At 39.0% G+C, this 72,089-nt stretch overlaps 1 protein-coding gene across 1 annotated transcript; it reads left to right on the top strand.

Moving 5' to 3' along the window:
• The first annotated feature begins 34,889 nt into the window (after nucleotides 1–34,889).
• On the top strand, nucleotides 34,890–71,438 carry SEL1L (SEL1L adaptor subunit of SYVN1 ubiquitin ligase). Its single transcript, XM_066188608.1, has 21 exons — nucleotides 34,890–35,036; nucleotides 42,106–42,143; nucleotides 42,488–42,710; nucleotides 46,251–46,418; nucleotides 47,008–47,113; nucleotides 48,831–48,993; nucleotides 50,496–50,549; nucleotides 50,630–50,689; nucleotides 51,304–51,385; nucleotides 51,697–51,851; nucleotides 52,587–52,643; nucleotides 53,646–53,714; nucleotides 56,150–56,227; nucleotides 57,385–57,447; nucleotides 58,228–58,315; nucleotides 58,562–58,710; nucleotides 59,256–59,421; nucleotides 60,901–60,975; nucleotides 62,555–62,727; nucleotides 66,081–66,209; nucleotides 67,453–71,438. Exons 1-21 carry the CDS (start codon nucleotides 34,943–34,945, stop codon nucleotides 67,654–67,656), a joined length of 2,394 nt encoding a protein of 797 aa, XP_066044705.1. The 5' UTR covers nucleotides 34,890–34,942; the 3' UTR covers nucleotides 67,657–71,438.
• The last annotated feature ends 651 nt before the right edge of the window (nucleotides 71,439–72,089 follow it).

The following is a 72,089-nucleotide window of genomic DNA, read 5'->3' as shown; positions in this document are numbered from 1 at the left end:
GTTGCTGAAGAAGTGGGATAATTTTCTTTATGATGAGTTTTTTAATCTTTGGCACAAGTTGCCAGCACATATTTGTTGAGCTTCTTGGCATTCTGCTCATGTCTCTGGCACTAACACCTGCTTAGAGCTTGTGGAAAGTGTTCTCCTATTCCTAAAATTTCATCCTCCTTCTTCTGTCCACCCTCAAATCTCAGCAGATCTCACAAAAACTGGCTGTGATACCCTTTCTCCTGCTGATACTCCTGCTGAGCTCTTCATCTCATTTTTCCTCAGCAACACATTTGCTAATTCTTCTTTGGCATTGCTTATAACCAGATATTAATAGATCCTGTGAGAACCCAAGAGCCAATGATTTAAAACAGGCAAAGAGGGAGGACATAGGAAAGGTGAATTTTACAGTTGCTTGCCAGCTATCAGTTTTGACCCAGTATCAACCTGTTTCCTTCTCCATTCCCTCTTGTGCCTGGAGCAAGGAGCAAGCTGCTGTTTTACAGGTAATTTTCTGCTTAAATAGCTTTAGGTGAGGAAATACAAAACCAAGGGGTCACCAAGAGACACCAGTGTCAGCTACAGAAAGATTACCCAACATAAATTTTAGGACACACTGCACATACACACGCTCAGTGCTCGTCCCCGCTTATGGTTGAAAAAGTGGAGCATCATTAATTAATATAGGAAATAGATCCTCAGTGAATCCTTCCTCCATTCTTTCCCACTCAGGTCCCTGCTGCCGGCATCTAGAATATACTCAAGGCCAGTACTCAATCTGGCCCAGCTCAGGAAAGCAACTTTCAAGATATTTTGGGGCTTCTAAATATTTCAAGGCCAAATATGTCAATATTAAAAATCATTCAACTTCTGCTGACTCAATTTTGACCATTCAAGCTGCTATTTTCATCTCTTCTCACTAAGAGTAAAGGTTTCCAGCAAAATGGTCAGATAAGATCAGCTTTTGCATACGTGATATAAAATCATCTGTGGTTGTATACCACTGTCCTGTGGTTGTATTAAGTCTACAGGAATAGCAAGGGAATCACTGAACTATTATTTCACTGTTTCACTACAAGAAAGATGATGTACTAGGATCTTAGGGAGCTGCTGTTGAGACCTGATTCTACTTATGTCAACATTTAAACTGGGGAAAATAAAAACATCAAAAACTCTGGAAAGTATCAGAGAAATATTTTGTTCTGATGATGTGCTACCAGAGTTTTCAACATTTGTAAGTGACAGTACAACACTGGACAGTAGGGTATAAACAATCACACTGCCTGTTGAATAAAACTGTGCAATTTAATGATGTGTTTTCAACAGGACACACAATTTAGGGTAGGAAGTTATCTATTACAGCTTTGATAGTTGGCAACATTATTTGGCATGCTTTATGTTCCCATGCAGGACTGTTTTATGTGGTTATTAACTAATAACTGCTCACAAATAGAGTAGAGCTTTGACATTACATCACTAATTGCAGGTTTGCATATATTTAAACTTGTCAGGGAAGTGGCAGTGAAAGATGTGTCGCCTTTTCCTTGTGGCTTTCAAGCACACAGGAGTTATTTCTGTTTTGGCAGACAGCATTCATTTGCTAGCATAAAGGTTTTTCTGGGCCTCCTTATTTAGGAGCAAAACTGTTTGCTAATCACCTTGTAAAGAAGTGAGAGCTCTTTCTAAAAGACACTGGGAAAGGTTTCAACTCCCACCAAGCTGGGAATATAGGACCCTCTAAACAACACAGCAGAAATCACAGACACGGAAGGGATTGGAAGGGACCTCTGGAGATCACCTAGTCCAACCTGCCAAGGTAGGGTCACCTAGAACAGGTTATACAGGAACTCTTCCAGGTGGATTTTAAATGTCTCCAGACAGGGAGACTCCACAACCTCCTTGATCAGCCTGAGCCAGTGCTCTGCCATCCTCAATATAAATAAGCTCTTGTTCATATTGATGTGTTTGCCCGTTATCCCACAAGGGAAGATTTCCCTTTCATTTGCCTTATTTTCACTACTCTGGAAAATTAGGCTTTGAAGTGAAAGCTAAAAATTGAAGGCCTATCTTTTAAAGGGAGAAAGAATACTCCATCACAAAGGCTAGTCAGCAGAGATTAAAAAAAGAGGTCCCTTCCATGAAACAGGTCTCTAGATGCAGCTAGACCATAGCCATCATGAAGGAATTCCAGCACTGTCCTTCAGCTCCTGTACTTCACTGTACAAGTGGCAAAAATTCAGCTGAAAGGAGGAGGGTAGAAAGAGAGAATTCAGAGCTAAAGACAAATTGCCAGTGAAAATGCACTACTCAGGTATATTTCTGCAGACTGGATTATTTCAAACTCTGAATAAGGCAAGACTGGGCTGCAGAAGCTATTGACACAATCCCCAGCCTACAGACTGGCCATTGTGCCCCCCAGCACACAGCCCACATAAGACTGCTGTGCATGTACACTGCTGTAGCTGTGTGTAAATTACATGCTATTTATGTCACCTCTGAATTTGGCTTGTTGCTTTTTCCTTTTAATATAAGTTCGCTTCTACATATGGCAATTAAAACTAACCTGGCAAGTGGGAAAACACCTGTACAAACCTCTCATTATTCTGGCATTCCACACTAATCGTAACACATTTTAAGAATTCAGTATTGCCTGAGGTGGACAATTTTTGTGACGTTTTACAGCCAATGAACTTCCACCAGAGGAGCTGACACTTTTCTTGATCCCACAGCTTAAACATTACCAAATCCTGATTAGCTTTGTGGATTAATCAGGTTTCAGGCCTAACAGCCAAGATGGATTTTACCTAAAGCTTTATTCACAGTTGACTGGGCAATACCTGTTATAATTTACAAGCGCTGGCAGATTTGCTTCAGATAGCTCCTTGGAAGTAATTATCTGTCTTGCTTCACGGATGCCACATGTAATATATTCTGAAACACTAAGTTACATAGAATTTACTGATGTCTTGAGTTCTTTTATTCAAACTCAAGACTGATCACATTCATCAAGAGGGCCACAGGCCTGGAACCAGTTTCCAAAGAACTGCAGTTTGTTTATCATGCAAAGGTAGTGATTTCACTCTGCTTTGCTGAGAGAACAAAGCAATTTTGATTTGGAACGTGTTTTGCTTGGGCAATCTGAGACTGCTTAATCCTGAAACTACAAAATTCACATCAACTCTTTGCCTGAGTTTTGAAGAGAAATGTAGCTTCACAAATCCTGCTATCAAGGCAAATTTCTTTTAATTAAAAAGAATCTGTTCTATGTACAGGACGCAGTTATAAGGACTGAGAAATACAAAGTTTTTCTACAACCCCTATTCTGTTCTCCTTGAGATTAGTAATATTTTGGGCAGGCAGAAGGCTGCATGCTGACAGGAACAAGATACCACAAAGAGGGCTTACCTGTGTTGGTGCCAAAAGGGTTACTATATGGAGATATTCAAGGCTAGGCTGGATGGGGCTCTGGGTTGCCTGGTCTAGAGGAAGGTCCTCTGCCTGTAGAAGCGGCTTCAAACCACATGATCTTTAAGGTCACTTCCAACCCAATCCATACTATGAAAACTTAGTGCTGCTTACTCTTTTGAGCCTTGAGAGCACTTTCTGCATGACCTTCCCAGACCAGTGATGATCTCCATATTGGAGAATAAGGATGGAAAGAAGTGATTCTGTGAATATCAAGAAGGGAAAAACATCTAGTTTCACTACTGTAATCCTAAGATACTCAGCTATTAATGAACTGAAGACATTCAAAATAGTCCCTGTTAGAGAACAAAGGGAAGAGCAAAGGAAGGAAAATTGCAAGGCATGCTGTTCCACTTTTCAGTTGCCAAAATGATGCAAGAACCACATGCCAGTGTATTATTAACCTCATTACAGTGAGAATAAAAATAGTAATAAAAAAGAAATGTATTCATTTTTGGTGGTTTGACAATTTCTTCTATTTGTTGAAATGAAACATCATGTGAAATTAGTAAAACTAGAAGTCCAAACATCATTCCCCAGAAGAAATTTCACTGTGCCAATGCCCCTAATAACCTTGGAATGTTCAAGTATGCAGCTGAGCAAGGCTCAGCTATTTTAGTAGCAGATCTTAGAGCCTAATATTTTCAATAGTATCAACTTCTGTCCTTTTGCTCTCCTATCTTACCTACTTTCCTTTATTATTTTTTCTGGCCAATTATGGACTCCTGTGGAAAGATGGACATTTCAAAAGTCAAATTTCTAAAGACAGGTTTCTTATCCAAGTAGTGCAGGAGACGACTTTGCAGCAGTTACATTAGATGTCTGGAACTAAGATGAGAAATCAAAACCTCAAATCTTTCATAATCTTTTTCCTCTCAGTATTCAATTCCTTTAAGAGAATCTGAATCCTCTTCTTAAATTCTCAAAGCAGCTAGTAATGGCTTTGGGTTTGATTTGGTCCAAAAATTTAAACCAAATTCAATCAAGTTTTATGAAATGGAGACAATTAAAAAACTTCTGCAACCTACTCTAATTTCACTGGCATCTTTTAATCCAAATTCTGTTGGGGGAATTTTTAATAATATAAGCTGTAAAGTCTGAATTCAGATCCATTTTTCCCCCTATTGCTCAGACCCAGATTTTCAGCAGAGCCTGCTACAGAAATAAGAGTATCCACAAAAAAGCTCTATATCCTGATGCTTTCTAGTCAGGTGTTTTTCAAAACCTATCTGTTTAAGAATACATAGCTCATACTTAGGAATCTTTGGAAGGCATTAGTGAGTGTCACCACACCTTCTCGCTTTGAACAGTTGAGTATTTGTCTTTGTACCATCCTGTCCCTATGGACCTTTTTCTTTTATTTCATCAGCTTCAATTGATCCTGTTTTGCAGGCAGGCCTAAGTGAGAGTGAAGGGCAGCAGGAAAGGCTAGGCAAAATGAAGGAAAAAGGCAGCATGATTACAATTCCAAACAAATCCTGGACTAAAATCCTGAGAAGGATACAATAGCATGGGGTGCTGACCCTAGCCAGCAACCAAACACCCATCCTTCCTTGGCTCATTCAGCTCTATTGTGAGACAATAATTTTAAAAGATCAAAGAAAGGAAAATAGCTTATAGATAGAGATACTGCCAATTCAAAAAGAAGACCAAAAGCTGTGTAAGCAAAGCAAAAAGAAGGTATTCACACCTTACTGTTGCCAAACGGGCAGATGTTGAGCCACTTTCTGGGAAACAGTGCATCCCCACATGCAACAGCTGCTTGGAAAGAAATATGCTACTTTTCCCTTAACTTTTACTGTTGAGCACATCATACGGTATGGAATATCCCTTTGGTTAATTCAGGTCACTGTCCCAGCTATGTCCCCACTCAGTCTCTTGCCCACTAGACTATCCCCAGGGGGAAACCTTGACACTGTGCAAGCAACATGCAGCAGTAGTCAAAACACCAGTGTCCCCAACACTGTTTTAGCCACAAAGCACAATCTCCTTGTGAGAATTCAAGTACATAACTTCATCCCAGCCAGGACCAGTACAAACATACATACCATGGCAGGGTATAAACACAGTCTAGGGTACTCCACCCTAAAAAGAGTTGGGTTTTCTTGTTTTTAAGGCATGCACCTCATGCATTTAAATCCACCTTTCCATGGCAGTAGGATAACTAACAAAAAATGCACGACAGAACTTTGGGTTTGGGCACTTTGCTGCTGCTGCTACAAAAAATGGTTAGTATGATTTCATTAAATGAGAAGAAAGAAGTAAAACCAGGACAACCTCTCATTTTTGCAGATTACTCTTAGGCTTTAACACTTCCACTTCTTAGGAATCCTCACTTTAATATCACTTCTCACTCAACCCACCTCCTCACAATCCCAAGAGCTCAAGCAAGTAAAGGTTGGTTTACTCATGCTCAGCACCATCTTTTTTCCTTTAATTTTCAGCCTTAGATGGAAATGCTCTCCATAAGTGGTTCTGCTGCCAGTCTTATGCCTGATTGCTTTAATTAAAATGCTAGAAGGGATGATTTAAGAGTCTCATCATCAGACTTGGCATAATTAGACTCCCAGACCCAGTGTCAAATGCTCCCAGCGCTGCCCCAACCTTTCATCCTTCTAAGGCAGCTGTAGGCAGTACTATACAATATGCTTTGCAGCAAGAACCATTTCTGGGGAAAGAAAAAAAAAAAAAAAAAAAAAAAAAAAAAAAAAAAAAAAAGCTTTAGAAGAAAGGTTTTGCCTTCTTTCCTGAAACATAAAAAAATCCCCCTGGAACTTTTTCACAGAGTCCAGATTTTTGTTTATAACCACAGCCAAAGCAGCCCTAACATCTACGCCAGAAGTAGCTTTTTTTTAGTAACGCCAAGCGTATGAAGTTGAAAATTGCCTGGTGATCCTCTGGAGCAGAACACGGTATGTAAATAGCCTCACTATTTATATCCTATACAGGGCCAGTTTCAAACTAAAAGGAGAAAATTAAATGGGAAAAAGAGGTCAGTGCACTAAGATATTCTCCAGCACTTGTCAGCATCAATTAAGCACAAAAGATCAAAGCATCAGAAACAGAACAAGACTGTTTTCAAGGTGTCTCAGATCCTACTGCACTGAGTTGACAGCTGGATATGTACCACAAAGGCTTGCCAGACAGAGCCAGAAGTGAACCACTGTGGTCATTGATACGGGTCTAGTCTCTTAATTACTACATTTTCTCTTTCTTCTTGGAGATTAGGTTCTAGCTTTTCCTGAACTATGAGTGCTGTTTTACATGCACTGCTTTCACAAATTAGAGAACATTTCATCTTTATTGTTAAAAATTCTTGCCTGCTGTATAAAGGTAATATTACAACAAATGAGCAACTAAAATGTTTGTTTCTGGAAAACCAAGAATACACATTATTGGACATACACATTACTAAAATCTCACAGCTGGGGCTTTGTAGGGAGAACTTGCACAGATGTAGTCAGTTTAAACAAGGCACATGGTAGTTTAAGTAAGCAGTTACCATAAATGATGCATTTTCACCACTGCTGAGATCCAAGGCCCAAAGCTTTTCTGCACTCCCTATTTCTATAAGTGTTGTTGTACTGCCATCTGGCGGGAAAAACTCATAGGAAGAAGGAAGAAGGATAGTCATGCAGGTGCATGAACAGAGGCACTCCAGTGAGTGAGAGTAAGAGAATGCTGAATTCCCAGTTCCAGTGGTTGTATTTTAGGATCCAATTCCAAAGTAACATGCAGATACACGGAAAACTCCCATATAGTTTTTACATAATAAAAAACAAGACCAGGAGACTTGGGCTGAGTTTCAGTAAGACAGATGCCACAGGCACCAAAGACAGTGACCAGACCACAAATCTAGCCACATGAATAGATACTGACATTGTAATATGAATTACCTGATGACCCACATGAACAGAAGCATTTTCTAGGGGAAGGAGAAATTTACATTCAGCAAATAATTCACTAATTGGGAACTATTATTAAAATTACTCAGAAGCGCACAGTGCTCAAAGGGCACATGTAACTTTATGGATGTATCCTTCTTTGGATTGGTCTAGTTTTACAGTCAAATGCACTTAACTAAAGGGCAAACTATGGCCTGTTTTATTCAACTAAAGAAATTAGTGCCTCACCTTGTGCCACTGGCTTGAATCAACTTGGAAATGCAGTGCCCATTCTAAGTTAAAACCTGTAAAAGGTTTTAATTACCCCATATTTACTTGGTAGGGTTGATCCAGTAGGGTCCAGAAAAGACCATCTTTCCCTCTTTAGAAGAGTCAAAGGTCAGCTGGAAGTGCTGCTGAGTTCTTTTTTCTGTAATGTCCAACCCTAATACAGATGGTGCAAACTGTTCTCTGTGTCTGGTTCTGAAGAGGAAGCAGGAGGGATATTCCTGGGTAGACAAAGATGTCCTCTCATTTCAGTGAGAGCAAACTTTCAGAGATTACAAGAAAGTCTTTTGAGATTTTGAGGAGGTTTTAAAACAAAATGGATTCCATCAGTTGCCTTTAGCCAATGCATTTCAGGCAGGGACTTGAGATAATGGCATGGAAATATAACTGATCTACCCATTAATACAGTATGTCACCACCAAATGGTATTATTTATGTTTTATGAGTCTAAATGTGTTTTGTATGTTGCTGAGTGTGCTTCCATTAACTCTCAGGCACAAAGGAACATGTTTGCATTTGTAGCAGATTGTACCGAGTGTGTGAAAGCAGACACTGGGAGAAGGGCAGCTGAGGGCTGCCATTCTCAGCAACAGGCATTAATTTGATAGCAAATCCCTGCCTGCGTCCTAGGATGGCACAGTAGAACTTAAGAGATCAATACTTTCATAAATACAAATTTGCTATTGCAAAAGGGTGTTGATTCAGTTTACACATAGTTGCCAGCAGTAATCAAAGCATTCTTCCTCTCTGTGTCATGTCAAAATTGAGATCTAGGCATCTCAGATCTACTGCCATGGTAATAACCAGACAAACATGGTTATCTGGGTAGGTTATGGGCAGTGCTTGACGACCGATTTCAAAGAGCAAGGGACTGATTCACTCTTCATCACCCTGTTTTGAGTACAACACACTAAGTTACTGTGAGGTCTTACCCTGAATCATTTTTTACGATTCTAGGAAACTAACAAGTGACAGACCAGAGGGTGTGCATCTCCTTTGCTATTTGGAGGATAAAGACATGACCTTCTCAAGCTCAGTACTTAAGATAATACAAAGAAAACTATACAGAAAACCAAGGATATGCCACAGATTTTGAATAACATTCTTGCTTTGACAGAGTACCAAGCACTTCAAATAGTAGGTTCCAACCTAACTTGGCTAATTTCTATTAAATTAGTCAGTGAACTGATATGCATAGTCAGTATTTGTCCCTAGTATTATTTGTTCCATAGATTGTATCAGTTTACAGTCCAGGTTAATTCACTGTGAGTTTGGTTCTAGGCACCTCAGAGATAAAATCTTTTTTTTTCTTTTTTTTTTTTCCCCCCGAAAATGTGATTATGCAGCTGCTGAAATCCACAGACTCTCCCAGAAGGCCATCTTTTCATTTAACAGGAGAGATGGCTGACAAGCAAAACTTCACACTATAGTAGCTAAGGGAAATGGGGAATTTTCAGAAAATGCCAATTAACTCCTCAGGAACATCACACAGTGTATCTGCTTGACCAGGTAACAATGGAAAAGCTGAGAAAAAGGCCAGTAAGAACTGCCTGAGTAAGAGGGAGGTGTAGAAACAGACCAGTGATGACAAGATAACAGTGCTGTTATTGTTAGTATCTTTTGCTGCTTGCCTGTGTCTTTAATTAGAAGCATCTAAAATGGCTACATCTAGAACAGTGAAAAAGGTAACTGAGTAAATGTCACATCAACAGACACTTCAGGAAGAATCATTAAAGCAATGGAAGGAAAAATGGAAGCAAATGCACTACTGGAACAGAAAAGACCAAAATACAATGAAATTGTACTTCAGAAACTAGAGGTAGACTGACAAAAGAGTAAGTTTACTGAAGTCAAACATGTATCTCCTCCTGTGGGAGATTACTGGTCCCAAAAGAGGGAAAAAAATCAGTAAATTTACTCTTCTTGGTTATCGTATTTGCTCCATTATAGCTTATATAAAAAAAAAGTCCCCCAAAGAAAGGAGGGTAGGTGGATGAATCAACAGATAACTTTACCACTTCCACTGGGGGTATGATGGATGTTTAAGCATTTCCAGTCATAGTGCCAGAAAAACGCAAGGAAGAGTCTTGCCTCTTAACTGCAAATGCTTGGCAAGTTTGGAAAGGTCAGACACCATTACTTAATGGGAATGAAATCACGACAATGGAACAAACCCCAAAGCAGCAGTGATAGTCCATTGCTTGGGAACTTTATAGGTTTGGAAACAGAAACTGGCCAGATTAAAAATGCCAGGTGTTAGCCAAGATCCAGACCTTGTGTTACTATTCAGACTTGTACCAAATCAGCCCACTTCTGAATTTCTCAGCGAGGTTCTATGTTTAATGACTTAAATCCAATAAACTTAAAATCTGAGTTTAGAGAGCAGACAATCCAAATCTGGATCTAAAACACGGAGAAATAAGCTTGAAATATCACCTCTTCTTCCAAGAATTTCCTACTGAGTGGAATTCACAGAACCACAGAATCACAGAATGGGTAAGGTTGGAAGACACCACAGTTGAGTCATCTGGTCCAACCTCCCTGCTCAAGCAGCGTCATCCTAGAGCACCTTGCACAGGATTGCATTCAGACCGTTCTTGAATATCTCAGTGTGGGAGACTCCACAGCCAGTGGAGTTCCAGTGCTCGGTCACCGGCATAGTGAAGTTCTTCCTTGTGTTCAGGTGGAACTTTCTGTGCATCAGTTTCTGCCTGTTGCCTCTTGTCCTATTTCTGGGCACCACTGAGCAGAGCCTGGATCCTTCTTCTTGGCACCCTCCTGTCAGATACTGACACACACTGATAAGGTCCCCTCTCAGCCGTTTCTTCTCAAAGCTGAACAGGCCCAGCTCCCTCAGCCTTTCCCCGTGAGAGAGATGCTCCAGACCCTTAATCATCTTTGTTGCCCTCCACTGGACCCGCTCCAGGAGATCCAAGTCTCTCTTGGACTGAGGAGCCCAGAACTGGGCACAGCACTCCAGCTGTGGCCTCACCAGGGCTGAGTAGAGGGGCAGGATCATCTCCCTTGACCTGCTGGCAGTGCTCTTCCTAGTGCACCCCAGGATACCATTGGCCTTCCTGGCCCCCAGGGCACACTGCTGGCTCATGGACAACTTGTCCACCAGGACCCCTGATCCTTCTCTGCAGTGCTTCTTTCCAGCAGATCAGCCCCCAACCTGTACCAGTAAATGAAAGCTGTTTCTGTCTCTGCAGCAAAATTAATGAACTTATACATGGATGAACCTTCAGGTTCTCTGGATTTAAGTGCCCCTGTCCCTAAGATAGTTGCAGTCTCTGGTGTCGGTGATCCCTTGAGCAGGGGATCCCTCTTACACCTCTGGATAGACTTCTTACTCTAAGATCCTTCAGTCAGGGACCAAAGGAGATAGCAAGGTAAAGCCTTCTGTTCCTCACTTTTAATAAAGGAATATATGCTAGTGATAAAAAGCACTGGAAAACCATCCATAATTCCATTGTGAAATTAACTGGGCACTTACAACCAAGTCGAAACAATTTCCAGCTATTTTATGCTACTCATTTAACTTCAAATATTTCAACTTTAAGATTTGTTATAAAGAGAAGGCACTAAAGGCAAAGAGTCACTAAGTTTCCTCCAGTTTTTCCACCCACCAGATGGTTATTATCCTTAATAATGCATACAGAGAAGAAAGCACGTCTCTTCCCACCACTTGGTACAGGATGCATCTTTTGGATATTATAAGCTGTCCCCTATCCCAAACCTGTCATGTTTGTACATACTAGCTTCCTCCCCCACCCTCCTGAGCATCAGTAGTGCTTTCAAAATGGAACCAAATTAATTTTCAGGGAGCTTTCTGTAGTTGTATTTTATTCTTATGTTGTCATGTCACAAATTCAGAGCTATATTAGCAGTCTATTAAACACTTCTCTAGAGAAATTAAGTTACTTCAAATGAAAGGAAGGTATAACCAACAGGTACTGGAAGGTATAACCAACAGGTACTGTATTTCATTCTTACTCCTTGTTACACAGACTTAATTTGGGAATCATAGCCTTGTTGCACAAGGCAAACAAGATGAATAAATAAGGATTCAAAGCAGTGTAACATTACAAGCAAACCTCAAAATATAAAAAGCCTCATCAGTTAGTGTCAAACTACATCGTTATTGGCTAATGCTTGCACAGCTTCATTCTCCTACCATGAGACCGTTGCAAAAGAGCATCTGATAGTGTGGTTGTATCATGTCACAAGAACCTGCTTGGTGACTGTGCCACAAGTCTACAGCTGATGTCACACAACACTGTGATATCTTAAAGGGACACTCCTGAATCATTGTTGCTTGATAACAGCACATGTCTGTCATAAAGGCAAATCATGTCTGGGCTGCAGCACATGGGATCATTAACATCTGATACCTATCCAGATACTGCAGCGCATGGGGAAAAATGCCAAAAGCAAAGAGGTTTCTTATCATCTGATTTTGGGTGCCTAAATTAGAAAGCTAATCACCTCATATCATCCAGGGACAGAAATACAAACATTCAAAATACAATTCACAGCTACAGCTTAAGCAACATTGTCCTTAGCTGCCTCCTGAAAGAACCCATTGCTACCACTAGGGAACCTGGGGAAACTAGTCCAAGATAAATATTCACATTTAGACATCCAGTGTTTGACACAGACTGGCTTGATTTAAATATTGTTTGTAAGCTTATAATTCATAGGGCACAGGAGGACCCACCAAACTCAAACAGAAGTAGTGAGCAAACCCTTGTGTCTATAAGTTAACATAAATCCACTTATATCAGTGGCTCCAAACTGTAAAAAAAAACACTACAAAACTAATTTGCTTCTGTATTCACTTCCTGTTACAAACAGGCGGGCAGTATCACAACCAGATATACTCAATCAGTAACTAAAAAATTTAACACATAAATGCTCCAAAAAAAAAAAAAAAAAAAACCAAAAAAAAACCACCCAAAAAACAAAAAACAAAAACAAAAAACAAAAACAAAAAAAAAAAAAAACAAAAAAAACCAAAAAAAAAAAAAAAACAAAAACAAAAACAAAAAAAAAACAGAGATAAGTGAGTTCTGCATTTGTTGGTATAATGTTTCCTTCATTTTTTTTCACAATGCATTTTTAACAGTGTAGATGTGCACTTCATTGACCTCACTGAATGTCCAACTACATTATCACCATTTTAGTCCTGCTGTTAAAAGGAACTGCATCATTTATACATGTCTAAAGAAGCTTATCAAACCAAGTTTTCAAATGAAATAGAATAATTTCTTTGCAGTATTCTTGAAATACACTGTGGTCCTCCTTCCTTGGAGCTGCAATTCAGAATTATCAAGATCTCACATAAGGCTACATGAAAAAGATCAACAGCAGGCAAACCAAGCCAAGTGCCTCCCCAGTTCTGCCAAGAATTAAACACAGCACTCCATCAGCAGGAGGGCTTTCTTTGGTAACAAAATCTGTCTCAGCCTGTATGTAGAAGGTTTCCTAAGGCTGCAAATTAAAGCTTAAAGACCACAAGAAAAGCCTCAAGACAAGGAGAGCTGCCATAGAAAAAATACTGTATAGAATTTCCAAAAATAAACAAGTAATAATTACCTCTAGTAACAACATTAATAGCAACAATAGTCCCTCTTTTTAATGATTCTCCTTCCCTAGAGGTCTCAGCATGTTTTATAATTTATATAAGCAACAGTGTGCGGTTCACTTAATATTGAAATCCAGACATCTCTGAGCACAACTGAAAAAGACAGCATTAAATTACATTTCATTATGTAAGGAAAAGAAAAAAAGCTATATTAATTTGAAATCACAAAGGAAGTTTCACAAGACATTTGGAGAAAATACCAGGGCTACAAACCACTCCCTGGAAAAGTGCCATTGAATATTTAACAAACTGAAATGGTCAAGACTTCTCACAAGTCAAAAGGAAAAATCAGACTGCACTTCATCCCCTCACCACTGCCAGCACTGCTCTGAAACAAGCTGCGGAAGCATTTCATCAGTGATTGAAACGGAGAAGCCCAAACACCGTATGGGAGTGCTCTTAAGAGCAGCTCTTAAAAAAGGTTTGAAAAATGCACAGGCACTACTTGCCCTGGAAATGGATTTATTGGGAGCATGAAGCAGCCTGCTAGTTCTGTTCCACGTTGCATGTAGCAAGCAGAGGCTGACATGGACAATACATCAGACTGATAATGTCATATTAGTCTGATCTGTCTTAGCACACAGTATTAAAGGCAAAGGTGCAGTATGATGAATGAAACTGTAGCAATAAAACAGATTTCTGAAGGAAAATGTCTGATTTGACATGTGTGCAGTCCAAAGATAAGTATCTTTTCTATAGCAATTCTGCTTATTAATTGGCAGCAGTGAAGGAGACTGAGCATTTTACTTCCTTATAATATGCACAGTAAGTCAAAGCTTCCATCATACAAAGCAAGATGGAATACTGTTAGTCATATAGCAAGTAACACATGGACCTCCTATGATGTAGCATATACAAACACTTCTGACTCCTTCTGCTCAGCTTTTCCATCACCCGTCATTCACTCTCATCACTGAAAGCCACCAAGCGGGTGGTATTTCTCAAGTACAGATCAAGTGTTGCACTCAGAAAGTATCATAAAGCAAATAAAAATATATAACTGGAGGTAAACAGGATTAAAACAGAAATTTAATCCTGTTTTTCTTTTAAAATTATCCTTATGCTCTCACCAGACCAGAAACACTAGATTGGAAATCCTATATACGCTGTCTCTTTGAAACTACTGTCATCTTGAACATAGCTAGATTATATGGCTAAAGAACCCCTCCACAAACAGATGAAAAAAAAAAAAAAAAAAAAGGCAAATAAACACATCAGAAACATACCTGGGCTCATTTCATATTGCGGTATTGTGGCCAAAAAAAACGGGCATCAGTCCCAGAGCTGATAATCTAGTAATACCCCACCATGATTAAAACATGCTTCATTTACTTTAATATAAAATAGCTAAAGCCAGCAAGACAGAATTGTCTTTTCCTTTTAACCTGCTGTGATGGCTCAACTGGCCTGTGATTACATGAGTCTTACAAGTCATCTGAACACATTAGTATGCAACTGTTTAATAACACTACAGTTATTAAGTGTCTAAAGTGATCTTAACCAGTTCAGTAAATATCTAATACAAAGTGAGCTAAATTTACAGTGGAAGTGCAAGAGCTCTAAATATGGCAAGAGTATTATAGCCATTTCTTCTAGTCATAATCTCCTGCCAAATTGATATCCATAGATATTACAGAATTGTTTAACAATGAAAAGTGGCCATACTGTCGCATTCTCAGAAGTCCAGTCAGCACAAGGAATGGATCGCAGAGACTTAAACTGCCCATTAATGCTCAGAAATAGTCATCTTAAAAGGTGAAGCCCTGACACTGCACTGGAAGGAAATTTTGGTGCAGAAAAGACACCAATTAGCACATCTTATTAACTTTGGAAACTTGGCAAGGAACAAAAGCCACAGCTTTTTGTAGCTTGAGAAGATCATGCTGAACATGAAGAGAAGTGTCTTTACCAGGAGGGTAATGTAGCATTGGAAGACATAATCCAGAAAGATGGTGGAATCTCCAGGCTGCTTCCAGACAAAACCACAGCTGACCTGGTCTAGCAGTAAGAATAGATATCTTATCAGTAAGAATAATCCAGAGATCTCTTCCAAACAACTTTTCCAAGATTCTGTGATGTTGTGGGCAGACACAAACCAAGCCAAAAACTAACTGCAGCAGGAAAGCAAGAGCAAGAGCCCCTAGTACATCAGTAAGGCCATACACCTGGACAACTCTCAGGTAAAGGCTCACAGAATATCTTGTGCAGATGCCCTTGTCAGCAACTGCATTTTGTTTCAAGGTGCTGATTTTGGCACTGCCTTCCACCTATCAAAAAATATTTTAGCTGAATGACTGAAGCACACCAGCCACTTCCTTGTCTTTTCCCTGAGAAACACTGTTTTGCCTATCAGACGTGCCTTTGCTGAAACACGAAGATGTTCCACATGTTCAAGTTAGAGGGGAAGTCGGGCACACCAGGTTCCATTCACAACAGCTGGTGCTGGCATGTAGCTTGTTACAAATGCATGAAGAACCTGCATAGCAATTGGAGTTCAGTAGAGGAAAAATGTTCTCTTCTTTTTCTGTTATTACAGTCTTCATGGTTTAACTTTGAAAAAAATTCTCTGCTTCAAAAGCCTTTCATGCATATGAATGTGATTTTCAGCTTGTCTCTCAACTTCACTGTTACAAAGACTTGTTAGGAAAAAATAGTAACTGGAAGGACTCAAGGGTAAATGAAATATACAAACTGACAAATCTTTCTTGTGTCTGGTTGCACCCTTCACCCACACTGGTACAAAACATCCTTTTTCACATCACTTAAAAATTTTGCTCAATGGACACTTCCGTATATGCCAGTAAACATACTTGCATCTCAAGCTTACTTGTAGTCACTAGTATGATTTGCTCTGCAGGGTAAACATAGTTTTAATTCGCTGGTGCAGTTCTCAAGACAATTTTTTTTTCCTTTTATTTAAGTTTTGGGCCCAAGACCTTACAAAGAATCGGGGGGGGGGGGGGGGGGACAAAAAAAGCTGTGGGTGGCATCCAGAGGGTTGCTTTCGACTGCAAAATTTTTGCTCAATTTTTAACACCTGATATCCTTCTCATTTCAGTAGTAGAAGAGGGAATTGATAACAAATACAGCTCTTTCTGTGACTAAAAGAGCAGAAAATCTTTGAATCAAGCTAGCTGTCAGATACTGTAAAAAGAGCACCCAGAAATTCATAAATCTCAAAAATATTTATTCTGTAGTCCAGAAATGGAGTAGGCTAAAATTCACAGTCCTGACTTCTTATGATTTTCTGCAAAATTGAAAAGAACTCCCTTTAACCCACGTGAACCAAATTAAAAGGGAAGTTATTGAAATGACCAATAGATCATATGTGGCAATCATAGTGAGGTCTTGCTCCCAAATGAAACATTTTAGTCTTCCCCATAATGAAAAGTACTAGGTGAAATTATTAAGTAAGGTATAACTAACGGGAATGAAAGATGTACCTGCTAAGATTGGGGCATCTGTTTGGAGTGGTTCATTCTCTAACATCTCTTTTCTTCTTAGCCTATTCTCCAGTTTGAGGGTTTAGTGTTTTCCTCCTACCTAACGCTCCTCTCCTTGTTACTTCAGTTTCATCTTCCTCCCCCCATCATTTTACCTCACACTCTTCCTTAGAGATAGGATATTCATTAGACAAAGTCTTGACAAACTCAGTCAAACCAACACGCCCCAGCAATCACAGATCTTCACAGATTTCAAGGCCTGCAAACTTAATCTAGCATGATTTCTTTCAATTTTAATACAGATTTCTGGGAATTATATTTAAGTATGCTTTTTAAAAAGAAAATCTTAAAATGTTAAAACGCCAGAAGTGATGGCAAGTCCACCACATTCCCAAGTGAACTGCTTGAAACAACTTTCACTTAAATACTGCATCTTTTTTAGAGTAAACTCATCTATTTAATTGTGTTACTGTGCAATGAAGACTGAAAATTTTCCCTCCTAGGGCATCATGTTCTCATCTGGAGTTATTAGTATATATAAAGTCAACTTTGAGACTCTAAAGAAAGAAGATAATTATATCTATGTATTTAAATCCATCTCCAGCTAAGGATCATTTTAAGCCCTTCTCTGAAGTTCCACCAATGTTGTTATGTTGGTTTAGCATAGAAAGTTCTAAACTGGACATAAGAATGCAGCACTCTTACCAGTATTTTATGCAGAGGTAAAACTACATCTGTCTGTTTACCTGCTATTCTGATTTTCAGTAGAGACCCAGTGTTCATAGCAGAAATGTTTTGACCATCATTTCAGTAAAAACCCGTATCATGATAGGTACTCACTTTCATAATTACTGCTCTAAGTTACAACCTTTCAGGAGTTTCTTCAAATAGGCATGGCCAGTATTCTCTACTCCTACGCATACTATGTTTTATTTATTTGTAAAGAATGTGATAACTTTAATAATTTAGATTACACTGCAATAATGCAGTATTATAATTACAGTATCATTTGCTATTAAATAATTTAAACAACATTTCAGAACACTGCTAAAATGCTGAATAATATAAAGCAAACAGGACTCCAGAGGTACCTTGTCAGAAAACAGACGTCCTGTTTTCTTCCCAATAGCAACTTTTTAGGTCTGCCATGAAGCCAGATTTTAATCCATCTAATATATAACTTCTTAGAGCCAAGTTTCATTGGTTTCCCCCATCAAGATGTTAGAATGATAAGACAAATGCCTTTGAGAAATTCAAGTACACTATATTCATTCTGCTCTCTTTATCAGCCAGATCTATGATCTTGTCAAGTGATGACAGTTTTGTTTGACAGAACACGCTTCCATAAAACCATCTTGACTGACAATAATATGCTCGTCGTCTCTAACCTTTTGTAGATGGCATCCAAACTGTTCTGTTCTCTTGCCAAGACTTCTGTGAAAGTTGTTATTCTGTTGAGTGGTGGATAGTTCCTTATAATTCTCCTAAGTATTTGTATTACGATGGCACTCCTGCATTGCTACAGAGCTTCTCCACTCTCTGACGCTCTTTAAGATTTAATTAATGGCTCAGAACACAAATGCTAGATTTATTTATCTAATAGGATTTCAGAACTGCTGGTCATAACATGCTTACTTTTACCCTATGCTTCCCATACTGCATTTCGACTATGATGAATAAATGTATACTATCTATCATAGGAAGGTTGAAAAATATAGCAGAAACAGCTGCTGAGTATTTTTAGTTGTTCTGCATCACTATTTATAATTTTACTTTCATTTTAGCAACAGGTAACTCGATCCAGTTTACATCTATCAACTGGAAGCTGATTCATAATATATCTTATTCATAATATACTTTCATAATATACCTTAAAAAATGCCATCTTACTACTATTAGATTTTGGCATTCACTTTACCCCCCATGGCTTGCTTTAACACAGGCACAAAGTACACATCAAGTTAGACAAAAATGTCCTTATATCAGTTTTACACTGAAAGAACTGGGGGAAAAAACAGTACAATAAGATTGTCTAAGTAACATTGTACATGGAAGAAAACATACTCCATTAAAAAAATCAAATGAAACTGCAAGTAAAATTTAGGTAACTGCTACTTCAATGCTTTTCACTTGACTTTGAATGTTGGCAATTACTTTTTGTTATTTTTACAAGATGCAGGGAAATACATAAACCTAGAAGACTCGTAATTGTTATACAATGTAAAAATAGAACTGTGTGAAAAACACAGCTGAAAGAAATCACTTATAAGAGAACCAGAAAATAATTCACCTTGGATACCAACATCCTTGACACACACTCTCCATCTCATGGTTTTGAAGCCGTGTACAGTGAGTTGAGAAACAGAAAACTCTGCAGTCCTAATCTTTCCCAACACAAACAGAAAACAGAGGTAGATTCTGAGCTGTAGTTAAAAAGTGACTGTTAGAGCTGGACAGACACAGAAGTGTTCTGACTCCTTCTCTTGATTAGATCTTTGCCTAAGGGTTGGTGAATTTCTAATAGTTTTTTATGCAGCAAAAGTTTATTCCATTCTGTTTCTCTGAGGAGTAGGAGAAGATGGCAGAGAGGCATCCATACCTCTCCCAATATGTTCGGTGCTGTTGTGCTTAGTTGCGCATATGCCAGGGACACAAAGCATATGGCCCAGGGGCTGGCACTGTCCCGTTTAGCAGATGTCTGCAACACATTCTGCCATAAAAATCTTTTGGGGGACTGGTTGACTGCTTTTTACCAGACAATTCTCTGTCTCTAGTTCATAGAGAGTTATTCACCTTAACTGAAACCCTACTAAGCCCCTTTAGAGAAGTTGTGTAGCTTTTCATATCCAGCAACTAGAAAATAAGATTTTACTACTCACTCAAATTAAGTTTGCACCTAGCAGATAGATTGACTGCAAACTGACGACCAGGTGCCAGAGAAAGACATATATCTTCCTAAGTAGTTATGCTGCATTGGTTTTTTGGACCAAGGAATCAGAGACAGGAATCAATCTTTAAAGGCAAGCACTCTTCTCCTTGTGGCATTACTCCAAAGCAGCCAAGGATGAATACACCTGTAATTTGTGCAGGCTAGCCATGCCAGCAGGAAAAGAGGAAGACTCACACAGCTTACAAAAAAAAACCAAGAGAATAAGTAGCTATTTGGAAATCCACTGTCAATTAACCTTGCATGTTGGCATTGTAAGGATTTACCAAATTATTCAAATGGCGAACAATATTTAATCCTGTGGGCTGTTTACAAACTCCACCTGAATTGTTTTATGGACAGTTAATTCCCAATTTGGGTTTATGCATTTGACAATTCCTTCCCCATGGGGCTTCCAGTGTTTGGCACATCCATCAACAAGATGGACAGAATAATCCTGATAGAAATTATTCCTTTTTCCCTTTGTAGAAGACACACCAGACAGTGGAGTAATGGCTGGATGGGAGAAGAAAATGCTATTGCACAATATCAGTGCCCTATACCAAATCACATGACAAAACGAGAAAGTCAAAGTGTCAAAGGCAATTAGCTCCTAGTCAGTGAGCTCAAAGGCAGAAGAATACCCAAAACTAACTTAATTTCTATTTTTTTACTTCAGTTCTTGTTATAAAGACTGGACACTTTCACCAAGTGTCATGATCTGTCTTAGTTGAACTCAACACCTGTATCACCCTAAAACTTCTACATCCTCACTTACAAATTAGAAGGGAAAGAGTAGCACACTTTTTGATCACTCATGACAATACTTTACAGAATAAGACCCAAGAGAACCCAGAATTGTCTTTCAAGTGTCTCAGACTTGGAAACTGATGTTCCACATTGAGCATTCTCTTCCCCCAACCAGTGGTAGAGAATTCCTGTTCACTAGCCACGCTTCCATCAGGTAATTTTTCTGATAACACACGAACAACTCACATAAGAGACCTCTATATGGATTCCCTTATCAATGCGGTCAAACACTCTGACTAAAAAAAAATTAGATTGCCTCAATAAAGTCTACTCCTCAGTGAGCAAGGGTTTTCCTTAAAAAGAAGAATGGGAAGGCTTTTATAAATTACTCAACAAAATAAATGTATATTTTCAATTAAATTAAAGAAAATCTGCATTATTTCTCCTCCACCCCCTTCTGTGATCCCCTAGGGCCAGATTCTTTGTGTCTAAATCACAGATTAATCCATCCTTTAAGAACAATAATAAGCTCAGCTCCCCAGTGTTTTCACTACTCAGTTGAAAAAACCCCAATGGAAAAACAACTCCCCTCTTTGGGAGGCTATTCCCTAGCCTAATACACTTCACGATCCACTTGGGATTCAGTACTCCACAGATCACAAATTCTGAATAGATTAAGGAAAAAATGTCTAATTCTCCTGACAAATTACAGTCTGTGTAACCTTAACGAATATTCCTGTATCCTTCTCTGAGAAGTTAACCACCTAATTTCTGAGACTTTCACTAGTGTGTTACCATTTTGAGAGACAGCGTAAGAAGCATATATGAAGAGCTATTTTTGTCAATTGCTGCCTAATCCTTAGAAACATTATTCATTGGCCCCTACCTTGCAAAGCACTTACAAGCACATTCTTCCCCAATTATATGCCCCAAGGTCCCAATGAAATAAAGCATGCTTCACATTTTCCATTCAAGCCAATACAAAGACAAGAGTATTACACACAACTGAACTATTTCAATCTAGTATGAGTATGAGCCCAACCTATCTGCCCAAACCACTCAAACATCTACTGATGACTTGACTAAGCAGATTACATGAAGAATTATTACAAGTTTTACATGATTATCATCACCTGTTCAAACTGAGGAGTGTAAGTGTCCATGTAGCCATTGGTATCTACATAAACCCTTACTCCCCTGTAGCCCATGAGCACTATCAGGCTATTGGATCCCTGGTATGATCACTGCTTGGATATTACATCCATGATATGATTACAATCTATGAACAGTCTTGTCTTCTGACTATTCAGCTTTTTCATCTCTGCAAGACTGTAATAACTCCATGATTCGACAATGGTAGTGCAGAGTGATTGCTTCAGGTGACCTCAGCAACGTCACTTACATTTTCAGAAATTAGAAGCTACTTTAAACATTTCTACCCAAAGTCTCATCATTAGCCTGTTAAATTGTCTATTCAGATAAAAAGCAAAAACAAAATAAACTACTGCCTTAACCAGGATTATTAAAGAAAAAAAAAAAAAAAAAGGTAGAAAATCTGATTTTCTTGATGCAACTCTTCCAGAAAGGCAAATTACGTTTTAAATTCTACTAAAAAGAAAAAATTATGATCTCTGTAGTGCATGGGTAGCTTGACACAAACAAAGAGAAGCAAAAGGAAAGCAAAAGAATGTCAAGCACTGTCCATTTGTATATTTTCTGTGGAGAGAAAGATGCATGCTGCTGGTAAACATGTGAATGGAAGTGAGGCAGTGGCACAGCACCAGACTGGTTTGTTTTATTTGAGAAAGTCATGAACACTGATGTATGAGATCATTTACTAGAGGAGCTGGGAGAGCAATAAATATTACAATAAATAATTTAGTCTCCAAATGTACCTCTTTTAGTATTCAAACTGTGCACAAAGACCAAGCTATTTCATACATGTTTGCTGTTTGTACTTATCCAGGCAAGTATTTCCTTCCAGTCTATACCAATTCAAGTCCTGGTTTAAGGATTCAGCACTCACAATGACAGCACTGTGACTGCTCAAGCATGTCAGCTGGAATTTCTATTGCTCCAGCTAAGCTGCATATGCTAAATTTCTTTATACAGAACTACAGCTTCTGAAAGTTCCATCTCAACATCTACATGTCTGGGGTTATTTCTCCCAAAACTTAGTATCAGAAACCCTGCTCTGTACACTGGCTGTACACTTCACAATGGATGTGAAGAACATGTCCCCATAGGATTTTATTGCAAGGTTAGTCTTTTTTTTTTACTTACTTCTGCAGCTCTGCTTTAAAGTACACAGACAAAAAGAGAATTTAGTAGACAGTCTGAGAGACAAGACAGGTAGAATTAGTCCTTTTTGTTATATCTGCTCTGTCCCTTTCCTCTATCCTTAGAAATTCAATTTCTTGTTTGCTGATATAGCACCTCATAAAAGCTTAACCAGAATACACATAAAACATTTCTTCGGTAAATCTGAGATTTATCTTTTCAGAAGGTAGGTGTAAGTGCAAGAGAATAATACAGCTACTTTTCTAAATGTAACTTGATTATAGACCTCATAGAGCTCCCAGAATTATGGCATGGTGATATCACATATCAGGCAGGTAATTTTATATACATTCACTGTAGTTCACATGCATACTCTGTTTATTCATAACAAGCTGCAGCTGTTGAAGTACTTATGTTTCAAAAAATAAAACCATTTAGGGCTATGCTCTGGGATTTTAGGAAACTGATGGAAAAGAAATGGGTTTTTCCCCACAATGAGTCTCAATGGAAATACATCCATTTTCCATGAAGACTGTGATCCTTTGGGATAGTACAATTCTACAAATATTAAAAGTCAGTGTTACGCACAATGTCCCCTAATAAAATTGGACATACTGCTTCAGAATATCATACTTATCTGCTTTCTGTAAGACATACAAAACTAAAGGTACGAAATACAAAACAAGGTTTAAACACTGTTCAAATCCTAGATGCTGAAACAGAAAAACAATATTTGCTGTAATTTTGCACTGGAGAATAGATGAGATAAAGGGTACATCAAGTAGCAGAAGATTAAAAGAAGACATCTGGAAGAGTTCAAGAAGGATTGTGCTATCTCAGAATTCAAAGGTTATCAGTCATTAGACACCATGTATCCCCTGACCTAGAGGGGAAAAAAATCAGAGAGCACTGTACTCTCTACTTGCTTCTGGTCTAATACATTTTTCCTCATAATCAGTTTCTTTTCATAAAATCTGACCCAGTAAAGCATTCACCACACTTCGGTTTTAGGTACAAGTGATACCGTGCATTTCTAGGACACTATTCATATCACATAAGAATTCACAGAGTTCAAAGTTTGCTTCAGAATATCAAAATAATTAAGTTCTTGTAGGATTAAACCCACTACTAAACCTCTAAGGCACATGATTTGCACTGGCACAGTGCTAATCATCACAGAAGCTTTCTAACATAATGCTTTCTGTCCTGGAAAACCTGTTTCACTAATTTCATCTTAAACTAAGGTTTTTAGCAGTCCTAATAAAAAGTATACAATTACTTGTAATCCACAGAGTCAAAATAAACTCTCAAATTACTCAAATAAACAGAGTCAAAATGACTGTTATTTTTTTTCTTTCTTATTCAAAAGTACAAATAAACACATTAGAAAGAAGTAAGAAAAATGTTTGACTGCAATACCTACTTTCTAAAGCTATAAAGAGATTTTTAATGCATGAGCAGTTTTAGATTAATTATATTTCCAAGAGATTACTCAAGAATTACAAGTCTCTTTCAAATATACTAATCTTAACCTAACTAATATTTCTAATTTTACAGATGGGGTAATTGACATAACTGACATTTTCAAATTAGGTGTCCTATATTCAAATTGCTATATTAACATTGAGAACTGAAGGAATGCAAGATCTTTGAATGTCAAGACATTTTTTTAGGAACCTATGCATTGACCAAGGTAAGAATTACAGGAGTTGATTTTTGGGAATTGCGGTCAGTATGATGAGACCATGGATATCATTAGGAGGAAATGGATATCTGGTCAGTAGTTTGACTAGTGTCTGATCATAAAGCTAATAGCTTTGTGGTCTGCAGGTCCAACTGAAAGGAAGGCTAGAGGCTTCTGATCTAAATAAGTTCCACATTAGCTCATAATACTGAGCCCTGGAACATAGTTGTGCATATGGGTAGTTAGTCACACCACGGAAGAAAAGCCACTCTCCGTCCAAACATTAAGTCAAGGCTCAGTTCATTAACAAATCCTGGAGCCTAATTGTTTCTCCATGAACTTTGGGGAAATTTGAGTTTAAAGCAAAGAATCAGCAGGCTACACTGCTTTTCAGTCACAAACTTTCAGCATGGTAGAGAAAACAAACTCAAATGGCTCTGGTACATTACATTCAGAAAGGTATAGGACATGTTTGCAAAGCAGCAGTTGCAGACACTTAACCATACAGCCTTAAATATCTAGGGCTGTCTCCAATCCCATTTAGTTTTATTTGAAATATATGATTGTATTACTCATGCACAAAGAAACTCTGACCTTTGAACTACTCCCCCTGACTAAGACGACACTGGTATCTCTACCTTATTGTTCCACACAATAAAATATCCTAGAAAATACATATAAAGTAACAGTGCTATCTTGATATAAATTATATTTATTCTCTTTAAAGTTTCAGTGTCTTTTGCCAATCCTCTCCACTAGCAAGTTTTCATCAGCAAGTACAGTATACATTAAATGCTGATCTATTTCTGCCCTCACAATATGCTCCACTTCAGCAGTCAATAAGCAAAAGAAACAAAGACATAAAATTTGGGATAAAAACAAACACTAATCATTACAAAATTCAAACTGTATGCACTTGTTATATCCATCTTCAGCTGTATCTCCAGCAATACTGAAAGACCAGTCAGACCAGTTTTAAATCAGACAGCAAAACTTAGCAACAGTTATCTGGAACGTAATATAAAAATTACATCGTTCATCTTTCAATCTCAAATCAGAAAGGTGTGCTCTTTCAGAATGAAATTGTTTTGAGTTATAAATTGCCTAAAATTCAAAAGTGAAAACAAAGTTACCTAGTCAGTCCTATTTAGATAAAACAAAGAAAGAAAAAACCTAAAAACTTAAAAAAATATAAAAACCTCACAAGCTAAAAAAACACCAAAGTAAAAGTAGAAAAAGGATAGAAACATAAACTGTTCCTCATGCTTTTGGATATATATACTTCAAACCTGTTTAGAGATTAAAATGTCTTAGTTTCTCAACACTTGTTTTCATGATAAAGAAATCAGCTATTATTCTACAACTTGGTAAGGCAGATTATGCACAATGATGCCACATGCTATTTACTGCATTGAAGTCAATTTTGCCTTGCATTTGCTTTCTTTGTGATGTTTACCCAGATTTAAATAGCTTTATTATAAAAATACCAGAATATCACTCCACAAGCAAGTTCTTGTTCAGTAGAGAAGGGATGCATTGCTAATGCCATTTCACAGTTGAGCTATGTAAGTCTGGAGAGATTAAGGCAAGACCTCTCAAAAAGTGGACTCTGAACCAGAAATGCTTTGCCCGTTATTTTTACAGAATGACAGAATGGGGTTGAAAGGGATCTTTGGAGACCATGTCGTCCAACCCCCTTGCTAAAGCAGGTTCACCCAAAGCAGGCTGCCAGGATCGCATCCAGGCGGGTTTTTTTCGTTGTTTTTTTTTTGTTGTTGTTGGTTTTGTTTGTTTGTTTTTGTTTGGTTGGTTTTTTTTGTTTTGTTTTTGGTTTGGTTTTGTTTTGTTTTTTGGGTTTTTCTGTTTTTTGTTTGGTTGGTTTTTTGGGGTTTTTTTTGTTTTTAACAGGAGATTCTCCGGTCTCCCTGGCTAGCCAGTTCCAGTGCTCAGTCCCCCTCCCACCCAAGGACCTTTTCCCCATGGTGCTTCTGTGTTTGAGGCGGCGCTTGTTGCCCTCGCCCTGTCGCGGGGCAGCCCCATCACTTTAGGACAGGCAGCAGCAGAGGTCCCGCCGCAGCGCACAGCGCTCCGCCCCCTGGTACCGCAGCAGTGTTCAAGGTGTTTTCAGACACGGGAAAGGAGACCCACTCGCTAAATGTAAGCGGCAGGGGAAACCTCTCCGATTACCTGCAGAGCCTTCTCTGCTCTCTGCCCGGCACGCCCCGATCCCGCGCACCCCGCACCGCGGCCCGGGCAGCCTCACCCGCCCCAGCCTGGCGCCGCAGCGACACCTGCCGGCCCCCGCAGGCACCGCAGGCGGCGGGCGGGGAAGCCGCGCTACAGGCCAAGGTCACAAACGTACTCAAACACTCCCCAACAAACGTACAGAAGCAAACACACCCAAACAAACACAACAAACACACCCAAACAAACGTACATTGCAGGCACGTGTATCGATGGAACATACAGATATGCATACATCTAATATACCTATATGGTATAACAACCTTAAAATACTGTTTGCAGCATCCAGCTGTCACAGCTTTTAGAAGCTTTGAGGTATCTGGATTAGTACCCAGCAGGAAACTACAGAAGAGTTTCCCCAAACAATTCAGGACAAATCTAATCTACATCGCAAGTGCATTTTTTTAGATTGTTATTTTACTTCAGTGTTTAGAAAAAGCACTGCTGAGGAACAACGCCCAATTGCTGAACCAAATGTGACATGTATGGCAGCAGCAGTAGTACAGACAGCTTTCTGCTCAAGTCAAAATTATTCTTAAGCCTGAACTCCTCCTGCACAACAAATGGATAGTTGGATCTCTAATCTAGTCAGTTTATAGCCGAGGATACTGAAGTTTGCAACATGAACACTGAGCTCCATCAAAACTGTTTGTGTGCTGTGGCTTACAGAGCAGCTAAGCAGACAAAACCCAAGATCGTAACAGAAGTGAGCTGGTCATCAGTGTCTTGAGGGAATGTTAAGGAGTAAAAAAAGACTGATATGCCAAACATTTAAAACTCACAATCACACCCAAGAAAAAAAAATCTGAAGGGGAGCTTGTACTCCTTCAAAATGTGAGAATCATCTATCCTTCAATGGCGTGAACCAGCAGATGCTTGCCCTGAGCAATCCATTGGAAAGCTCAGACTCCTGGTGCAGTAGATGAATAATCTGCCTTAAATCACATCTGACTGGCAATACCTTAACCTGAGCACCATAACTCTGAAGCTATCTGTGACACCTGTGTGTACTTTAAGAACGTACAAAATTTATGACACATATAGCAATAAGAAAAATTAATTCCAATCTATTTCCCAGCCGTTCTTACAGAGTTTACGTACATTCCTACAGACATTCTTACAGCCATCTCACTTTGTAGCTTACACTTTTAATTACAGGTAAACCATAAACAGAGGCAGCTAAAGCATTAGAGGAAAGAGCTTTCTCACCAAAGCAAATATTTCCAAAAAAAATAGGTTTGATACTTTTCCATTATTCTCTCTCTAGACATCTGATCACTAGACCATTATTAGTGCATTGGGGCAGGACATGAGAAACACAATGAAACTGATAGCAGTGGAAACCTTGTGTGAATCAGTGTGACAATATCATTTGGTGGCAACGTGCTGTTCCATTCCTGAGGAGCAGAGCCCAGCTGTTACACTTCAGAGTTGGCTTTCTATAGGTCCCATTTTCTATACCCCAAGTTAGTTCTCTGATGATGTGCTTCAAAGAATCTTGCTGCCATCTATTCTGAATATTCTAGTATCAAGTATTAGGTGATTTTACACGTAAATTATTTCTACATACATGTTTCTAAATATATACAACTATTATATTATATATTATATTATTCTTACATACAATTATTAATTCTCTGTTCCCAAATAACCTAAAAACCCCTCCAAGCATGTTCATTATTTGCAAGTGTTTGTTGAACCATTTTTCTGAATAAATTACACTCCACATGAATGACAAGATTATTTATTTGTGATTGATAGTTTAAACCTTGTGATTGTTTTCAGTTTTTTCCAGCTGAATGGCTCAATATTTCTAAGCAAACCATTACAAATACTAACTACACATATTTAAGAGCTAACTCTGAAAAAGCTCAAGAAATAACAGTGTTGGCATACCGTAAACACAAAAGATGCGTGAGAGTTCACAGAAAGCTAGGGGATCATTAATATAGCAAAATATTATGTTTTCAGAGATGCACTTTTGTTCATCCGGCATTGTGTACCTCCCAGAATTACAGCTCTGGAGATGTTTCTCAGTTAATACCCAGCCCTATTACTGTAATAAATACCCTGCTCCTTGCCTCATCACAGGGCAGAGTTCTGGCTTTGGTCTTGAGCCTGCAGTCTGCATAAAAACTTTTAAGAAAAGAGCTCACAAGCTGGGAAGAAAAACATCAAAACCAGGTCCCACTTACCCTTGAACCATTTCCATGCTGTACTTGTTATCTCGTCCTATTTTCCCTTGAAAGCTTTCAGTCCCGTTGAGGTTCTTACTTTTAAGTAATTCAGGCTACTCTAGAAATTTCCACTAAAATAACTGACACTGCTAAATCCATAACTGCAACTAAAATGCAACATATATAAAAATTTTAGTTTGCAGGCAGCATAAGGTTTCATTTCATCTGCACTGCAACTCATAAGACACTTCTCTGGAAATCACATGAAAAACACACTAATATACAAAAATTCACATGTATGTGCATGTTTCAACTTGTTTATCGATAGCCTGGAAAAAGGGATAGAATGTACCCTCAGCAAGTTTGCTGATGATTCAAAACTGGGAGGAGTAACTGATCCACCTGAAGGCTGTGCTGCCATTCAGCAGGACCTTGAAAGGCTGGGGAGAGGAGGTCTCGTCTCATCAATGCATACTAGTATCTCAAACATGGGTGTCAAGAGGATGGTGCCAGACTGTTTTCAGTGCTGCCCCCTGACAGGACAAGGAGCAGTGGCCATAATCTAAAACACAAGAAGTTCACCTCAGCATGAGGAAGAACTTTACAATGAGTGTGGCAGAGCACTGGCACAGGCTGACCAGGGAGGTTGTCAAGTCTCCCTCTCTGGAGATACCCAAAACCCACCTGGACAAGTTCCTGTGTCACCTGTTCTAGGTGACAGGTCACCTTGGCAGGTGGATTGGGCTAGTTGATCTCCAGAGGTCCCTGACAACCTAACAATTCTGTGATTCTGTTCAGTAGTACAGAAAGGGAACAGACCACAAGCAGAATGCGAGTTCCAATTATAGACACTGAACAGTTGGACTGTTTCTTCTTTTCCTCATTTTGTCGAGTTTCTGAAAATTAGGGGTTGGAATACAAATCTATGGATTTTACACAGCCTTAAAACAATAATCTATGTTTTTTAAATTATAAATACTGTGTTTTCACCAGACTTGTACACAGGTCAGCCTGATGTCACTATACTTTATCTCCAGAACAGGCTAGCATTTGTTTTGCTGAAACACCTGCAGACTCATTTGTGCTTGCTACTCATTGTCATCTAAAGACAGGACCTTGAGCACACAGACAACTGGATAACATTATTTTTAGTGCGAGCACATCACCTGTTCTTGCTGGAGGGTTTCCACACTAGGCACCGATCTGAAGCTCTCAGCACAATTTGTACACAGAAGAAATCTATATAAGTAACTCAGTCATGCCTCTGGGACTCTAACATTACAATCACAGTGAACATGTAATATTCAGGTTTCATTAAATCCAATAGGAAATCTCATTGAAGATAACTGGAGCTCCTCCCTTGAGAAAATGAACAAAAAAAAAGAGCAAGTGATAGCAGTAATTCAATAACAGAGGTAAAATCAGAACCAATACAAAAAGCAACATGATTTCAGGACCTTAAATAAACAAGAGTATTTTTCCCCTATGCCACTGTAAGAGTACATAGACTGTAAGAGTGTCTGGTTCATTAAGCTCTTTAGTTAAGGACCATTCAGTGTAATAGAAGTAACGAGTAACAAGGAAAACAATAAAGCAATAAAGGAAATGAATACACAAACATTAATGAGCAGGTAATAAGGCAGACAAAGACCACAACTTTTCAGTCACTGATTAAAGGGCTGTTAAAACTACTTAGACATAGGCAGGGGCAAGGGAGATTGGGGAGCAGAGGAGGGAACAGAGAGAAAGAACACTGAAAAAATACCTAAGATTCCGTTCAAAGCTTCAGAGAAGAAAATGCAAAATGGATTAGGAAAATTGATGGGAATTTTATGGCTGCTGCACACATAAATGGAAAGGCAGCAATCAATTTAGCACACCCTTAGAGTACAGAATATACTAAATCAGAACTAACTCAGTCTGCAATATTATCTAATTTTTTTATTGTCTGTTTGGAAGGTTATTAATTCAGAAAAAAAAAAAAAAAAAAAAAAAAAAAAAAAGAAATCTGTTTCCCCCACTGCATTTTCCCCTTGTTCTTCCAGTTCACTTGACCCCACACACAGCGCTATGGATGTAGAATAAATTTCGTTTGAAGTGACCTTCAGAGGTCATCTGCTTGCAGGAAGGCTGACTGGGTCAAGCTGAGGAGAGATTTGTTCAATGAAGTCTTGAACAACTCATGGACAGGGAGTCCCTGAGGGCACTGGGCAGCTGTGATGGGTTGACCCTGGCTTATCACCAGGTGACCACCAAAGCCGGGAAAGAGGAGAGAAAATAAAAGGAAAGGGCTGTGGGTCAAGATGAGGACATAGAAAGATCACTCACCAATTACTGTCAGACTGTCAGAGCAAAACAGGCTTGGCTTGGGAAAATTAATTATGAATCTAATCAGAGTAGGGTAACATGAAGCAAAACCAAATCTTGAAGACATATTTTCCCCCACCCCATCCTCCTTCCCAGGCTTTATGCACAAATTCTCTACCTCTCCTTCCTAGTGGTGCAGCAGGAAAGGGGATTATAGTGAGTTCATCATTTCCTGCTGTTCCTCGCAGGAAGGACTCTTCACACTACCGCTGCTATAGCATGGACTCTATCACATGGGAGACAGTCCTCCACAAACTTCCTCAACATGACTCCTTCCCATAAGCTGAAGTTCTTCACGAACTGCCCCAATGTGGGCACCTTCCACAGAATACAGGCAAGTCCTTCAGGCACAGCCTGCTCCAGTGTGGGTTCTCCACAGGGCCACAAGTCCCACCAGCAAACCTGCTCCAATGTGGGCTCCGCTCTCCACAGGGCAGCAGGCCCTTCCAGAAACCTGCTCCAGCATGGACTTCCCATGGGGTCACAGATTCCTGCAGGCATCACCTGCTTCGGTGGGATCTGTGGTCCTCCATCGACCTCAACAGGCTGCAGGGACATACCTGCCTCACCATGGTCTTCACCACCCTCCATGGACTGCAGGAGAATCTCACCTCCCACACTTGGAGTACATCCTCCCCTCCTTCTCCCCTGACCTTGGTGTTTGCTGAGCTCTTTCTCTCACATAATCTGTCCCACAGCCATTGCCACTGAGCAGTAATTTTTGCCCCTTCCCTAGAGGTGCCACCACTGTCAGTGATGGGATCAGCCTCAGCCAGTGAGAGGTCCATTGTGGGAACCCTAAAAACCCCCTCAGGGAAACTTCCAGGCTTTGCCCTGGGAAGATTTACCATGGAGTTCCTTGGAGCCAGCTGGCACTGGCTCTGTCAGATTTGGGGGAAGCTCCTGGCAGCTTCTCACAGCCCTGTAGCCCCCCACCATGGCTACCTGTCACGGTTTGAAATTGGCCAAATGCCCGGCACTTACAAAAGTCGTTCGTTCACCCTCTTCTGCTATAGTTGGGCAGAGGAGAGGGGAAAAAAATAATGAAGGGCTCATGAGTTAAGGACAGAGAGAAAAATACTCTAAGGGCAAAACAGGTTCAAATTTAAAGGTATAAGGTAAATTTATTATTAACAGAGTCAGAGGAGGATAATGAGAAGTAAAATAAGCCTTTAAAATATCTTTTTTTTCCCCCCCTCAGTCCCTTCCTCTTATCAATAGCACAGGGAGACAGGGCATGGGGGTTTTGATCAGTTCATCACTCAAGGGTTTCTTCTGTTCCCTCAGGGAGATTCTGTTCCTTAAGGAATCCTTTTTCTGTTAGGCTGTGGGGTCCCTCCCATGGGCAGTTGTCCCAAAACTCTTGTGGCGTCGGTCACTCATTCACAGGGTACAGTCCTCTAAGGATAGGCTACTATAATTTGGAAGCAAGGGCCCTCTCTCTTTATGCCTGGAAGCAGAGGGCCTCTCTCCCTATTTTGGCCTCCCACTGGATTAGAGCTTTCTCTGGCATCCACCCGCTCCAGACTTGATCTGACTTTGCCCATGGGCTACGAGTGGATGTCTGCACCCCCCATGGATTTTGTGAACTACAGGGGAACAGTTTGTTTCACCATAGTCCTCTCCATGGCTTGCAGAGGAAACTCTGCTCTGATGCTTGAAGCACCTCCTCCCCCTCCTTTTTTCCCAGCAACCTTGGTGTTGCCATGTTGTTTTCCTTCACATGTCCTCACTTCTTCCTCTTCTCTGACTAGAAGAAAAAACTACTCTTTGTAGGTACCATCATCAACAATTAAAGATTCCTGCAGAATCGCGCAGCACCGAGAGGCTGATCTCATGTAGGCTCTGCAATGGAGACTTGCTCGCCATGTTTTTGCTGCCAGCCAGTGGCCCCACCGCCACCGAGCGGGCAGTGGCAGCCGCTGCGCACTGGCCCTGTTTAATGCCTCTCCTCATATGGGGCGCTGGGAAAGGGAAGCCACCACTACTGCCCCTGCCCTTCTGCCTGCACCACGGCTGGCTAGGGGCAGCCACGCAGGCAAGGTTTGCTGTGAGCCACACCAAGACGACAGCGGCCACAGCAGTGCATTGTACCTCACTACCCCTGGGAAAAAACTGTGCGTGTGCTGTTTTGATTTTTTTCTTAAATATGTCATCACCGAGGCATTACCAACCTCTCTAACTGGGCCAGCAGCATGTCCATCTTCAGAGCCATCAGAGATTGGCTCTGTCAGACACGGTGGAAGCTTCCAGCAGCTTCTCACAGAAGACACCTCTGTGGCCCTCCCCCACTACCAAAAAAATCAGGCCAAATCAACACACTACCCAAAGCTGCACCACCCACCCCTGCCCTCTGGGCAGGACAGAGCCATCTCCTGCAGTACTGCCCAGGCTTCAGGTCACTTCATGGCCTCTCGTGCTGCCTCCCAGGGCTGGTCCTTCCAGCTCCCCTGAGAGCTGTCACTGCCACTCCCCAGACGGGGTGGGCTCCCCTCCTTTGCTCCAGGGGGTGATATTCACAGGCAGGTGGATTTTTGGTTTTACATTTACCAAAATATAGGTTAAACTTAGGGCTAATCCGAGCACAGAGAAGCGCCCTGGTGAAACCCCTTCAGACCCATTCCAAAAGGGCACTCCTACCTGTGCACCTTTATTCTGTCAGCGTTTAGCCATGTGTGCTGTTTAGCTGTACTAGCTAGAAAAAGTTGACTGGTACTTCAGTATTCTCCTACTCAGAATCAGAAGCACTCGTTCGTTCTATCCAAGGTGCTCTCATGCTCTTTAGACACCTCCTGCCTGGAGCAGTGCACGCATTCCGTTGCCTACAGACCCTGCCCTAGCAGACAGAAAATCCCTCAGCCAGCCCTGAGTGGGACTGCATTTGCCAAAGCTTTTGCTACTGTGCCCATGGGAGAAACAGCCGCTGGTGGCCACTCTCGCCCTGCAGAGATCCCAAGTGTAGCGCTGTAAGGCTGAGGTGGCTCGACACGACTGAGACAGTGTGGGAAAAACCCCCTTTATAATTCGGCACAACACTACGCAACAATACAGTCCTGTGACGCGGTGACATTTACCACCCAGCAATGTTTCAGTTCATTAAAGGCTCGGTTGCTAGTTCCCTTCTTCAATTCCTTTTTAACTGACCCACAGAAAGATGCAATTCCTATGAGAACCAAAGAGTTGCGTCCCACAGAGCTACACCCATTCTAGAACTCATGCCCTTCTGAAGATAAAGTTGCACTAAACTCTTTATGTTTCACATATATGATCTGTGCAGGCTTAGGCATACACTTAATTCACTGCTCCATACTTCTAGTCAACGAAGTGCATGCCAATTCCCGGAATTCTGCGGTCTGGAATGGGCGGGGCTGCGGGCGGCCCTGAACCGTTTGGCGCGGGGAGTTGTGGGTGACGTAGTCCCTGCCCCACCACGGGGCCCTGGGGAGCATACGCTCCCAGGCGGCGCCGCGGCCCTCGCAAGGAACTGTGGGTGCTGTAGGAAGAGCGCAGGAGCCAATGGAAGGGGACGTTTCGGAAGGAACTACTCGCGCAGCGGCCCTCGCTAAGACACGTGCGGCGCTATTTGCTAACGGGAGGGCGTGACGGACGAGCCGGGCCTCCGCGGAGCCAATGGGAGCGGGCCATGTAGAGACAGCCGTTCCCCGGGGTTGCGTGTGCTGCTGCCAGCGGCCCGTAGTCGGTCGTCAGCGCGGCAGCCGATTGGTGGCGGCGGCGCGGTGGGCGGGGCCAGAGAGCCGGAGTCGGGGGCTCTCGGCGCGGCCCCTCAGAGCCCAGCGGGATGGGGCGGCGGGCGCGCTGGGTGGCTCTGGTGCTGTGCCTGGCTGCGCTCTCGGCCGGAGCGCTGCCCGCGGTCGGAGCGCTGCCCGCGGCCGGTGAGTACCGCGGCTCCGCCTCCCTACGTCCCCCTGGGCCCGAGCGCTGCAGCGGCATTGCCCCCCGCGGCCTGCGGGGGGGGAGGGGGGCGCAGAGGTGTCTGTGCGGGTCCTGACGCCTGCACCGGGGCGCGGAGGCGGCGACAGCGGGGGAGGCGACCCGGTGCTCTCGCCGGGGCATTGGGGGGGGGTAGGGGCAGCGCCGAGCTCGCCGGGACGCTGAGGCGGCGGAGCGGAGGGGAGCGGCGGGGAGCCGGGCTCCTGTCAGCTCCGTGGCCGCGGGTGGCGGGACCGGGCTGGCTTGAGCTTTGCCACACCGGCGCTGCTCCGTAGGCCTGGTAGGGATGGACGCATTGCTCAGTGCGGTGCCTGCCTTTAAACAGCTCGTTAGGAGCCCACTTTATAGTGCTTGCACTGCTTAAAACCGAAGTGAGGCGTTTTTTCTCCCTAGAACGCATTTTCTCCCCGAGGCGCTGATAATGCTGATTTCAGCCTTATCAGAACGGGTTTGTCACCTCGATATGTACAGAACATTTATGCGTCCAGTTTTATGTCCCCATAATACCTTTTTTTTCCCTCCCTATTTTGTTGTTCTGCAGCTCGGGTTTTGTCTGATTCTTATGTGTTGTCATCTACTTCCTTTCCTGAGGTTTCTACCTCCCACACTCTGCTTTCCACCATGGGCTGGTGGGGGGGATGTGCAGTGCATTTATTTATAAAGCCAGAAGCAACTACCTTAAAGACAGCCATATGTGCTGCTACTGGGCATTTGCTTTTCCACTATTTCAGGAAAATAACTTAACGTTTTCTCTAGAGGTGAGTTCAGTAGTTTGGGGTTCATTTTCCTGTATGCAGTAGGAAGTTGAAATTTAAAGTAATATTACTGTACTTGGGATTATGTGAGATTTGTAGGTCACTTTATAAGCCAGCAGGGCACTTTTGAAGTTATGGGAAGGATCCATACAAGTTCTGTGAAGCCAGAGAGATGTAGCCAAACTTTTGAACTATGTGCTCTCATTTATAGTGTTCATGAAGAAAAAAGCTGAGGTGAGATGAGGCAGTGAATGTCAGCTGAACCATCTGTTGTGTATGTGGCAGTCAGGTGGTAAGGGCTGGTCAGGTGTGCATCAGTGACTGTACTGCCATGCAGCTCTGCTGTCTTGACTTGTTGGCCACTGCCACAAAGTTGTTTGTGAGCATGAAGTTCTTCTAGTGTAATTCAGCCTGTATAAACAAAATGTTTAGATTCCATCTGATACAATTATTAAACTAAGGAAAGCACAATACATGAATGTAGGCTTAGGAGCTGTTTACAAACTTAAATTGCTACTGTGATATTAAACTGTTGTTTGATATCCACAGTTAATTAGGAGAGGGTGTTCAGAGTCCATCTTCTTGGAGAAAGCCATGAGAGGAATACATTTCTTCCTCCAGTTTTTGACAAGAATAATTCTGAAAGTTTTCCTCACTTTATGCTTTGATTTCCCACAGTAGCAGTATGACGTTCTGTGGTAGAGGCTGGTATAAACCTTGGGACTGTGTATTAAATGCTTCCTTGAATACTTAATTGTTTCTAATGCCTGGTCTGGAAAGAGTCATCTGGGGTGTGAGTATAGTGGGAGGGGTTTTAAGAAGAATTAATAAAAATAGTCCAGGTATTACATTTCCTAACTTTAGGAGGAGTTTTTAATGAGGACTTTTTTTTAGTAGTGAGTATTTTAAATATAACTCATCATAAACTTTGTTTAAATCAGTTTATTGAAAACTCGAGTTGAATGCTTGAAAATTCAGGCCTAAGGAAGAGGGTACCATATTCTTTTAAACATATGATATTGTTGCAGACTATGAAGGCATGAGGAAAGATATTAAGAAGCATTGGCAAAGGCAGCTAAAAAATGCTAAGTGTGTGCACATTCTGCAGATGAAACCAGCTGTCTTCTGGTCATTGCAGCAGGGATGGCCTTCACCTGCTGATCACTCATTAAGAATATTGAAAAAAATCCTTTTTTTTTTTTTTTTTTTTTTTTGGTGATTGCTGGTATTATTTGATTCCTGGGATTGTTTCCTCTTGTTCACAGACTAAAAGGTAAAAATGTTCTCATTCTGCCTGAAGAGAGGAAGCGGTGCTTCCTCTGACTCTCCTACATGTTCCATGGCTGATTTCAGCAATTGGCAGGGACAGATTGGTGGGACAGATGAGTGCACTCATATACCTGTAGGGAACTTCAGTACCTGTTCTTCCATAAGACAGTGGTTTTTCCTGATAGAAAAATATTTCTGTTTTTACTTACCTGATAGAAAAATATTCCCTAAAGTATTTGCCTTATTGCCTGGTTGGGAATCTCAGTTCCTACTGAGGAACTGCTGGAAAGTAAGTTCTGTAACTCATCCAGCAATTGCAAGGACACTGGAAAAAAGATTTTTATTCAGGGTGAGGATTGACCTATATCTCAATCTTTTGGTTGAACTAAAATGAATATCTTGCACAGATTGTAGCTGGGAACAATTTACTTGCTGCCAAGGATACTTTGGAACTATTCTTGCTGAATAGGTGCCACTTAAGGATTTTACTTAACTCACTGCGTGTTTTAAAGTTTCATTTAATGGAAATAGCATCTATGCTGTTGGGTCTGTTTCTTCTGTGCTGAATATATCAGTCGAAAAATTGATGAGAAGCAGTCTGAGGTAACTATTTTTTTAAGATTTCCTTTCTTCCTGCAAGAACTGGATAAACAGATGCGCTCTCTTTCAGTGTCTATCTAGTCAGTTGCACAAAAACAGCATTGAAAGAAATTGCCAAAAACACTACAGAAAATCTCTCAGGGATGCTGTAAAGCAGTCACTGCCAAACCATTTCTGTCCATGCACCCCTCTCCATAGAAAGATTTGTGAGCATGCGTTTTACATGTATTTTTTGTAAGTTAAAAGATTGATGTACTCTTATCCTTACATATTATGTACCTCATAAAACATGCACAAAAACACCAATGAAAAAAATAATGAAATAAAGGTGGAATGACCACTGTGTTAAGAAAAGTTTTATGTATTAACAAGTCTGAAAGGTAAGTTATTCCTGCAGCCCCCATGGGTTGGCTGACATACTCCTGAGGTGTGCACGCTCTGCTGTCAGCAGAATCCCTCTGGTTGCTTTGTTGTCTGAGTGTTTGAGGCTTGAAGAGCTTGGCAAAAACTAGAAGGAAACTGACAACAGTGATCAGTTAGGGAGGGATTCATCAGAACTGTGGGAGACTGCTTCACTTACTGAATTTTTGGCTACTTCCTGAATGTGAGTGACCATTTTAACACTGAAACTAGAGGTATTTCTTGTCTGGTAGTAGCAGCCCTTTAGCTTTGTGGGTTGTCAGTTGATCTGTTCTTCTAATACAGCAAAACTTTGGAACTGTTGAACTCCCTCAAGCTAGTGACGTTATTGCTGAATCACACTGCATAGCTCTTCTGGTTTCTACCCTTTTCTCCGTAGTGCTCTCTTGAAAACAGTAATTCTCACAAAATGGTAGGATCTTTATCCAGCATATGGTAGGAGCTTTTTCTCTAGCATAGGCTGCCAGAGGACTTCTGCTATATTTACTAGCATGGTTGAACACTGGCCTTTCTAACTGAGGAAAAATGAATACTTTTTAAAGCTGACTTTAATTATATGTGAACTGATGTATGGTTGAAAAAAGATTTTGGTTCCGTGAAGTGCTTGAAAGTTCTAGCTGGGCGTGAGAGCACCCAGCAATGTCTACAGCTCAGCACTGGTTGTAAGCAAAGCCTTCTGTACAACATTGTCAGCTGGCCACTTGAGCCACAGGTATTTTTGCCTACGTTTTGCTTTTAAGAGGTCATTGCACTCCCTAACTTGTTTAACAAATTGTGATATTAATTTCCACTTGGCCTTCTTAGAGGAGGTTCATAGAATTAGACAGCCTTGATAACAGATCTGAGTAATAATAAATAAAACTTTGTTACTTTTTTTAATCTAAGTGTGGAAAAACAAGCTAAACTATCAATTTTAATCTCTGAAGCAGGTGCATAAACTCAGCATCTGTGACTTAGTTCAGTAGCTCAGCCTTGACTGATAACGTGTTCTTAGGTCCAACTGTGACCTTTCATGGACCTTTCATTAACACTTGCAGAATAGTTTTCTTAACTGTTTCGTAGGAGTAAACACACTTCTATAAGTAGTGGGTGCATATTAGTCAGCAGTTCCATGGAACAAGAGTGTAAGTGATCTCTCCTTTAGTCATACTATTCACTTATCTCTGCAATCTCATCTGCCTACCTTAGAAAGAAGTCTCAAAGCTAAGAAAATTAAATTAATATTTGTGTTTTGCTTTAGTACCTTTTGGAACCACTGTTTGAACACAATCGTTCAAGTACAACTTCTCAGTAACAAAGCTGGTTTCTTCAGAGAAAATTTAAATGATGCAATAGGAAGGAAACAGGCTTATTTACTTTCAAGGAAGAAGCGCAAACACTTAGTGAGCTCTACTTTGTGTTGCCCAGGTGTCTCTTGCCTTTCAGTTTAGTAAACCTTTTGCTTTGCATATGAAGTTACAATAAAATTGTCCTTTCATTTGCGTGCATAGACAGTATAACCTATTTATATTTGTTCTTGTGTGGTCTTTCAACATAAAGTGAACCTTCCATCACAGATTGAAATCAGTTAGTGGAGCCTTTTCCAAAGTGTTAGAAAGCTCTAGTGCTGTCAGGAATTATAGGCTGGTTTTGTACAGACAATCACCCTCGCTGGTGTAGCTGTTATAAAAAAAAACAAACATGATCTTTTCTGCTGCAACAACAGATACTTGATAAGTGCCTTGTGTGTGTTAGAAGGAGCATACAAGCTACTGGGTAGGTCACCCTGTCTTAGTTTTCCCACTCTCCAGAAGCACGTCTGCATTTCTTGACAAGCTCTGAAGTTTGAAGGTGGTGTTTGGTCTTAGGTCAAAACTATTTAGGATAATGGAATGTAATATGTGGGAAACATGGTAAATGACATCTTTCATGATTTCAAAATAGAAACACCAGCAAGTATCCTAAATGTGCATGTACTTTTACTGAATTTAAAGACCAATTGTCATATCATGGTCTGGAGTGCCAAAGTTCAGTGGTAGAACTTCTTATGACTTATCACAATCACAGTCTAACCTTACCTGTTAGATTCCTCAAGCTGCTAAGTAACCCCTGAGGTCTCTGCCAAAAATGCAGCTAGCCCTGTTTATCCCTTTTACCTTATAATGTTTTTTTTTCCAAGTTGGTGTTCTTATGCTGTCTTGGTTGCTCCTTGCAGGGTCTGTTTCATCTGGAGTGCTCTTTGCTGTCTCCACGAGTTTTTCTGAAGTGCTGTACATCTTTACATTTTCAGACCTATAGAGGACAGCTGCTTACCTGTATCAACTGTTCTACATCCTTTTTAATTCCATATCTGCTGGCAGTCAAACTCTTTGAGCTTTACATCCTCCTCACCATGCTCAACAGGCTGTTATTTATATGTCTCAGTTGTACTCTGTCATCTCATCACCACAGTTTTGTAGCTTCTCTTACAAGCCTTCACATTTTTTCTTCATTTCTATTATGCTGTTACAGCTTAAAGTTGAATTCTCCCTCATCTTTTTACTTGTTTCAATCAAAGATTGTACTTCAAGTAACAATATGGAATTTAGATTCCCGAAAGGGATTGCCAAGATTAACCCTTTCATTGCAAGGGTTATAGTAGTAGGCTTCAAAACATGACCTGAGAGACGAAATGTCATGTTTGGAATTTGTCACTTCAGAGATGGTTTATCTCTGGTAAGTCACTTCACTTGTGTGAGAATGAAAATTGTGCAAGTTTTGTTTGCTAAGTGCTTACAGGAGTCAGCAGAGTTCTGTAAACTGTTGGAAGTGTTTGTGTTGGTAGCCTTTCATGGCTAACTGCAACATTCTAAATGTATCTCATGTATGGGCCTTTAATTTCTGGCAGTTCAGACACCTTTTCCAGTCACAGTGCAGGTCTCCAGCCCATCATTGCTTTGCTACTGCTACAGGGCATTGTGCACCCCAGAGCCTCAGAAAGGAGGATTTCTAAACACAGGAGTTATCTTTGCTAAGTGGTCTGTTTATGTTTTGAGCTTTTATTTCAATGTAAGGGAGTTGTGAACCAGAGAGGGAGGCCTGTAGCATCTTCTTTCAAATGTGGGGGGTTGGTTAGCTGAAATGAGGTGGTACCAGATACTGATGACTCTGAACAGTCATATCTCAGTGATGTTAATTTTAGAGGCTTCCCATCAAAATGGCAGCACAGACCAAGCTGTTTGAAGCACGAGTAGCCCATTTTAGTTAAAGGAACAAAACAATTGTTGCAGAAACAATTCTGAAAAACAATGGTAAAGCTGTCATAAATAAGCTTTGCTGATTTTCTTCACCTTTTCACCTGTATTCCTTTAGGTGTCTGCCTAATAGCATTTTTTCTTTACTATTTCTTCTCCTTCTAGTCTTTCTAGTCAAATATCCTATAGCTTTTAGACAAGAAAGATGATAGCTGAACAAGACTTGCATCTCTTGAAGAGTATCTTAAAGACAAAAAATTCCACACAATTTTGGAGGAAAACCTCTCTATGAAGGTTTGAATATGCTGGTCAGGCAGAAAGAATTGGCATTTTATAAAGGACAGTGTTTAATTACAAGCATTGGGTTGTGCACACAACTTTCTGGTCACTATTGATGCTGTTCATACTAAGGCTGATTTGATGACTAAAAACCTTACGTTCCACAGGCCATTTTCACTTGATGCAAACCTTTTTAAGTAGGTTAAAAAACCATTCAGATTGTGATTTAGGTTTAGAAAAAACACATTTTTTTCACTATGAAACACACAGTTGTGTTGGCATAATTTAAGGAAGGGGTCACCTGTGAAACATTTGATTCCTCCTCGTCACGGTAATAAGGTTTTTCTGAAGTGTATTAGTCAACTTACTACATTAGAATATTTCAGAACCACGGTACAATGTTGTAACTAAAGGTTTTATTTTTGAGATAGTTAGTCATGGAAAAGCATTTTACTGACTTATAATGTCTCTTTTAGATGAAGAAGGAAATCAAGATGAATCACTGGAGTCAAAGGTGAGGAGATAAGTTTCTAGTCACTCTATTTTACCTGTGGAGTGAGAACAAAGGTCTGAAATTCAGAACAACAATTTTATTTTAGGTTTTTAAGCGTTTCTGTAGCTCTTGCTGTCTTATTTTTTTTCCTGTGCATCAGAGAAATTAATACTGTTACAAGTTTGAAACATTTTTTTTCAAAGACGTGAAAGGGGTGGAGAGGCAATGAGAGCTGATAGGTAGCTGAGCTTGCTTTGATTCTACTGTGTAAGTCCATTTAAAAACTTCTTAAAAGATATGGTTAATTAAGCCAGCTGCTGCTTCTCAGTTTCAATCTTCTTAATTATGTGTCTGCTTTCATTCAGACTTTATCTGCAGAGGACCAGGTAAAGGATCATTCCACAGGAACTCGAGTGGTAGCAGGTCAGATCTTCCTTGAATCTGGGAAATCAGACTCTCAATCAGAGAATGAAGAGAACTTTCACAGTCAAGAAGAGGAAAAAGAGAATTCACTGGAAGAGTTGAACTCTCTAGAAATGTCAAATCTGTTAAATAAGGATTTGGAAGAAGCAGAAGTACAGAGTCCAGGTAACTGCTCACAGGCTTTTGAACAAGTGGTGACATAGATGCATCTGAGTAACTCCAGCATGTGGGTGAACACAAACAGTAGTTTTGAACTTATGAAATAACTAGTGTCCTAACCTTTCAGCAATGGAATGTTAATTGCTGCCTTTTTTATTAGAAAGTAACATCAAAATGTCTTGAAATGTATTGTAATTGAAATGAGTAGTTATTTTCCAATGCATTTGAAAGAATTTTCCGTTTTTCTTATTGTTTTCATCTTGCAGTAAAACTTTATCAAATAGAGAAGGCCCTGATTTCTTCAAATAGAAGTCAATTACAGATCTGTGCTCTGTGTATGTACACCAGCAAATACAAAGAGAAATTTGCATCAGTCTCTTTCAGTCCCCTGGCTGTTTGCCTGGTGAATCAATTGACAAAAAAAGGAATAAATAGTAATGTAAAGACAAGCTTCCTAGAACAGCATTGAGAGCCTCAGGGCAGCATCTAAATTCTATGTAAACTTCATGAAAATTTTAAATATAGGTAAAACCTTATGTCTTTGGCCTAAATTCACAGGAAATTCTAATATGGCTTTTTTACTACATAATTTTATGATTTTCTGATTTGCAGTTAGTAGTCGATGATAACTAGATGGCACAGTTGAGTACCTTAACCTTTGCAGCAGACTTTTCCTTTTCACTTGTCCATAAAAAATAAATCTTCAATATTACTGAAAAATACAGTTATGTGGTACTTATGATGTTTGAAATGTCAAAAGAAAGCAGGAGTTATTAAATAGGCTCTCTCATGTAATGGCTGAGTGTTATCCAAGCTGTTTCCTTATTAGAGCAGAAGCAATATTGGTTTGTGAAAACTCAGTAATAGGTTTAACTGTTGCTTTTGATGCTGTGTTGTACAGGAAAAAAGTATAATAAAATCCACTAACTGTCTTTCTGCCACAAAACAGTGAGCTAAGCACCATATTTAGTCAGTGCAGTCTATTTCAAAAGTAAACTTCAAGATACTTTTAATGTCATACAAAAATATATCCAGCTGAATGGCTCCTCGGGAACTAAGATTTTTAACTCTACCTCTCCACATACTGCAAGTTCCTTTCAAAAACCATAAGTTTAAGTCTTGCACAGTTCTTGGAACATCTTATGTATTAAATAAACAGTGTAAATGAAGAAATTTTTCATTTATAAAAGCAATTCTAAAAAAAAGTACACGTTTTCTGTTAGGAGAAAAGAGCGCTAAAGGACAGCTTTACAAACACTTTAAGTGAGCATCTGTCTGAGGTGCAGGTGTTACACCCTCCAGATGAACTACTGGTGACAGGACCGCTTAAAGGGACAAAAGCTTTTCTACAAACAGTTTAGCTAGTCTGTATGGTCATGACATTGTGTGGAATAAAAGTAAATTTCCATTATGTTTTGTAGGATATGGAACAAAAAAATCAGCAATTTAGAATTAGTGATAGTCAAGGTTTTAACTTTCTAAGAAAATTGTCCTGCTCTCTTCTGATGTGTGAGGAGATTGTGTGCAAATAAAATTATTTTTTTTAATTTATTCCTAATTTGTGTTCTAGGGTTTTATAACACTAAAGTTCCATACTAACAGTTTCTTGGTTTAAAGAAAATTGCTCACAAGTTTATACAAAGCTGAAAATTCCTGTTGCATTTATCTTCCTATTTGGAAGAATCTTACAGTAATATTGCCAATACTTACAAGTAATCTACATTTGGGTTTTCTGCAGCATAAAGTATGACACAAGACATAAGTAAATTAGGACAAAAGATAATGAAATACCATGTATTTTACTCAGAGATAATAAAGAGATAAATTGCTTCTGGAGCATTTGGTTTGACAAAAGATAATTATCCTCTGGGTAAATTGTTTGCCTCAGTATTTATCAATGTCTAAGTATGTAAATAACTGTTGTGAACTTCTTGACCTGTGACTGTATTGCTTTGTTGCTCCTGGGATTAGTCTTTAATTAGTTAATTAGTTATTATCTGGGAGCAAATAATTAGTTAACTAATTATGTAACCCAGATATTTATTATCTGGGAGCAAAAACAGCATTACGGTTGAATTTAGAATTAAAAAATTGCAAAGGGCAGCATTGGGACAGAATAGTTTCATAACTTTAGTATGCAGCTACATGTCATGCAGAGCACTGTAAATCTGCTTTCCACAGAGAGATAAGGTACGAAACAGTACAAGTAAAACCTTGAGTTCTTGAGTAGTGCTGGTATCCTGCACTTGGAACTTTTCAAACGACACTGATAACAGGTCCCATAAGTTGTAGTTACATGAACCCTTAGCAGGAGTTTGTATATTACTTTGTAGTTAACGAATGTCTGAAATTATTCCAGGCTAATTGCATCTTACCACATTATTTTTGAGTGCAGTTACTGAAAATTACAATTTTTCTCTTGTAATATAATTAAGTTGGAGTGATGTGGTAGAGCCTGTGTCAAGGCATCCAATTATGAAGAGCAGTTTGAACAGGTCCAGCTATACCTGAAGACTTTATTTTGCTTCAGATAATCAACATGAAATATTTAAATTAGTATAATCTAGGTCTTTCAATTATAGACCCTCAAAAAATACTAATTTTCTCTGTAACTACAAAAATTGCAATGTTAACTTGAAAAAACTCTATAATTGACGTTATCAATTGCATGCTTTTGCAAATGTTTTCAGATGAAGCTGAACCCAACTGTTGGATTTAGCTTAGTGAAAGAGGAAAACTTTAATAAAAGTCTAATTGAAATAATTCCATCTTCAAAACCTAGGGAATTCTTAGTCTTCATAGAAGATTGACCTTATTTTAAAATATTGTGATATTGGAGTCAGTAACCTTTGAAGTTTTAGTGCATGAGAAGTGAAAAATGCTGCTGTTCAAAGCCATTTTGGATGCAACTAAATATATTGGCAAAATGAAATTATGATTTTAATCTAAGTATTTGCAAGAGTAGAAAATTACTGAACTCATGGTGATGAGAATCCTTTCATCTACATCACCCTGATTTCTCTTAAGTGTTTCCATAGTTGTTTGTTCCAGTGTACTCCCTGCTGGTACTCCAGTGCTTTCAATATAACATTTTGTGATGTGTGGTGTTCTGTTGTGACTGTATCCAACCCTGGGGCTGAAATGAATGTGCTCTGGAATGCAGTTCAAGTGTACATTACAAGGTTTTTTACAGAGAAAGAGAAAGTTCAAGGAAAGAGTATTTATTTTGGTAGGCAATAAAAACGTAACTGAGATTTGCCTTCTCCAGTCAGGCAAATACTTTCTTTGCTTAGAACTAAGAATGAATATAAGAAACCACATAACTTCTGCTTCATTTCATAATTAAAACTAAGAATTATATTTTTCAAGTGCTATTTTGAAAAACTGCTTTTTCAGGCTTTTGTAAATTAGAAATTTTACTGAAAACTTGATCAATTGTAATTCATAGAAATTAAAACCAACATAGAAGCACTTTTCTGTATGTAATACATGATTTTAATTTGGGAATAAAGGAGAGTAGTCTGATTGCTGGGTGTGTATTTTCAGTTTTGACAGCTATTGGAGGCACTGCAGATGGGGAGCCTTGCCACTTTCCGTTTTTGTTTATGGAGAAGGAATATGCAGAGTGCACTGCCGATGGGAGGGAAGATGGCAGGCTTTGGTGTGCAACAACCTATGATTACAAGAAAGATCAGAAGTGGGGCTTCTGTGAATGTAAGCAACCTTTTTTCTTGTTCTTGTTCACGGAGTGCTTTTTTAGGCTATTGTTTTCAGTCCTCTTAACAGTCTTTATTTCAGGATGTAGAAGTCCCTGGTCACTTCATACCACAATAAACAAGTAGTTATAAAGGCAAAATTTTCATGATGGACGAAGTTTTAAAAAATGCCAGTTCCCAGACCTGATTTGGAAATCTTGCAGGGAAGGCATCTATAAAACTGTTTCTGAGGCTGTAGGAGGGTAGGGGCTTGACAGTGTTACTCATTATACTTACTGATTTGTTGCACAGAGGCAACCCTTCTCTAGGAAATGTCCTTCTAAAGGAGGAACCTGCACAGCTTGCTTTTGAGCAGTGCATGAAAAGAACATTTTGTCAGCAAACTTGTACATGAGACATCACACAAGAAGAAATCATCTATTAATATACCAAACACATCCATTAGACAGCTTTTTGTAATCAGTTTGTTTATTGGTCTTCAAAAACATGTTTCTGGCTGTACTTACCCTTTAGAACCAATAGGAATTGTGAGAAGATAGTTTTGAGTGTATAATTGGAGGTCTTTATGTGCACTTTTATTTTTTTAGCTGAAGAGCAGTCTAATAAGAGAAGGCAGATGCAAGAAGCTGAGGATGTTTATCAGATTGGAATGAAAATCCTTAATGAAAGCAGTAAAAAGGCTCAGAAGAAAGTGTAAGTATACTTCATCCACCCCCACAGGAGAAGGATGATATGGCTGGTTACTTTTGCTTAACAAAAAGAACTTGAATGAGCTGCCCTGAGATTTTGAGCTTTATTGGACTCAGCATCAAACTGCGGTGATAGAAGATAGATAGATAGTAAATTCAGGGTAATTAGAAAAACAAATTTATGCTTGCATTCCTTTGAATGCAGTAAAAATTGTGTAAGATTCATTTCTGAAGTGGGTGTCATCAAAACGTTGACTTAATGCAAGATGATTCTGCAGTTCTCTAACCCCAGTTTATATGTGGCAACTGCCCAGGAAAAAATAAACTGAGAAAGTGATGAGAGATAATTGCCCTTTTTCAGGTGTTTCTTACAGTCTGGTTTTCATTCTGCTTCAAAGATAAAGTGGGAAAAATTGGCATTTCTTGTCTTGCTCTGTTTTTTTTTCTCCTGCTTTCTGATGGTTTTGGTCACCAAAAAAAATAGTATTAAACTTAAGCTCAACAAATCTTTAAAATTCTAATAATCAATGTCATTAGAAAAGGGTACTGCTTGTAGACAACACAAAAAATAAGGAGTCAGTGTTCTCTTCAGTCTTGTCTCAACTTTCTCTTCTATATGCATTCAGTTACTTTTTAAATAGCTGTGGACTTACCACTATAATTCAGAATTTCTTTGTTAATTTAGATCTTCCTCCCTATTCATGTTGACAACTTCCTCAGTAAGTGGTGACTTCTGCTGATTAATGTGTGAGGACTATTACTATATTAAATTTGTTTGTGGAAATAAGGGAGCGTATTTCTACTTTGTATCAGGGAAAGTGAGGCACACCTAAAGTTATCTGCACCTTGGCTAAGACAAAGGGAGGAAATATCTGTTGGATTCTGAGTCGTATTTTGTAGGATAAAATAGTGTAAGAATTCTAAAGTAATATTTGGTGTTAGTTCTCTTGTACACCTTACACTTTCTTAGAAGTTGAAGTTCTGTGAGGAACCACGTATGCCTCTGTCTGTCCTAAAGAACAAGCCTGAGAATAGAAAGGAAGAGAGGTAAATTAAAATCTTGGAGTGCTGTCAAAGATCCCTGAGGCTAAGCTGAAGCAGGCTTGCTGATACTGTGTAACATGTGTAAGGTTAGGGGGGTTTTAATTGCTGTGAAACCAGCTGCTGTGAAATTACTTTGAAGTAATTTCTTACATTCTGAGACTGAAATAGAAAGAGGAGTTTCCAGAGATTCCCGATTTTTCAGCACAAAATTGATCATGTATGCAGTTGTCTTGGGCCCAGGGCTTAGTATTTTCACTGGAGTGGTTTTGTACCCAGATTGTAGAGACTCCATTGTCTTTTTCAGGCTGCTTTTTTACTGTGATAAGAGATTGTTATGGGAGTGGTTCTACTGGATACCTAGTACAGAACTAAAAATTGTTGCTACAAAAATATGATCATTTGACCTTAAATTTCTTGTATATCTCAGAGGAGAGGAAATACATACTGCTTTGCTTATGGAGTAGAGCAAACATTAAAATTCAACTTGTCCATTAACTAAATCATGAGTTGTTGCTTATGTTGATGATTTATAGCTGGAACAAATAACTGTAGGCAGATGCATTTTTAGAAAATAAAGGCTTAAACAGAGAAACAAAACCCCTCTCCAGAATCTTCAGGTTTATGAATGGAAATTGCTGCTTTGCTTCACGTTGACCAAGAAATTCTTTTCCCTTAAGAGCATATCAGTATCTTCTGAAAGCAGCTGATATGAATCATACCAAGGCCATGGAGAAAGTGTCTTATGCTTTGTTGTTTGGGGATTACCTGAAGCAGAACATCCAGTCATCAAAAGAACTGTTTGAAAAGCTAACAGAAGAAGGTTCTCCTAAAGGACAAATGGTAGGTATATCCTTAGATTTTACAGATGCTTTTTATAGGTTTGTAAATGGTTTATAGATTGTACTTCCTCTAGGGTGCTTTTATAGATGGCACCTGCACCCTAAGAGTAAACACAAACATCTTCTGTTTGAGTTTTTAAAAAATGTTTAACTACTAGGAATGTGGGATGGTGGTGGTCCTCTAATTTAATTTTTTTCCTGTTATATGACTGACAATATTGGATGTATAAGTCAAAAAACCAGGTAGACACAGGTGACTCCAGCCAACAAACCTTCTGAAACTGTACTTATGTGGTTTTTGTGCAATGTTGTGGCTTTTCATTTGCAGTTTTATCTGAGATGACACCAATTTATAATCTAGGAAATAAAAACTTCTAGGAAACTTGGCATGTATTTAGTACATTGGGACTTGCTTTGTCCCTATGCCTTTGAACACAGAATTATTCATACTTACTATTACAAAATGTCTATGTTTATGTCTACTATTACAAAATGTCATAGTTTATGTCTACATAAACTATGGGTGGTTTTGATTTTAATGTCTCGATATCTGCATCTACCTGTTGTTTACTTCTTGCTTGTTTTGGAAGTGTCAGCTTCTTACCGCACTATTAACTTCCTTCTCTTTGGCTGCCAAATCTCCAGCTGTTCCCTGTTTAATGGTGGATGGAGTACTGATTTACCATAGAAAGCAGCAACATATTTTCTCTAGAGACTTCTCTCAATGATGACCTTGACTTCTATTGATCTAGAATTCAATACATGTCTGCATGAGATAATTTTTGTGGATGCTTTCGGATTGCCTAGAATAGTCTCAGAACACTGTGAAATACAGACATCTTTACATATGCGCTATCTTTTGTGTTAGTTTCTGTTCTGAGCTACCAGCTGTAACAGGTGTGATAGGCAGGGCAATAACTATGTAAATCTTAAGAACAAAATTAACTTCTGAAAGAACCTCAGCCAAATAGCTCAGTGCATTCTGTTTGTTTATATTTATAGCCACAGTTGCAAGTAACCAGGGGCAGAACAGATGGAAAACTGTAAATTCATTGGGACTGTGAATCAAACAGTATGAGTCTTCTGTGCGAGGCTGTGGTTCACAGATGTTTACACTGGTGTTTGAGAAAACTGGGTACATTAATAACTTGACAGATACTGCGTAGCTTCACTTGAGGGCCTTTAAACTGGGATACTTTCACTGTTTAGGACCTTTGGACCTACACTCGATATTCAGGGAAGTAGTAGTTTGTTCCTTGCATTTGATTCACTTGTCTGAATTCTGGTGAAACATTAATTTATGTTAGCATCATAAGCAACTGAATAATTTAGAAACTTCATACTCTGAAAGGGGCAGGGAAAAGCATAGAAATAGGCAGCACCAAACTGACGGTAGAGCTTGGTGTAGCCTTTGCAGCTTTGAATCTTTATGCCTGTATGTTCGAGGAAAACTGATTCTTAGTTTTTTAAAAGGTGTACTGATAAACTTTATTTTATTTCTAGGCTCTTGGATTTCTATATGCATCTGGCCTAGGAGTCAATTCTAGTCAAGCTAAGGTAATTCAGAAATTTTGAGTGTGTGGTCTTGTATTTTCTCTTGGGGGCCAACGTTAAATAACCAATGATTTTGTTTTAAGGCCCTGGTGTATTACACTTTTGGAGCTTTAGGAGGAAATCTGATCGCTCATATGATCTTGGTAAGTACGATGGTTAATGACTTTTAAACGTGCAAGAGTTTTTTTTACTCCTTCATTTTCAGTGTTAAGATTTCCTTTTATATGAATACCCTGTCCAAATACTAGACAGTTTTTCATGCTTTGGGTGAGCAGTAGTATCTTCCCCATTATTCATTTTTAATTCAAAGATGAGTCTGCTCATTTTAAGCTAAGTGCCACTCTGAATTTAGATTGACCACGTTTACATCTCTTGACTTAAATCAGAATTGTCACACTTAAAATTTTTGTAATCTAGTGAGAACTGTGAAAGAGATCTTCACAGAAAATGTTTTAATCAGTATTGTGACTTTTAAGGTAAAGTGCAGTATGTAAATAAAAGGCTTTACATGTTCACCCTTAAGTATCATTCTGCTTATTTGCTTTTTCTTGAGTAATATCCAAACTCCACTGGCCATGTTTAATCTTTAATAGTGTCAGTCATTCATTTTTTATGTAGCTAAAATGGACTCATGGCCTTTGTCCAGCCTATTGTCTCGTCAAGTCTTGATCAAGTAATGTGAAAAAAGTTTGTAACATGGCAAGCAGTATGCTCTCAAGTAACTGATGGTCCCATATTTCCATCATTTCCTTTCTAGGGTTACCGGTACTGGGCTGGGATAGGAGTCCTTCAGAGTTGTGAATCTGCCCTCACTCACTACCGACTTGTAGCTAATCACGGTAAAAGCTTTTTACTGGGGTAATATTCTTGACTTTGTCTACTTCTGTATCATTCAAGCAGGAGATACTGAAGTACTCCCAATGCTAATAGCATAAATAGAGAATTCCTGCTATTAATCAAGTTATCCATTTGGCTCTGCATTATGATATGCTATTTTTATCTCTGTTGAAATGGCTTAGAGGGTAACAAAGTAATTAATTCTCTCTTGAGTTGCAGCTTGAAGCTCTGTAGACATCTGGTTTTACTAAGTTATGGTGTAACTTCTGCATTGAAAAAACCTGTCTGAAAATTCCTCTCCTCTGTTTTCCAGTTGCTAGTGACATTTCCTTGACTGGTGGGACAGTGGTTCAGCGAATTCGCTTAGCAGATGAAGTAGAAAATCCAGGAGTGGCAAGTGGTATGCTAGAAGAAGACTTGATCCAGTATTACCAATTTTTAGCAGAGAAGGGAGATGTACAAGCACAGGTAAAATTCAGTCTGATGGCATTCAGACATTTTCAAGAATTACAGAACAGCTTTAAGAAATATGGAAAGACATTGGAGCTTTAGCATTCCCTTCATCCAGAGTCAACCTGTTTGCTATTTCCCCATTAGTTTTTATGTAAAGAGACTTATATTTTAGGTGTTTAAGGAAGAACTCAGAAAATGCAAATTTTTTTTTGAAAATAAGTCCAAAACATTGCAAGTATATCTTAGGAATGTGACTTGTCTTTCACTAGAAACCAGGTAGATGATTTCAAGGATAGCTTTAGTTGTTGAGGAAGGCTGGATAAAAAACTGGCCTTGACAAGGGATTTCACTGCTGGTTTTTCACTGCTCCTGCTCTTGCATGACTTCTGCATGCTGAACCTCTTCTACACACAGTGCAGGAGGGGAGGATGCTAATAGAGGCAAATTGTCCCAAGCCAATTTGATCATGTATGACTTAGGTAGGCAGGATTCAAATGAACAGTTGTTACTTTAGATCTAGGACAGTATGTTGCTTCTATCCAGGGTTAATTTCCATTTAGGCCAGTGTGAAAAAGTAGGGTGGTACTGTAGTTATTGAAGCAAATCTGTGCCTTCAGTCTTTGTGGCATCTTTAACTCTGATGTTGTCTATCTCTGTGCATATAATTAGCTCACCCATATCTGTATTGCTAAAAAAAAAAGAAATCCCAAGGGAAAAGTGACTTACTTGCAATGTAAAATTTATTTTTAGGTTGGCCTTGGACAGTTGCACTTGCATGGGGGAAGAGGAGTAGAGCAAAATCATCAGGTACCATTTCTCTGTGTCTCTGATATTACGCTAGGCAGAGGGGGAGAAAATATAACTGAGAAAACAGTGATGCAAAGGTGTGTAAGTACTACTGTATGGTATGTAACAATTTCAACAGCTTTGTTCAATAAAACTTAATCTTTATGTGACTAGAAGATGGAACTGATTTTTTTTACATAATTAGTTTAAGACTAACCATCTTAGAAATGAGAATGTCAAAAATAAAAACTGTTTTTATCAAGTAGTACTGGAGCTGGCTGAGCTTTTGTAAATGTGGTACAATCTTCATGATGCAGTTGGCATGTATAAGTGATGACAGTGTAGTTTGTGGCTTGCAAGAATATTTTGCTTCTGCAGACAAAACTGCAACTCTAAATACTAAAGATATTAAGTGTGCGTAGAAAAGAGAATTTCTGCTGATGTAAGCCAAGCTAGCTACCTTGCTTGAGGAAGTTAAAATAGCTAACCTTGTCTTGAAGTATGTATTGAAAAAATGGAGAGCTAAGGATGTGCTGTCCTGAGGATTATTTCATCCAATAAAGTAATTATTTAACAGAAATTATTTATTGGTCATCATATTTCAAATACGTCAAAATGACTTGTTCAGAAGGGTTCAGAGATGATAGTGAGTGGTCAGAAGGAGTATAACCAAATTCTGTGTAAAAGTAGAATAGGAATTGAGAAATCTCACCTATTCCAAACAGGGTTTCATGGTACACTAAGAAAGAAAGATTTACCTGTGTGGCTAGTGCATAGTAACAGTCGTAGTTTGTTGGTTTTTCCTCTTCTGGTTTTTGGAATACACTGGTTAGAGGGATTGCTGCTTAATATTGCAATTATATAAGTGAAGAACCCTGTCACATATATTAAATTAGGTGGGATTGATAACTTCTATCCCCAGAACTCAGTAACTTGGCAAATAAATCTACCTGATTCTACTCTGTTTGCAAGAAAAGTTATTCAAATTGTAGTGATGGTGGTTAAAACACTTGTTCTCTACAGCGAGCATTTGAATACTTCAATCAAGCAGCTAATGCTGGCAATTCCCATGCTATGGCTTTCCTAGGAAAGGTAAGAGATAAACAGTCTCAAAAGTAAGAAAACTGCCTTGCAATGAAATACAGCAAATGTTTCCTACTTTGATATCAGGCAATCTAAAACTTGAATTCTGGAATCTAAGTATTGCCATTTACCTCCTATTTTGAATTTTTCTGCAAGATTTGAGTGTAGTAGTCTGCTGTGTCTTGTCTAAGGTTTCCCTCACTTTAGGAATTTTTAGGGGTTTTTTTCAATAGTGCTTGAACTAAAATCAAATCATTGAATGTCCTTTTTCTGTGATGGAATTCAAAACTCTAAATAGCCAACTATTCTTTTCCACACAATGTATGGGGAAAAGCTAGGCTTCTCAAAACTTTGCCCAGCAGGAAATACTAAGTTGGGAAAGGAAATGGGAAGGAAATTCTTCCAATTTCATTCTGTGTAGAGAATTGAAGCATCTGAGTCAGAATTGCCAATACGCCTGTACTTACTTTGCACTAAAGCCTGAATCTATCTGCAGAGTGGGCCATTGTTTCAGTTATCTCAGATTTAAGGCCTTTTTGTCTAGGGGCAATTCTTACCTAACCAATCTGGTTGCCTTCTGTGATGGAGTGAAAACATTGTTCAACAAGGGAAGAATGTCTGATATCAGCTATCTAGACTTCTGTAAGGCCTTCAGCATGGTCCCATACAACATCCTTGTCTTCAGATAGGAAAGACATGGATTCAAAGGGTGGAATATCTGGGGGATAAGGAATTGGCTGGATGGATATAGCTAGACAGTTGTGATTAATGGCTTTATGTCCAGGTGGAGGCTGGTGACAAGTGGAGTTCCTCAGGGCTCTGTCTTGGGACTGGTGCTCTCTGTCTTTACCAGGGGCACAGACAGTGAGATCGAGTGCAGCCTCAGCAAGTTTGCAGATGACACCAAGCTGAGCAGTGCAATGACACAACAGAAGGAAGGGATGCCATTCAAAGGGACAAAACTGAGATGTGGATCCATGAGAACCTCATGCAGTTCAACAAGTGCAAATGGGAGGGCTGCGCCTCTACAAATATGAGTGCAGACTGGGAGATGAACTCATTGAGAGCCTTGCAAAGGACATGGGGGATCTCATGGGTGAAAAGGTGGACGTGACCCAGCAGTGTGCACTTGCAGCCCAAAAGGCAAACAGCATCCTGGCCTGCATCAGGAGAGGAGTGGCCAACAGTTGAGGGAGGTGATTCCCCCCCTCTACTCTGCTTTCATGAGACCCCCCATGTGGAGTACTGTGCCCAGGTGTGCAGTCCTCAGCACTGGAATGACATGGGCCTGTTGGAGTGAGTACAGAGGAGGGCCATCAAGATGATCAGTGGGATGGAGCACTTTTTCTAATGCAGGCAGGCTGAGACAGCTGGGTTTCTTCAGCCTGGGGAAGACTCCAGGGAGACCTCATTACAACCTTCCAATACCTAAAGGAGGCTTACAAAAGAAGGAGAGCAACATTTTGCACAACAGATAGTGATGGGATAAGGGGGAATGGTTTTAAACTAAATGAGGAGAGATTTAGGTTAAGTGTTAGGCCGAAGTTCTTTATTCAGAGGATGGTGAGGCAGTGGAACAGGTTGCCCAGAGAAGTTGTGGGTGTCCCATCCCTGAAGTGTTCAAGGCCAGGCTGGTTTGGGCCCTGAGCAACCTGCTTTCGTGGCTACCATCCCTGGCATGGTAGTTGGATCTAGATGACCTTTAACCCAATCTGTTTTATGATTTTTAATTTAAAACAAGATTGGCAGGCTGCTGGCAGTAATGATAATGCATTACTGCTTAGAAAGGTATTTAGGCCACCACTTGTCTGAGATCTGGGTTGCATACTACGTAAAGCCTGTGAGGAGCGAAATCCTTATTACTCCATTTGAGTACCTTCTAAGGCTAGGCTACAACAAGCACCAGCTCTAGCTCATCTTTGTCAGGCTGTCATTGTACTAGACAATGCAAAATTAGTATCCTTAAAACCTAAGAGAATAACATAATGTGCTGTTCAAGGCACTGACAGAAGGAATTGCAGTTCCTACTTTCTCTATTGATTGAGTGTTTTGTCACTAATTATTGTTGAAGTGAACTGTGTTTAGTAACCAATTTTTACTTTGTTTTTGCAAAGCATTTTGGCTGCCAGTACAGTTTGATTTCCACTGATCTCAGATTTTTGCCTGATTGCACTTCGGTAGAAATTAAAAATGAAGGGTATTGTCATGAAAAGACTTTAATTTTATGGGCAGTTCATTTTCCATTAGAAAGTTAAACCCTCTGAATTTTACAGCAGATGGATGTGTTTTCTGCTTCTGGATAAGTTTTAACGATTATTTAGTAATGCAATAGAATAATCTAAGTACAACAGACTCCCTCTCAGTATGTAAAGTGTAGATGCTTCAAGGTCTTCATGCTAAACTGACTGCTTTGGCTGTTCTTCAGTAATGGCTTTTTCTTTCAGATGTACTCGGAAGGAAGTGATGTTGTACCTCAGAGTAATGAAACAGCCCTTCAGTATTTTAAGAAAGCTGCTGATATGGTATGATTATCTGTAAGATGGAACTACAACATGTACACTAAGAAGTTGGTTAGCTCTGACATGCTGCAAATGCTTCATGTGCTCTTCCATGTGCACATACCTACTCCCAGCTTCTGTCCCAGATTAATTAGCCTGTAATCTTGCTTGCCTAGGTGTCAAAAACTGCTCTGGCTATGGTGCTCCATGAAGTTCAGCATAAGGAGTCTAACTCTCATCAACAGTTTACCTCTATTTCCTCAATATGAAATAATGTCCACCTAAATAGTCTGCAATTCTGAAATGCTAATGTTTAGTAATTAGAAGTTGTCTTGTCACAGGAATTTACAGTGCCTCTGTTTTGTGAATTTATAATAGTTTTATACCTCTCATTTCATTGGACTGTTTTGCTTTTTGGGATGATGTTTTTTGATCCTTTTAATCCTTTGTATTTGTCTTTGACCTGTGGTCACAGCCTTGTGATACTGTTTAAACAGTTAAAACATGAGTAGTCTTCAGGAAGGGTGTTTAGCATGTGTAGCACAGTAGATTAAGTTCTGAAGGGACTTTTGTAAGATAACTGCCTTCATGGTTCTTATATTCCACAATCAGAATGCTGTTCCACATCTCTGTGCTGAAGTGAGGATCTCTCAATGTGCTCATTCCCTGCATTCACTGAAACTTTCTGTTGTGTCCCAATGCCTGTCCAGGCCCTGAACGAGTGCCACAGTGCCTGCGTTTGTAGCAGCAGTGGTTAGTAATGTAGCCCACAGGACAGCCACCATTCTGCCTTTAACACAGTTTCGTAGAATTCCTGGAGTTGTTTTGGGAGTCTGTGTAGCACCCAAAACGTTTTGAAGTTGGAAAAACTAAAGATAAGTAAGCTATTAATGCCCCATCTTTCTAGGGTTATCGGTTCTACATATTGTATGACACTGTAAAAGTACACAGTAGACTTTCATAAATAATATTGAAAGTTTTTGCCCTATTCATCAGATGTGTAGTTACTGAGTAAAAATTACTGTAAATGCTGTTTCCTTCCTAAATAACTATTACTAGGAGCAAAAAATGAATCTCTCTTAAATACTGTATGTTTCAATGATGTTAAAGATATACAGATTTGAAAGATGTAGGTGTAGGTTTTTGCCTTTCTTTGCAGAAGTGTGTTTCTGTGTTTTCAGGGTAATCCAGTTGGACAGAGTGGATTAGGAATGGCTTACCTCTATGGAAGAGGTGTTCCAGTGGTAAGCTTTTGACAGTCATCTTTCTAATTATAGACAATTGTGTGACTTTTTGTTGTCAACAGATTTTTTTTTTCTGGAGGGAAGTACTGTAGCAGACTTAATTGTGAAGATTTCTGTTACACTGAAAATTCCTTGAGGAAATCTGTAATGTATAAAAAATGCACTATGGAATTGGCAGCTGTGAAAGAAACATCCTGATTTTTCTTCTCAAAAGTTTGAGGCTGTTGCTTAAGCTATTAGAAATGCATAAAAGGGTGCATTTTAGCAGGAGATTAGAGCTTGTCTATCATTTTCTTGTGAAATAAAACAAATCCTAGCTGTCCCCATTTTGTGTCTCTTGTGGGAGTGGAGGAATACTTTGAAACTTTTAATTAGTTCATTTGCTTTACTGCTTTTCCCACAGGAAGGTTTCTTGTGAAATGTTTTATATTTAGCTATGCAAACAGATACTCAAAAGTTGAATTAGCCCAAAGTTGAGGAAATAAGTAAGTGTTCTAGAAACAGAACAGAGCTTCCATTCTGTTAAGCATAACTGTTCATAGCAATGGTGTGTGGATTCCAGCTTTGAGAAAGCTGCAGAGTTACAACAGTTTAAATACCATTGTAGTCTGTTTCATTTTTTGCTTCCAGATTTTGAACCGGGGAATATTTTCACTGGAAAGTCTTGCTGTAATTTTTCTGTAAAACAGATCTGTCGTTTCACATATGCACATGCATATTTTCTCTTTTAAACTTTGGTGTACTGCAAGGCTCTAATGACTGGACCAAATCTTCCTGCAGAATTATGAGCTAGCACTGAAGTATTTCCAGAAGGCTGCAGAACAGGGATGGGTTGATGGACAGCTTCAACTAGGTTCCATGTATTACAGTAAGTGGCATCAAAAGCATTTGCAGGTCTAAGCACCTGCCCTTTCAGTCTCTGTTCACTAGGTGGCATTAGAAGTGTGCATACGCTGCATGTAGAATGGGCTTACTGTATTGAACTTACATTTCATTCTGGGTTTTTCTAACATTTTCACAGTGCTTTTCTAATTTTTAAGAGTAAGTGTATTGTATTTCATACAACGCTGCTTTTGAAGAGGAATGAATAGCAGTAATTTAATCTTTCTTTTAGATGGCATTGGAGTCAAGAAAGATTATAAACAAGCTTTGAAATATTTTAACCTGGCCTCCCAGGGTGGCCACATTCTCGCTTTTTATAATCTGGCTCAGATGCACGCTACTGGCACTGGAGTGATGAGGTCCTGCCATACTGCTGTTGAGGTAAGTTCACCCATTTATAAAGATCAATAATACTGACTTGCAAGAGATTGGCTATAACCACATCAGCCTGTATAGGATATTTCTAGCAGTGGCTGCAAAGTCAAGACTATCAAAAGGGAAAGTGATATATTAGCAAACTTGTTTGTATTTCATGAGAAAAATCTTTGGCTATTATGTTATGTCAGGTTTGTCTTTCCTTTATTAACTTCAAAGAAAATCAAAAGAATGTAGTACAAAGCAAGCAACAGTAACTTAGAAGTACCAAATTCTTCTTTTATACATCTATTTAAGTGTAACAAAACTAAGATACTAAATAATTCTGAGTAAGCGTCTGAATCTTACAAGTTACAAAGCATCTATCTGCTTAGCAACTTGTATCTTAAAGTAAGCCTGTCTTGAACAGTGGAGTTTGCTTGTGGTGTTTTTTGTGTGAAATATAAATATTTTGAACAGGCATCAGAATGTTCAAGTGTTACTTTTTGCAAAATCTAATTTTTTTAAGTTCTTGACAACCAGTATCGTCCCCCTTCCTTTTTCCTCTGCAGTTGTTTAAGAATGTATGTGAACGGGGGCGTTGGTCTGAAAGACTGATGACTGCCTACAACAGCTATAAAGATGGTGATTCAAATTCGGCTGTGGTTCAGTATCTTCTTCTGGCAGAACAAGGCTATGAAGTTGCACAAAGCAATGCTGCTTTCATACTTGATCAGAGTAAGAATATGAGTATGTACTGAAAAGGGTTTTTCTGGAGGTGGCATGTTAGAACTTTGATGAAGCTCTTGTCCTCTTTCCTGCTCTTCACACTGGAAAGTAATCAGTTTTCATTTTCATTTCTAAGGATGGCTTTCTAGACTAAAAGTTAAAATACATTTAATTTTTGACTTAGGGATTTTAAAGTAGCGTAGGCAAAGAATCTTTAGAAACATGCACAGTGCAAAAAATTCTCTTCCCTAGATTTCCTAAGCACAATTGTAAAAGTAGGAATTGCATTAGGTTTACGTTTGACCTGTACTATGCATGGAAGTCTCAGTGTCCTTTGTTCTTTCTCTTGTAATGCATTTTCTCAGCACCTTCTTCTTTGTGTGACTTTACTGATGCTACTCTTGAAGCAGGGGTATGGAGCTGGGCAGTCTTAGTTTTGAAAAAAGCTTCGTCCCACGTGTCTTACTGGAACTAGATGGCTAGAACTTGGATTTATTAGAGTTTGAAGTCATTGGGAAACAATGGAAGTACAATGGCAGATCTTTCTAGAAACTGCAAAACCCAGTATTTTAAACTTCTCTACATCCTACCAAATCTAGGTCTCACTGGCAGCTTTTTATCTTAGTATTGAAAGCACCTGTTGGTGGCTGATGGGCTAATCTAACATCTTCATTTCCAGTTAATGTTTTTCAAAGGTGTCTGAGTGAATCATCTTTAGATAAGGTACAGTAATGACAGTCTTGGCCGGAAGTGCATGCTTGAAAAAAGCAGCATTTTTCCTTGAGTTAAAACTGTGATTGTCTTTACTCAGATATATCTGCATCTCAACTGGAGATTGATTTAAAATTACTTCATATATTTTAGACAGAAAATTTTTTGTGTCAGCTGTGGGATAGTACAGCTGAAACCATAATTACACTAGAAGTTCAAGTTATAAATCCTTTGAATTGTCTGAACTCTTGATAGTTCATGAACCTTCAAATTGTGAAATGAAAAAACTCTGATGTAGCCAAAACACTGCTGTGTAAAAGAGAGACTGTAGTCTCTGGCTGGTTAAGGAGTTTAAGCCTTTGTTTTACCTGACTAGTCCTGGGTTTCAGATGGCCAAACTATAACAGATTATACTTGAGCCTTGTATTTGTCTAAGTCCAAATTATGTGCTCTTAAGACTTGCCTTTTCTGTCATTCCTCAAGTATGCGTTAGAATCTCCTACAGCTGGAGTGGGAGAGATGCTTGGTAAGCCATAATTCAGGGTGAAATTATATAGTTTGTTCCTAGCTTTCTTATGTGGGCAGATAAATGGAAAGGCCATATAACTGAAATGGGTTTTTATAAATTTCAGATGGATTAAATCTTGTTTGTTCTATAACACAGATTGCTTCAAGTTTTTAACTGATTTCAACAGACTGAAGATGAGCAGAGGTTTTTTTTGTGGTCATGTGTGCATATACCATGGTTCTGTTTAACTGGGTTATTTTCTTCTTTAGAAGAAGCTAGCATAGTAGGAGAAAATGAAACCTATCCTCGAGCTTTGCTTCACTGGAATAGAGCGGCTTCTCAAGGTATGTCTGTACCTCACAACTCCAGTCAGTTTATTTTTATGTTGAGGAATCCATTCAGCACAGGTTTGCAGCTGCAGTGTGAGCTGCAGGTTGAGCTCTGGGTGGGAGGAGCCCGAGGCAAGGGGCCCTGAGGTGCTGACCCTTTGCATCACAAAGGGGTTGGGGACCTGTGGGTAGCCAGGTGAGAGACACAACAGGAGCCAAGGACCCCAGACTTAAATATGAACAGAGTGTGAGGGTATAAAAGCCCAGGGATTCCTTTGTTTGGGATTTCTCCTCGGAAATACAAGCTCAAGCTGTTCTTTGTGTTACTGTGCCATTATTAAATTGTTTAAAAGATTTGGCCGTCTGAGACTCTGCTTTGGAAAGCCAGGATCAAAGCAGTAAGGAAAGCTTGTCTGACTGTGTGAGAGTGGCACAAGTAGGGAGTCAAGCACCCATCAGGCCCTGCAGCCATCCTCTGCCAAGGGGGAAAGAGGTTCGGTCCCTGCAGTAACAGTGTGTAGTGGTGGGAGTGTGATGGCCAGAGTGCCTCCCAAATGGTCAGACAGGAAGGTTTCCTTAACATTTAGTAGAGCCACTAATGGGCAATTTCATATGTTTTGCTATGAAACGTAAAGAGGGGAAGTTTACCTTCTCCTATTCAACAGAAGTATCCCAGGTAAGGTAGTTGGCATTCTTTGTTCTGTTGTTAGCTATAGTGTCATTACAGGTCTGAACCTTTTTGTGATTCTGAAGACTAAAAGGACTGAAATACAAATGTATTGTGTTTCTTTTGCTGTTCCATACGGAATTGTAGAGCAGTGTTAAACAACATTAGTAATGTTTACACTGGCTTTTCTAAAAGTATATCTGTTTGCAAAAATAGATCCAAAATCCTTAAGAGTAATTTGTTACTTTTCATCATTTATAAGAAATACAATTTCCTGTTCAAAGTAAGCCAAGTCCAACAGTGAAGAATGTAGCCTTGATGTCCAAACAACACAAACTCTGGTGCTTGTGATCCTACCCTAAAAGAAGCAAAAAGTGAATTTAATGATGAAATATCTTTTGTATCTAACTTCCAAATGGATGCATCTACGCTAATATCTGTCTACTAGTTTTTGGCTGTAGAGCAAGAGTACCATGCAAATTCAGACTTTCAAGGCTTTTGGTTGAAAGTTAAGAAATTGAGATGATTACATGGATGATGAGACACTGTTTTTCAAGTTTCCAGGGTAACTGCTTTTTAAAAAAAGTTGAATCCTTTAAAGGCCATATAGCAAATGGAAAGTTTTTCTGTAATAAGTGACTGATCATGAGCACCTTACAGGTTTTTAGCTGACACCACTTCACAGCAATAAAAGTATGTTGGTAGGATTACTAGGGAAAGGTCTTACCTGCAAATACAAATCGATTGTATTTTGGTTAGCTTAACCAAATTTAAAAACTAAAAGCTGTTTATGTCAGGGAGTGGTGAAAGATAAAGAGTTTGTACAAACTGTGGAAAGTAATACTAATGCTCCTACTGCATCTTCATAGGAAGCCTAAAGGGTTTCTTTGCTTAGCTATTTTATCCTTTTTTGTTGTTTATTTATAGGATATACTGTTGCAAGAATTAAACTTGGAGATTACCATTTTTATGGGTTTGGTACTGATGTGGATTACGAAACTGCATTTATTCACTATCGACTGGCATCAGAACAGCAGCACAGTGCTCAAGCAATGTTTAATCTGGGCTACATGCATGAGAAGGGATTGGGCATCAAGCAGGTGAGTAAACTGTAGACTGAGAGTCTGCTTTCTTAGAGTACATTTGCTAATATTCAGTGAAGTCCATAACTACTACTGGGCTTTGGGTACTATGTAACCACTTAATTAGAATTAGCATGTTTCCCAATACATTCACCAACCGGCAATGGACAAGTATATTGACTTCACACTTGACTATGGGAAGTAATGATGCATAGACAGGGAGGAAACATTTGCCCAAAACAGTGAATTTTGGCAAAAAGAGTGCCATATGCTTCAGTTATGCTTTCAAGACTTTGAAATGTAGTGAAATGAATGCACATCAATTCACCAGCTCGTGGTATTTTAGTACAGGATTATTCTGGTCCTCTGAAACACTGGTTAAATTGTTTCCTGTATCATGATATTTTAAAAACAAGGTAACAGAGCATAACCACGACCAAATCAGCTGTGGTTTTTCAAGTTAGGCAAGCAACATCACCTGAAGAAGACAGTATATCTGGTTCTCCAAGGAAGCCTGTGGTGTGTTGCTGTCCATGAGTTAATTCTTATGGAATCCAGAGCAATGTATTTCTGTATGTGTCAAAATAATGCAATTGGCAATTGTATACTAATTTTGAGCAGCCTACCTTAGCGTGATGTATGAATTGAATAATAACTTGACCTGAAACTGTAAGAAATGGCTTCATTTTCTCTATTTTCAGTGATCTTCAGCTTCTTTTTTTGTCTATGTATGTACCTTTTAGTTATTCTATTGGTCTATGAAAAGACCAATTTTTGCTTTTTGACAAAATATGAGAACAATTTAGAGAAATTAATAGGTCAGTATTGTTACTTTGGCAGCATGAGGCAGTCAACATTTGAAAAATGCTTAATGACCTAGATGTAGAAGTAATAGTACAGTACACAAACTGCATTTTTTCTTAAGTTTATTTTCAAATGTTACTTTAAGATGGTTTTCTCTTTGTAACTGAGCCCTCAAAAGTAGTTAACTTCTGAAAATAAGTCCATGGCTAAAAGCAACAGTTCTAAAGTTGGAAGTTTTCTTTAAAAAAAAAAAATTCTTTCAGGCATGGGCCTTTTTATTTTGCTTCAGTCTTGAATGCAACAAAATTTAGATTGAATAATAAAAGGTTTGAGAAGGTTCTTGCATAGTGTTCAGCATGATGAGAAAAGTGATTCCTAATGCCATCATTTGCACTGAGTATTCTCCAGCCTGAAGCAGAGATGGCTGCCCACAGAGGCCCAAAATGAGTGCACAGAGGCTCATGATGAGTATATGTCACCTTGCTTATGCAGAGGAATAATACTTTCCCTCCTTCAGATCCATCATAGAATGAAATGTTGAATTGCAAGGGAAATAAAAATAGTTAAAATAGATATAGGAAAGGAGCGCTGAGAATGTCTAAGCAAGGAAACTGCATGTATATAACCAGTCTTAGTAATTCTGAATGTGTGATGTCTTTGCTTTCTGTGTTCTAAAACTTTACAACTGTAAGATGAGAAGATGGAGATTTAGGACTGATTAGATAAGGCTAAAAAAGGCTAAAACTGAGTTTTGCATGAAGCAGAATATTTGGCTTTCCTTTCACAGAATGGAAATTGCTGAATTCTGAGCACCTCTGAAAATGACTGACAGTTAAAGTCATATTTCCTGATGTAGTAGGATGTCTACCACTAAAGTGTGTTTTTCCACTAGAGGCTTCTGGATGGGACGTATAAACTGTAGTAGCACTGTAGTATGTAACAAAATTAGGGGGTCATTGTTTTGAAGAAAGGGATCTGTACTTTAAATATCTCCTCACCTAGATCCATGTCATTAAGATTGCAAACACTCCAGAGCTAGGGAGAATGTTCCAATAAGGTGGCCTACTCAACTACAATTCGGGTCACTGTTCATTCTGGATAAATGTGGTATTTCTTTATGTGGGGATTTTTTTTCCCCCACCAAAGAGCTTTTGCCTTATTCTCTCTTTAATTATTGAATAAAATAGTTAATTATTGAATAAAATTCTTACATACAGAATTTTGTGATACACTTCCTGTGCCAAGAAGGTTTTCAAACTCAGATCAGGTCAATGCCAAATATTAAACCCTTTCAGAAATCTCACACATGTACATTTGGACACTCTTCACAGATTTAATGCTGTCAATCCCTGAGGCTACGTGTCAGAATGAAGACTGTTTCCATAAAAATCAAGAATGAGTTAATTTTATTACAGTATCATCTTAAGATTTGGTGTGGTATTTCAGTGCTATTTGTGTGTTATAGCTCAGACTCTTACAGTTTGCACTTTTCTGCAAGTAAGAGTAAAGTATGCATAAGCAGAATGAAGTGCTTGCTAATTAGAAATTAAAATAAGCCATTATTTAGAATTTTCTTTTGCACCAACACTAGCATGGTGTGAAGGAGGTAAGGAAGCTCTTTTAAATAGTTGTAACTATTTAAACTTTTTTTTTTAACTTTCCAGCCTCAATGAGTATTAAGAGTTGCTCTATTAAATTAAAATGCTAAAATGTGAGCTACTACACCTCCTTCATTTAATATGTTGATTTTCATACTGTTATTTCCACTATATCAATGAGGAGAAAACCTTTATGGTATCTCACCATCAAGAAATTATCAAATGAACATGCTGCATGAAGTCCTGGAGATTTATTTTAAGTGTCCAGTTTGGAACACTTTGAGAGGCTCAAGTCTTGCATGGATCCTGTTCTTCACATCATTGGTTGAACATAGCCAGTTTGTATCCAAATATCCTAACATTGCACAGTATGTATCTGAAGCAGAGCCAAAAAACCACTGAACAAACAAGGAAAGTTAAACTATTCAGAATATGTACCTTCAGTTCTTACAGTCACCACCTTGTTTCAATTGCCACCAAAGAGCACCTAATGTAAGGTCTTCCTTAAACTGCTCTCTGTGCTCGTACTTTTGCCAGGCTGCTCTCACTAATGCCAGTTATGTGCATTTTGGACAAGTAGTAAAATGTAATTTTTGTGTATATGCGCAGAAATTATTAGAAGCCGCACTATGCAGCAGGGATACTGTAGCATACCTGAGAGGAAATACTGCTGCATATTCCTCTGAAACTTGGGTTTTCTTAGTCTTTTAAGTTTCTTGTAATGTTGGAGATGTTAGAGTAGTAAAGTTACTGAAATACTTGCCTTGGTTTACAGTGAATAGGTTGAGTATGTTATTACAAACCTGATTTTGAACTTCAATTCTAGCATCAGTTAAAATAACTTCATCCTCAAATTGAAGCTTCCATTTACTTGTACATTCAAAGGTGAAACATATCTCAGGGGAAAAAAACCCCATGGTTAATTTTTCAAGTTCTTCAAAACTGAGCTTTGAATTTTCTTAACTTTAGGATATTCATCTTGCAAAACGATTCTATGACATGGCAGCTGAAGCAAGCCCAGATGCTCAGGTTCCAGTCTTCCTAGCACTTTGCAAGCTTGGAGTAATTTATTCCTTGCAGTACATACGGGAAATCAATGTAAGTAATGCAAAATTAAAAGAAAACAGCAAATATGTTTTCCATTTTTAAAAGGAAATTTGTAATCTTAAGATGTCAATTTGTAGTCTTTCTTAAGTAGAAGCATTGCTTGAGCCTTCTGCATACTTAAGATAATTTTTTTTTTCTACTATCGTATATTAAAGTCACTGAAGCTTTCATTCCTATTTCCTATTTGTGCAATTCTGTGAAACTGAAATGTGCACAGGCAGTGCACCCTTGAAGACAATTGCTGAAAAGCATTTGACTGTTTCAATCTATGACCACCTGCTATCAAAATGAAGCAGATTTAACTGACATAATTGTTCAGGGGAAAAAAATATTTCTAATTCTCATGCTATTTTATATTCAGCTTTAACAACCCCATTAGAGTTGTGTTTGATCTCGGGGGGGGGGGGGGGGGGGAATGTATTTGTATTAGATAGTTTAGGTATTTTGTACTGTTTCTACTGGGTGATGGTCCTGAAAAAAAAATTTTCTGGAGTTAAAGTGAAATCTTTCCAATATTTCTCAGTGTTCTGATATCTTACTGCCTTTTTGGATTAGTTAACAAATTAAAATGATCTGGAAGTTATTATCACTTGGAGCAAATGCAGTTTCAGGCAATTCGGCAGTTTGACAAATGATAGTAGTCTTGAGGCTGAGGACAGTCAAAATACTCTAAGTCAATTGGGCAAATACCCACATAGCACTCATAGAAGCTGGTGTGCCGAACACCTCTTTTCCTAGTTTTAAGTCTGCTGCTGCAGATTTAAATTGGCAGTGACTGTGTAGTATCATCAGATCCAGTAGTGAAGCATAGAAGTGCATGTTGGCTAATCCTTATGCAAATGGAGTCTTACAAAAAGGCACTTCAATCAAAACTAACAGTAAGTCACTTTAATTTCCTTGTCCATTACCTGCACAAATCTCAGCATTGTACCACAAGTGTCCTGAGGTTTAATGTTCTGTCATTTATGGGAATGCCACTAAAGTCCATAGTGAGAACTTTCATCTCTAAAATAGAAAACAGAGTACCTCATTCTATATAGCGTGGCTCTTAATGGTATTTTAGTTCCTGGAAACTAAGAAGATCACTGATGAGATATTATTTTTTCAGAGAGGAAAAGAGCCACTTAGTTTTAAAACTGGTACTGGTACATGAAAAGTGTTACAAGTCACATTTAAAATCAAAGTAATTTCCCCTTTGTGTTCTTTGACACGATGTGGGCTTTTTCTTTCCTAGGTAAGAGAAGTGTTCTCACATATTGATATGGACCAGCTGCTGGGGCCTGAGTGGGACCTCTACCTTATGACTATCATCGCCTTGCTACTGGGAACAATTATAGCTTACAGACAAAGGCAGCACCAAGCAATTCCCAGACCAGCAGGACTGCGGCCAGCTGTGCCTCAACAGGAACCGCCCCCAGAGCATCAACCTCCACAATAGCAACACGAGCCTCCATGAAAGAACTGGATTTTTCCAAAAGGAACAATTTTCATTGTGAATTAGGACTTTGGATCAACAGTCCCTCCCCCAAAAGAGGCACAAAGAAGTTTAAAAAAAAAAGTTTGAAAGCTGCTTAGAATGATGCCTTTTTTCAGGGATAAGAAAATTATTTTGAAACTGATTTGAATGTTATTTCAGTGCCAATGGAATAACACTATGGTTTTTTTCATGGAAACACAAGAGTGCTACTACAAAAATGTTGCCTGCTGTATCTAGTTCCTCTTTATTCAGAGTCCTTTTCATCTCCCAGAGACAGAAGTCTAGCAGTGGAAGGGTTTTGCCTGCTTGATAGCAGTTGCCCTTTATAAAAGTAATAATAAATTAATGGCAAATTTAAGTCCAAGAAGCTGAACTATATTCAAATTCTGAAAAGATTAGAGCCGTTACGCACTTAAATTCTGACCTGCATCCCAAGTATTTCCATAGCCCTTATTTCATTTTCTTTAGTATTTCTTACACTTTGGTCTTTTAGGCTGTCTTGGATGGTTTAACATAGATTATTGATAAACCCTGTAAAAAACTAAGCCAGCAAACATGCCACTCTCCATTTGTGCTTTTTTTGTTTTAGGTGTCTTCCTCCATTCCCCTTAGGCAGTTTTCAGCAGTCAGTATGTAGCCCATGAGGTAGAGTGGGACAGGTTGGGTCTGTAAAACTTTTCAGTTGAAAACTGTCCACACAGCACCCAGATCTTACATATTTCTAAAACTCTGCAGGAGCCTGTGTAGTTTGCAATCCTTTGTGACATGAAACCATATTGGTAGTGTTCCTAAATTTCAATTTGTCTTTACTAAGAGGCTGGGTCTAGATTGCAGAAAGCACCAGTATTACTGCTCACACAGGAGAAAGGAGAGAGCCAGAAATCTCCATGAGTTAGCTGACTTGCTTTTAGAGTTGGAAGTTCTGTGCTTAATTTTCAACAACCCTGTTAGTGATTTGTATTGCAAGAAAGAAATGTGTGTATCTCATGCATGCATCTGCTTAATGCATCTACAAAAAAAAAGCCACAAAAATGCATACTCTCTACAAAAGGGCATGGGCTTATCTGATGCTGATGCTACTTTGGAGCTACAGGGGTGCTCCGGCTGTTGCCAGCCTCTCTTGTACCTGGCATAGGAGAAAGTCACAGTAATGTCTCTGGCTGTGCCATCTCAAGGACCCCTTGAAACAAGAAAATCCAAAGAGGAAGAAGACTAGTGGCTTCTTGATGCCACCAGGTCAGTGTAAAGGCCTTTTAATGAGTGTAAAGAATGTGACCTGTGGACTGATGATTTAAGACTGCAAGAGGAATCTTTATTTAGAGACAATTTTCATTGAACTATGATTTCCGGCAGTGGGAGGCAGTGGGGAAATAGTTTAGAAGCACGAAATGCAGAAATGTCTGTTTTTATTTACCAATAGTAGTTAAATATTGGTTTCTGTACTAGCATTAAACCCTCTGAATATGCTGTTATAAAGCTGGATGAATACAAATGAGGAGGCTTTAGCTGCTTTCTGGCAAAAACTGTTGTGTTTAAAAGTTTAAGGGCTTCTTTTTGTGTAAATGTTTTTCCAGTGTATTGGCAACAACATATCAATACACTTTATTTAGAATTGAGATTTTGGTATGGTTTCATACTTGATACATTTGCAAGGAGATCATTGCACAATAGATCTCTAGTTTGGGATAGAAGATGGGCAATCCCTTCTTTTGTAAATGGAAATGTCACAGATTACTAGTATTAAAGGTACTAGTATTATGGGTAGAACTCAGTACTTCACAATGCTTATGCTGGTCATATGAAGACAAATCTTTAACGTTGGAGGGTTGCAGCATGTGGTAGAGGAATGTCTTGTTCAGTCTTAATCATCATTAGCAGATGAAACAGTATTGAACTAAAATGTAGTGTCTTATATGTACAGCATTCCCCAGCTCCATTTCTTAAGATATCTTTGACTTCTGAACACTCCCTCTGAAATATTTTGCCACTGTCACTTAACTCTTCTTAGCTTGGCATGAGTAAGTTAAAGAGTATATGGAAAATGTTTTTCAGTTAAATACCATTGGTTCATGGGTATTGCTCTCTTAGGCAATTTAACAATTTAGTTACTGCATTATTAAAATATTTTGGTTGTTTATCAAATAGAACTAAATTCTAAAAGCTCTATTCTATTTGCACGAGAATCTCTCATCACTGCTGCTATATGACAGTCTTATAGATGACTTTTAGTAAATCTGATGCATTTTTATATCCAAGAAATCAGCAGAAGAAAACAATTGAAGATCAGCAAGTTACTTAATTTAAAAAAAAATGCTTTGTGAAGGAGCAATAAGGAAGTCTTTCTCCTGCTTTTTTCCCTTCCACCAAATTACTACCACTGACTTTTTGAATGACATTCATTTGAATGTGGTGGTAGAAGAAAAAAGGTACTTACCATAAGTAATGGCAAGTTAACTCAGGGATTAAAGAAATGAATAAGTTTTCTAAATCAGTTATCTACAACATGACTTAAGTTTTTGTGACAATCCCTTACTACTCTGTTCTGGAAACTTGCATTTTGAGGAAAGTATATTTAACTCTTACTAGCAATATGTTCCTTGTTGTGCACTCAGTTAATCAGGCATCTTTTTTCCTAAAGAAGCTGAGTTGCTCCATTTACTGCAGTGAAGTACTTTTCCCTTTTGGTAGCACACAGTTTATCTTATAGTTTATATGCAGGAGTATTTTAGAAGGGAAACTTGATTTAAAAGAAGCCTTTCTGGGTGTGTTCAGCATGGTTTGAATGGAAAAGTTGTATTCTTTGTGTGTAGTAACATAGGCCACAGCCTGCCTATTTGACCTTCAAAGACACGTGCTCTTCTTTCCCTGCACAGAAAATGGAACTACAGAGCAGTAAGTGTTCTTGGTGGTATTTTTATATGTAGGAAAACAGTGGGGAAATATGGACAAATGCATTATTCTGCATCTCAGATTATTAATCAAAGATATTAGCTGTTCTTGCTAGTTCAAAGAAACACTGAACTGTTGAAAAAAACAGGATTTTAGTTCATCACTGGTGAAAATTATCCCAGAGCTATCTGTTGAAATAATTTTGTTGCTTTATATTGTCCATGATGGGACAGTGTAATAAAGTAAGGCCTTTGATACAAACATTTCCGTGAGATTCTTGCAAGATAGTTTTACTCACTTTTTAGTCATCTTCCATAAGTCAGCTACTCTTATTTAAAAAAAATAAACAAAACAAAAACTATCTAATGTTTTAATTTGGGGGAAGAACATTAAGATATGGCTTGTGAAAGGACTTTTTAAGACTATGCATTATCTAATTTTCACCTATTATATGCTAGTTTTGGCCTATAAAAGGGGATTACACTCACCTTTGCAAGTTGCTTTCCTTTTAGATAGGCAACAATGAACTGAAATTCTATTTTTGTTTCAGAGAATATTAAACTGAAAAGATTTAGTTTGATTTGAACTACTGCAAATGCATATGGCAAATAGGGACTATTGGGGGGAACCCTTTGTTTTTATCAGCTACAGTTCTTTAAAGGGTCTTGTAGGAGTTTTGTAAATTTATTTTGTATTTAAAATCAGTATAAAGGCTGGTCAAATGTAATATAATTGTGTAAACAAATTCTGTTAATAGAAAGATGTACAGATTCATTTTGTATCTTTAATCTTGTGAAATAAAGATACCACCTGTGTGGTTACCCTCAGTGTTCACAGTGGTTATGATAACAGAAGATGTGAATTGCTAGTCATGTGCACTGGTAAATGCCACTGTTCAATGCATCCCTTCCTATAAGGATTCTCATATTTCCACTTCCATTTCTTAGGAAGGGCAAAGAAAGGGGGAATGGATCATTGTGCATTGTCTTCAGTTATGCTATAAACTTATCCTCTGTGTGTGTATGTGTGTGACAGTGTATATAGGATTTGTACCATGCCTCGTAGCCACAGAACTGCTGTGTGATTCAAGTAACTTTAGACTTATTACTGCATTTTCAATACTGATACAGGGATAATTCAGTCACTTGGAAAAAATACTGGGGGAGGGACTACTCCGAGCTGACAAATGTTTGCTTTTTTGACTCATTCATCCCTTCAGGCTCCACCCGTTGAGACCAAGTCCTCCCTTGTTAAATTCATTAAGTTGATGGGCTTTCCAGTGTGCTCCTTCATTGAGGAGAAGAAAAGGACAGTGGGGGGAGCAGTAATGGCTAGGAAAAGCATCAGTAGGTAAGCGATCCTAAGCATTAGCGCAAATTAACATAGTCCTCTGAAGTGTTTGGAGGCTTTCCATGTTGTCTGCTCCTGCCAATAGCACTTGTTGCAGGTAAAAGCAGAACTACAGGTATTAAAACCAGCTGGAGTTTGACTAACAAAGCTCAAGC

Source organism: Chamaea fasciata, unplaced genomic scaffold (genome assembly GCF_029207755.1).
Source record: "Chamaea fasciata isolate MVZ Bird 193981 ecotype frontalis unplaced genomic scaffold, bChaFas1.0.hap1 SCAF_7, whole genome shotgun sequence".
NCBI lineage: Eukaryota > Metazoa > Chordata > Aves > Passeriformes > Sylviidae > Chamaea > Chamaea fasciata.
This window is presented reverse-complemented; position numbering and strand designations above follow the sequence as displayed.

Coding starts and splice junctions, on each gene's coding strand:
- SEL1L (XM_066188608.1), top strand. CDS start 34,943: ATGGGGCGGCGGGCGCGCTGGGTGGCTCTGGTGCTGTGCCTGGCTGCG. Junction 48,994..50,495: donor GTTCTCCTAAAGGACAAATG/GTAGGTATATCC, acceptor TTTTATTTCTAG/GCTCTTGGATTTCTATATGC. Junction 56,228..57,384: donor TTAAGAAAGCTGCTGATATG/GTATGATTATCT, acceptor CTGTGTTTTCAG/GGTAATCCAGTTGGACAGAG.